The sequence below is a fragment of the Scatophagus argus genome, chromosome 8 (assembly GCF_020382885.2).
Source record: "Scatophagus argus isolate fScaArg1 chromosome 8, fScaArg1.pri, whole genome shotgun sequence".
NCBI classification, from domain to species: Eukaryota; Metazoa; Chordata; class Actinopteri; family Scatophagidae; genus Scatophagus; species Scatophagus argus.
In genome coordinates this window covers 25512276-25581219 of record NC_058500.1, presented here as the reverse complement: position 1 = coordinate 25581219, position 68944 = coordinate 25512276, and the positions used below count along the sequence as shown (strand labels likewise).

The 68944-nt window shown below is 40.6% G+C and overlaps 1 protein-coding gene and 1 long non-coding RNA gene across 8 annotated transcripts; one reads left to right on the top strand and one right to left on the bottom strand.

Moving 5' to 3' along the window:
- The first annotated feature begins 18 nt into the window (after positions 1–18).
- Positions 19–1437, top strand: LOC124064044. 5 transcript variants are annotated; one of them, XR_006844212.1, is made up of 4 exons: positions 19–618; positions 754–790; positions 890–988; positions 1090–1437. It is a non-coding gene; the product is annotated as an uncharacterized LOC124064044 (long non-coding RNA). The 5 variants fall into 5 exon arrangements; XR_006844210.1 differs by having other exon boundaries at positions 754–988; XR_006844211.1 differs by having other exon boundaries at positions 19–790.
- A 26877-nt stretch (positions 1438–28314) lies between these two features.
- On the bottom strand, positions 28315–65136 carry LOC124063535 (ephrin type-B receptor 2-like). 3 transcript variants are annotated; one of them, XM_046397288.1, is made up of 16 exons: positions 64843–65136; positions 47284–47348; positions 42635–43319; positions 39270–39425; positions 38569–38904; positions 38300–38424; positions 37926–38088; positions 37675–37783; positions 36878–36945; positions 36583–36705; positions 35952–36199; positions 34200–34415; positions 33789–33938; positions 31216–31409; positions 30966–31121; positions 28315–29060 (listed from the first exon to the last, which is right to left on the bottom strand). In XM_046397288.1, exons 1-16 carry the CDS (start codon positions 64913–64915, stop codon positions 28952–28954), a joined length of 2976 nt encoding a protein of 991 aa, XP_046253244.1. In that variant the 5' UTR covers positions 64916–65136; the 3' UTR covers positions 28315–28951. The 3 variants fall into 3 exon arrangements, with proteins under 3 accessions (XP_046253244.1, XP_046253245.1, XP_046253246.1); XM_046397289.1 differs by having other exon boundaries at positions 36878–36942; XM_046397290.1 differs by having other exon boundaries at positions 38788–38904.
- Positions 65137–68944: the final 3808 nt, after the last annotated feature.

Below are 68944 nucleotides of genomic sequence, written 5' to 3'. Positions count from 1 at the left end.
ATAATTAATGGACAAAAAATCCAAAAGCATGCACCTTCATGCTAAATGCATTCTGAAACCAGAATATGCCCACCACTATTGTGATTGGCTCTGCACTAGCCAATGACAGTGTTCTATGATACAATATAAAAACATGTTTCAGGAAGCTTCTGTTCATTCACGACTGGCTACTACTGGAAGTTGGAGGAGTGCAGTCAAGTGAGTCCATAAATGTGATATAAATCCCTAAGGCTTCCAAGTACATCATTCTCATAAGCCTTCCAATATCAGCATACAAAGTGATAATTCCTTCCAAGTTAAGGGGTCCGTTTCTCTAAATCTTCCAAATAGTGCATACATATAGTCTAATCTTTCAAGGGATGGATGTCCTGCTTTTCTAAGTGTGATGTCTGGTCATGTATGGAAATGAACAGTACTTGTAATTACTCTGTGTATTTACATTTCCATAGTTTGTCTTTTCTCTTTGTATTCTGAGATACTATTTGGATGGATTGCCCCATGAACAGTGCTTACTGTACACTACCAAATGTAAATACACTGCTCTGTGTATGTAAAATTTCTTTTCGAGGCTGACTTTGAGACAGAGGGAAGAACATTTCAGACTCGTATGTAAGCAAGGTAGAGACATCTGTGAGCCCATAATATTGTAAATCAACACAAACCCACACAATTAGTGGACAATTCCTAATATTTGCAACATAATATTGTATTTCCTGTTTTAATTTCTCCTCTCACCTTTATTTGTATTGACAGGAACCCCTTTTGGACCAGAACAAAGACTGACAGCACAGTAAATGACTGACCAAAATTGTTACTAATGTGTGGAATTTCAGCGATTGCTTTGACACACGGTTCATGGTATGACTGTTGTCCCTTTGCTTTCATTTAGAGTCTGCAACACGAAAGGACAATGATGGCAACAAATAGAGGGGACCGTGTCCTTTTCCAGATGGTGGCTCTGGAAAATCTTGAACACCACAGTTTTCCTGTAAAACATAAATCTTTACATCCCTGTGTTCATGTGCAATTGTACTGTTTTTTAAAATCTCCATGGAATGTCTAACTTATAACCTCCTTAAACGTTGGCAGCTTACTCACGAAGAGGCCCCACGACCCTACCCATTTCAGCAAGGTGTGGTGCATCAAGCACAAGCACCTGTTGTGTTAGAGAGAACAGTAAGTGGTGGCAGCACAACATGGTCATCACAACAGAACCTAAATGACAGTGAGTGACAGATCTCCTTTTCCTCATTTGTAGAGCTGCTCCAGACTGGACCACTGGGATGTTGTCATTTTGAGTGCTGTTGTCATAAGCTTTGCGCTGTTGGTTTTTGCGATAGCCTACCTCATAATATCACAGCGTAAATAAGAAGATTGTATGGAAACAAACTTACCTGTTTGTTCATTAAAATGTATTAAAGTTCATTTTCAAAAGTAGAAAAGGTTGGTGATTCTTTTTATTTCAACTGTATTAGCATTTTTCATGTCTTTCATCATACAGATTAAGAATTCAAACATATTCCAAACCTTGCACCTGTCACTCCACAAGGTAAAATAAATTCACTAGATTTAACCACTGTTTCGGAAATCTGATACAATTCACTGAACTCTTTTGTCACCAATGTCGTCTACTTTTCGTTCCCTCTTCACCTGTATACATTCATGTCCCACTAATGCCTGTGACTAATCCAACATCTTCCTTTCCTGTAGTTCTCTGCTTTGCCCCCGCACTCTTCTCTCTCCTCCTCTTGCTTTCTGCAGGTGTTTCTGCCTCTGGAGCTATAGAGTCTGGATCCACCACCAGCTGCCCTATCATCCTGCTCAATACCTTGTATCATAATCATTTATATATATATATATACATATATATATATATATATATGTATATGTATGTTACGGCATGCCGTTCAGGAAATTTTTATTTGAATATATGAAATGAAACCTCGAATATATGGAATGAACCTTGAATATATTGAATGAAACTTGAATACATGGAATGAACCTTGAATATATTGAATGAAACTCGAATATATGGAATGAAACGCTGAATATATTGAATGAAACTCTGAATATATGGAATGAAACCTGACTGACGTCATCATTGCTGCCATCTTGTATCTTTAGCTATGTGCAGCGGACAGCAGAAAAGAGTCAGCCAGCACGCAATTTGGTTGCAGCTATTTTAAACAGTGAAGACTTAATAAACACACTGGCGGATGCCAAAATCCCCCGGAGACTCAAACTGCCCAATACACTACTTCAGAGGATGAAGTTCGCCGTCTTTTTAGTCGGGAACGGGGTGGACCTTGGCCTACAGGCCAGGCCGTTGCCATGCCATCAGCATCAACCTCACAGCAGTGCCCCACAACAGCCCGTGTATACAATCTTTGCCCGTGTTGTAGCTATTTTAAACAATGAAGACTTAATAAACACACTGGCGAATGTTCGCCCCTGCTCAAGAAAGAGAGACAAGACAAGACAAAAGAGAAAAGAATAGGTAGGATTTATTTAAAACTAGATGAGGGCTCTCAATAGAGTGCATATTCAGGTATGCACTGATAGCGATACTGCGCTAATATACTCGTACTTGTTAAATGTTCACTGCTAACAATCAACATCTTTATACCCGCTTACACTGTGCGCTGCGTCTGCTGATCACCGCGAGCACCGCGGACAGCTGCGGACGCGAAGCAGCTGGAGGTCGAAGGTTTCATTCTCCGCCGTCCTGACGTGATTCTGACACCGATCTAAGGTGCTCCATGTCGGGAGGCAGCAGCGGTGGATCGACTCGATCACTCGAGCTGTATAAGCCCACACCCAAATCTGGAGGATATGCTATGATGTTATGTAAAGCCCTTTGAGACAAACTGAAAAGTGGGCTATACAAAAAAAAGTTGTCTTGTCCTTTTTTTGGAAGGCAGACCATATTTCTGGAACAGGATCATTTGGAATGGGGATCACATTTTTGGAAACTGATAGCCTTTTATGGAACACAAATCATGTCCTTGGAATTGGGATAGCTTTTTTGGAATGTCAGGATCAGGATATTTTGTTTTGGAACCAGGACCACGTTTTTGAAATTTGTATAGCGCTATATCAGTGCTATACAAATAAAACTGACCTGAAATGAAGTAAACAGAGATGGCTTTATGGGAACGTTGATCACATTTTTTTAGACCATGTTTATAGAATTTTATCATTTTGGAATGTAGATCATGGCTTTTTTGGAATGAAGACCATGTTTCTGGAACAGGATCATTTTGGAATGGAGATCACATTTTTGGAATACAAATAGCCTTTTTGGAATGCAGGAAATGTTTTTGGAATCAGGATCATGTCAAAAGATGGGTTTTTGGAATGCAGATCATGTTTTTGGAATTGGATCCTTTTGGAATGGGCATCACATTTTTGGAATATATATTTTTTTTTAATAGAGATGCCCATTTTGGAATGCAGATAGCCTTTTAGAATGCAGGTCATGTTTTTGGAATAAAGATGCCTTTTTTGGAACATAGACAATGTTTCTGGAAAAGGATCACATTTTGGGAATACAGACAGCCTTTTTGGAATACAGATCTTTTTTAATAGAAATGCCTTTTTTGGAATGCAGCTCATGTTTCTGGAATTAGATCATTTTGGAATAGAGATCACATTTGTGGAATACAGATAGCCTTTTTTGGAATGCAGATCATGTTATGGACAAGCGATGGCTTTTTTTATTTCACTGAATACCTTCAGGAAGACTCCCCCTCCGATTCACGGTGAGCGTAATGCGTCATTTCGTGTTTGTGCATGTAGTACTCTGCTGCTGCTGTGTTAGACACTCTCCACATATTTTTTAACTTTTTGTAATTTATATTGTGTTCTATAGCGCTAAACGCCGCTACATCAACCTGAGCTTAGTCCACAAGCTTGTTAGAAAATTGCCTCTGTATTCACTAAATTTACTTAGCTATGGCTTCTCTCTCTCCCTCCACTTCCTCAGCTCTCTCCTGCTCTGTATGCCTGATGACTAGCCACTCCTCTGCCTCGTTTATTATTAATAATAATAATGGTACTGATAATGGTACTCGTAATAAGTGTAGCCTTTTTGCAGCCAAATCTGGAGGATATGCTATGATGTTATGTAAAGCCCTTTGAGACAAATTGAAAAATGGGCTATACAAAAAAAGTTGTCTTGTCCTTTTTTGGAAGGCAGACCATATTTCTGGAACAGGATCATTTGGAATGAGGATCACATTTTTGGAACCTGATAGCCTTTTATGGAACACAAATCATGTCCTTGGAATTGGGATAGCTTTTTTGGAATGTCAGGATCAGGATATTTTGAACCAGGACCATGTTTTTGAAATTTGTATAGCGCTATATCAGTGCTATACAAATAAAACTGACCTGAAATGAAGTGAACAGAAATGGCTTTATGGGAACGTTGATCACATTTTATTAGACCATGTTTATAGAATTTTATCATTTTGGAATGTAGATCATGTTCTTGGACTACTGATGGCTTTTTTGGAATGAAGACCATGTTTCTGGAACAGGATCATTTTGGAATGGAGATCACATTTTTGGAATACAAATAGCCTTTTTGGAATGCAGGAAAAGTTTTTGGAATCAGGATCATGTCAAAAGATGGGTTTTTGGAATGCAGATCATGTTTTTGGAATTGGATCCTTTTGGAATGGGCATCACATTTTTGGAATATAGATTTTTTTTTTTTTTTTTAATAGAGATGCCCATTTTGGAATGCAGATAGCCTTTTAGAATGCAGGTCATGTTTTTGGAATAAAGATGCCTTTTTTGGAACATAAACAATGTTTCTGGAAAAGGATCACATTTTGGGAATACAGACAGCCTTTTTGGAATACAGATCTTTTTTTATAGAAATGTTTTTTTTTGGAATGCAGCTCATGTTTCTGGAATTAGATCATTTTGGAATAGAGATCACATTTGTGGAATACAGATAGCCTTTTTTGGAATGCAGATCATGTTATGGACAAGCGATGGCTTTTTTTATTTCACTGAATACCTTCAGGAAGACTCCCCCTCCGATTCACGGTGAGCGTAATGCGTCATTTCGTGTTTGTGCATGTAGTACTCTGCTGCTGCTGTGTTAGACACTCTCCACATATTTTTTAACTTTTTGTAATTTATATTGTGTTCTATAGCGCTAAACGCCGCTACATCAACCTGAGCTTAGTCCACAAGCTTGTTAGAAAATTGCCTCTGTATTCACTAAATTTACTTAGCTATGGCTTCTCTCTCTCCCTCCACTTCCTCAGCTCTCTCCTGCTCTGTATGCCTGATGACTAGCCACTCCTCTGCCTCGTTTATTATTAATAATAATAATGGTACTGATAATGGTACTCGTAATAAGTGTAGCCTTTTTGCAGCCAAATCTGGAGGATATGCTATGATGTTATGTAAAGCCCTTTGAGACAAATTGAAAAATGGGCTATACAAAAAAAGTTGTCTTGTCCTTTTTTGGAAGGCAGACCATATTTCTGGAACAGGATCATTTGGAATGGGGATCACATTTTTGGAAACTGATAGCCTTTTATGGAACACAAATCATGTCCTTGGAATTGGGATAGCTTTTTTGGAATGTCAGGATCAGGATATTTTGAACCAGGACCATGTTTTTGAAATTTGTATAGCGCTATATCAGTGCTATACAAATAAAACTGACCTGAAATGAAGTGAACAGAAATGGCTTTATGGGAACGTTGATCACATTTTTTTAGACCATGTTTATAGAATTTTATCATTTTGGAATGTAGATCATGGCTTTTTTGGAATGAAGACCATGTTTCTGGAACAGGATCATTTTGGAATGGAGATCACATTTTTGGAATACAAATAGCCTTTTTGGAATGCAGGAAATGTTTTTGGAATCAGGATCCTTTTGGAATGGGCATCACATTTTTGGAATATAGATTTTTTTTTTAATAGAGATGCCCATTTTGGAATGCAGATAGCCTTTTAGAATGCAGGTCATGTTTTTGGAATAAAGATGCCTTTTTTGGAACATAGACAATGTTTCTGGAAAAGGATCACATTTTGGGAATACAGACAGCCTTTTTGGAATACAGATCTTTTTTAATAGAAATGCCTTTTTTGGAATGCAGCTCATGTTTCTGGAATTAGATCATTTTGGAATAGAGATCACATTTGTGGAATACAGATAGCCTTTTTTGGAATGCAGATCATGTTATGGACAAGCGATGGCTTTTTTTATTTCACTGAATACCTTCAGGAAGACTCCCCCTCCGATTCACGGTGAGCGTAATGCGTCATTTCGTGTTTGTGCATGTAGTACTCTGCTGCTGCTGTGTTAGACACTCTCCACATATTTTTTAACTTTTTGTAATTTATATTGTGTTCTATAGCGCTAAACGCCGCTACATCAACCTGAGCTTAGTCCACAAGCTTGTTAGAAAATTGCCTCTGTATTCACTAAATTTACTTAGCTATGGCTTCTCTCTCTCCCTCCACTTCCTCAGCTCTCTCCTGCTCTGTATGCCTGATGACTAGCCACTCCTCTGCCTCGTTTATTATTAATAATAATAATGGTACTGATAATGGTACTCGTAATAAGTGTAGCCTTTTTGCAGCCAAATCTGGAGGATATGCTATGATGTTATGTAAAGCCCTTTGAGACAAATTGAAAAATGGGCTATACAAAAAAAGTTGTCTTGTCCTTTTTTGGAAGGCAGACCATATTTCTGGAACAGGATCATTTGGAATGGGGATCACATTTTTGGAACCTGATAGCCTTTTATGGAACACAAATCATGTCCTTGGAATTGGGATAGCTTTTTTGGAATGTCAGGATCAGGATATTTTGAACCAGGACCATGTTTTTGAAATTTGTATAGCGCTATATCAGTGCTATACAAATAAAACTGACCTGAAATGAAGTGAACAGAAATGGCTTTATGGGAACGTTGATCACATTTTATTAGACCATGTTTATAGAATTTTATCATTTTGGAATGTAGATCATGTTCTTGGACTACTGATGGCTTTTTTGGAATGAAGACCATGTTTCTGGAACAGGATCATTTTGGAATGGAGATCACATTTTTGGAATACAAATAGCCTTTTTGGAATGCAGGAAATGTTTTTGGAATCAGGATCATGTCAAAAGATGGGTTTTTGGAATGCAGATCATGTTTTTGGAATTGGATCCTTTTGGAATGGGCATCACATTTTTGGAATATAGATTTTTTTTTTTTTTTTTAATAGAGATGCCCATTTTGGAATGCAGATAGCCTTTTAGAATGCAGGTCATGTTTTTGGAATAAAGATGCCTTTTTTGGAACATAAACAATGTTTCTGGAAAAGGATCACATTTTGGGAATACAGACAGCCTTTTTGGAATACAGATCTTTTTTTATAGAAATGTTTTTTTTGGAATGCAGCTCATGTTTCTGGAATTAGATCATTTTGGAATAGAGATCACATTTGTGGAATACAGATAGCCTTTTTTGGAATGCAGATCATGTTATGGACAAGCGATGGCTTTTTTTATTTCACTGAATACCTTCAGGAAGACTTCCCCTCTGATTCACAGTGAGCGTAATGCATCATTTCGTGTTTGTGCATGTAGTACTCTGCTGCTGTGTGTTAGACGCTCTCCACATATTTTTTAACTTTTTGTAATTTATATTGTGTTCTATAGCGCTAAACGCCGCTACATCAACCTGAGCTTAGTCCACAAGCTTGTTAGAAAACTGCCTCTGTATTCACTAAATTTACTGGCCTCTCTCTGTCCTTTCTACCATAATTGTAAAACTCCAATTGAAGTTTCTAGGCATGGCATGACACCCCTGGAGTGCTGGTCAGCTCTCAGGTATCCTCAGCACCATCCTTAATCTCTCCCTCTCTCAAGCCATCATCCCAGCCTGCCTCAAAACAGCCACAGTCATCCCCATCCCCAAGAGACCAGGCAACAGCGACCTCAGTAACTACAGGCTCACATCAGTGGTGATGAAATGTCTTGAGAGGCTGGTTCTACAGCACATCAAGGCCTGTCTCCCTGCAACATTCGACCCCCACCAATTCCCCTACAGGAGCAACCGTTCCACTGAGGCCAATATTGCCATCAATCTTCACACCACACTGAGCCACTTGGAGCACCGCGGTAATTAGAAGAAAACTACTCTTCAGGGTCACACTCAACACAGGCTCACCACAGGGCTGCATGCTAAGTCCACTCTTGTATGCCCTATACATCCACAACTGTGTCCTCTATCATCTCACCAACAACATCATGAAGTTCACGGATGACACGACGATGGTAGGGCTCATATCAGGGAGTGATGAGGAGGCTTACAGGGAAAAGGTCAAGCCTCTGTTAGAGTGGTGTCAGACCAACAACTCTCCTGAACACCACAAAGGACAAGACAAAAGAGGCCATAATCAGCTTCAGGAGTAACACGGTGGACAACGCTCCTCTCCATATTAATGGAAGCCAGTTGGAGAGAGTGACATCTTTCAGGTTCCTGTGCATCCACATCACGTTAGCAGATCATGAGCAGGCTGAAAAAATTTCTTTATTAAGTAATTTTTGTCACTTCCTGAGTTGATATTAGTAAATGTGGTAAAAATCAGATGAGGAAATCGCAATTATTACAACTAATTCCATTTTAACTAAATGTCATTAACTGTTATACTAATATTACTTACATAGAAGTTGTCAATTATAGATTCATGTTTCTAGATGGACATTAAAACATTCTGTGGTCTGAGACCTCGTAGAGGCTCTCGTACCAGAAAATCCTCAAGACTCGGATCTGGGTGATTCAATTCAATTCAATTCAGTTTATTTATATAGCGCCAATTCACAACAAAAGTTATCTCATGACACTTTCCAATTTGAGCAGGTCTAGACCAAACTCTTGAATTAAATTGTAAAATAGAGAGAGCCCAATATTCCCCCTTGAGCAAGCACTTGGCGACAGTGGCGAGGAAAAACTGCCTTTTAGAAGGCAGAAACCTCGGAGCAGACCCCGGCTCAAGATGGGCGGCCATCTGCCTTGACCGGTTGGGTTGAGAGAGAGAGAGAGAGCAGGAAAGCGAGAGAGAGAGCAAGGGAGAGAGGCAGAGGGGGTGGGGTGTGAGAGAAGGAGCACACAAGCACAGATGCATAGCAGCAGTAATAATACCAGAAGTATCGGAATGTAGATAATGATAATGACATTGAAGTATACAGAAGGTATTATGGTGATTTTGATAACAATGGTAGTAACAACAGTGGTAGTAGCTGTACTGAGTCGTAACAGATTTAAATCAGATTATGACTAAACAGTAGTAATTGCAGTAGGTTTTGAGCAGGACGACAGCAGGACCGCAGCAGGAGGTCCAGTCATGATCGCTAGGAATCTGCGGTGATGATGGTGAAATGTATTTATTTATTATTATTTTTCTGCTGAGCAAGTTCATCTGGCATCATCCATGACTTGCTGCTGTACCAAGGGATATCCACATTCTTCAGTGTTGCCCTCAGTGAAGAGAAATCATTGTTACCTCTAGATGCTACATTGGTAACAACATGATGTAAAATCATAAAACAGCCTCAGCTGTTTTCTTGACAACTACTTCACAAGTTTCAGCTTGGTCCAGAACTTGTACACCTCTTTGTGTGTCAGATGCATTGCAGTTTGCAGTTTGACAACAAATGTGTCACCCGTCTCAGCAATGCCTGTTGGATTAAGAATCTTTCAGCAGTCAAACGATAGAGCAACGAGTCCAGCACAAAGATTACGATCCCATTCCATCACTCACGACTAGAAATAAGTGTTTCCAATGCCCTGGATATTTTTATATTTTTATGTTATTATTATTTTCTTTATAAATTTGAATCTCATTGTATTATTTTTCTATTTTTTAGGAATTGTTTTATGTAAATGATTATAATATTATAATATAAACGATTTCTTTTTTTCTCACACATTCTTAGTGGATATGCACCCCAATTTTGTTGTACCTCTCCTGTATGATGACAATAAAACAATTCTGTTATATTCTATAAGGTTTATGGGAGATCAGACAGGCCAGGGCCAAAAAAAGAGGAAGCAATCTAAAACTGGCAAACAATTCCAAAGGGCACAGGCATAATCCAGAAATCTACAAATACAAACCCAGTGCTAAACAGGTTGGAATACACTGAATGTGATAAAGAGAATAACCCAAAGAACACAAGGACTGCAAGGCACACTAATATTTTTTACTGTTAGGAAAAATGTTAGAAAAGATGGGAAGGCCAGCACATGGTGAACAGACACAGGTGAGGGTATATACAGAGTTAGAGCATGGTAGAAAGTCAAAAAAGGTGGGCAACATTATACTAGAAATGCCAGAAATAAAACTACAAAACAAACAAACCAGGGAGGCAACCTTCAAAATGAAACAAGAACTAAATAAAAGATATCCACATAAAATAGAATTCTAGGGAAACCCATTAACCCCCTGGAGTTGACGCGCCTACGCCCTATCACGAAACCAATTTAAGATGACGTAGCTGCAAGAGTCTTGCTTACTGAGTCTCAGTTTTAATTTGTGTCAAAAGTGGGTACTTCAAACTAGTTTTTAAATTTTGTTAATATGTCAATTAAAACCCAAGGTGTGATAAACAATAAACGTCATGTTTTTTTCCTGAACATTGCCTTCACGTTTGCTGCGTGTTTGGTGCAAGTTTAATGCAAGAACACGCAGTAAACACCAGCGCATTGTAAGGAAACATGACACCCTCTTTCCTATTGATGAAAAATGCATCATAGCAACCAGTCAGATTTTGTGTATGGCAACCCATGGCATTTGGTTGCTCAGGGAAAGCTGTGGGAGAAACGGTGGAGAAAGAGAGATAGCGATAGCAAGTTTTGATGTTGAGAGATTTGTGACATTTAGCGTGTTTGGAGTGTATGGTTAGTAGTGAGCAGTGAGTGTGTTTAGTGCATTGTGCAGCGTATTTAGTGTATAGTTTAGTCGTTTTTTTGTTTTGTGCGTCAAAACAATGAGGCGACTACTGAATGTGGAGCAGGCAGTGCAGCTCTTCTTTGAGCTGGATGGCGCAGAGGAAGACGTGGAGCCAGACTGGAGCCAGAGAGTGAGGACTTTGACGACGACGTCTGTGTGCGCCACCATCCATCCTGCATTTTCAGGAGAGACAGTTCCAAGAAGGGTGAAGAACGGAGATGGACGCTGTGCTGGGTAAGGCTAAAGTGTAAATGCTGCCTCCAGGTGGACAACAGGAGATGTGACACACCCTGGAAATGTCAGGCCTGTCATGTGCCCCTCTGTCTTGGGGTGTACAGAAACTGTTTTTCAGAGTGGCACAATTAACTTGTGGTGTATTTTTGTTTTTTGTGACACCTGATTGTATTGTAAATAGTTGTAAATAGCTGTGCAAAAAACACCTGAGGTATTTACTGCATATTAAGGTAAATAGTTGTAAATAACGTGTTGTTTGCTAAATTTGTACATATTTTTTTTATTTTAATATATATTTATATTTGCATTCTATGTTATAAAAATGGTTTGTTAAATATGTTTATGAATTTCACTGTAAAAAATCAAACTTTTTCCCACTCAGGTTTTATATTTGTTGTGTGATTTTAGGTCTAGTGTGTTAATACAGTATGTCAAAATGAAAAAATAACAGTAAAGTCACACTTGTAAGGTTGTGCTGAAAAAAATGATACCAAACATGGCAAGTTAAGCTAAGTTAAGCTGAAATATATATACAAAAATAGTCAAAAACAGACAATTATACACAGGACTCCAGAGGGTTAAAAACAAACAGCTACTGATTGGTAAATTTGCTTTTAGTGCCACCCATTCCACACAGTGAATACAGATCTCTAAATATTCCAAAGAAATTGCATTGCTCTGATTGGTTAATTTGCTTTTAGTCCCACCCATTCCAAATAGTGAAAACAGATCTCTAAATATTCCAAAGAAATTGCACTGCTCTGGCGCCCCCTGGTGTCGATCTTGATTCCAAAAAGATGATGCCAGAATGGGTAATCCAAACAATAGAAAAATTTGGAAATGGGGGGTGACAGATTGGGTATTCTGAACAATAGAAAAATTTGGGTGTGGAAACAAATCCTGGAAATTTTCCAAGTTGGGTATTCTGGCCCATAATAAATTTTCCAAAAATGAGGCCTTGGCCCTAACCCTAACTAGGTGAGGACAGATGAGACAGTGGGTTGAACAAAATAACTGATTGTATTTTTGAGGAAGAAGAACCAGTGGAAAGGAAGGGGAATCTTAAAACCAAAATATAACAGAGTAAGTGAGAAGTAGTAATAAGGGTAGGAAACATAACAGTAGTAAGGAGGCATATTAATATACTGCTGCGCAGAATCGTTGGTGAAGTCAACCAAAACTGGTTGCTTGGGTGAATGATTTAGGAGTAGGACAACAGGAGACCTGGGAGCAGAGCAGAGACCCAGTGGAGAAGATAGAGTCCCTCTGGAAGTCTTGAGATCAATGACCCCTCTGGTGGAGAGATGGAATTCCTCTAGAGGCTGGCCATAAGGTGGAACCACCCAACTGACTGGTAATGATTCCAGAGATAAAAGCACTAGGCCGACAATGGCGCAGCTGTTGATTGGACAGCAGGACTGAATGGCAGTGACCGAGCAGCCAAACTGGACAGAGCTGCAGGACAGGATGGTGGAGACTGGGCACCAACCAGAGACTGCTGCTGAGGCTGGTAGCTGCTGCATCAAGGGGACCAAAGGTGGCCACTACACCACAGGGGTCAGGATTTGCAGGGCAGCAAAGTTGCAGGTGGATGACTCAGCAAACAGGAATTCTGGGAGTACTGGTTGGGCTTTGTCTTGGGAAATCAACTGATGGGTTGTAGAATGGAAAGACAGGACCAGGAGCAGAGTTCAGCCAGACTGCTGACTAAGGACCAGATCTTGAGCAGAAGTCGGCTGCTAATGCTTTGGGTTGCTGTGGAGTCTGGGGGCACAGCACTTCACAGCACCGGGCAGCAGCAGGACCACCATGCCACTGGGCAGCAGCAGGATCCCCACAACACTGGGCAGTGAGGTCGAGACACTGGGCAGCAGTGAGGTCAGGATGTTGGGTGATACAGGAGGCTAACAGACTGGTGGCAAAACTGCCAAACTGGGAGGCAGGCTGGAGGCCAGCCCACTCAGAAGGAGGCTAGCAGGCCGGTGGCTAGCTGACTAGGAGGCAGCTGGAGGCTAGCCCACTGGAGCTGGCAGATGACCAGCCAGTTTGGTAATTGGAGCTGGCAGAGGGGTAGCAGGCCAGTAGCTAACCAACACAGAGGCTGGGAACTGGAGTTGGCAGAAGGCTAGCAGGTGGGTAGCTAGCCAGCACACACAGGTGCTAGCTGGAGGTTAACAAGCAGGCTGCTGGGAAGCAACTGAAATGATCAGAAGGGAGAGTTGTTCAAAAAAGTCTGGGATGTGGAAAGCCATTACCCAGTTATTTTCCACTGCAGTCTGAAGCATTTGATTGTGTTGGTTCAATAAAGCTTTTTGATTTGAGAGAACCTGATTCCTGATTAAGTAGGGAGGTCTCAGGAGTTGTAACTGCAGGGTCCATGTTGTTAGTCAGTTTGTACTTTTATAGTGTCAAAAAAGAGGAGGTCCCAATACGCAGGCACAGACATGAAGATATGGTCAACAAAAGACTTTAATAAACACACTTACTTACAAAAGAGAACCAAAGCAAATGAAAGGTGGCTGGAAGTCCAGGTAATAATGGTCCAAGCAAAGAAATAAGTCAAATAGCAAACTCAGGAAATACAGGGATCGCAGGTGTTAACAGGGAAACACAGAACACAGGGATAACAATGAAAGCAGCAAAGTCAGACAGATGAACTGACAACACACATAGGAAAAACACAGGTATATATAGACAAAGGGGAATTGACTCAAGTGAAAACAATTGGAGGGAGGCTGGGGCAAGCAATCAAAAAAATCAGACAAATAACAGGAAATGAAAAGCTAAACACAAGGGGAGAAAAATAGGAAACTAACACAAACACTTCAAACCATGAAAAACAGTGAACATTGTTCAAATACATCTCCAAGATGGTAGTGCATGTAGATGCAGTGACCCGTCGCTCCTCTATAGTCAGGCAGCTATACATTGAGAATGACTCTGGACCAGCTGGACTCAGAGTTATCAGAGTTAGGTCAGCTGCAACTCCACACAAAGCAGCAGTTCCAAGTATTTTTCTCACCAACATCTGCCCCCTAGTCAACAAGATGGATGATATCAAACTATGGGATGTTAACAACCGGATAGACAGCTGGATCATGGTAATAATGGAGACCTGGCTGCATGAAAACATCTCGGACCTAGCTGTGGAGCTAGCAGGTCGGACAATCTACCGGGTGGACCGCACATCAGACTCAGGTAAGACAAGAGGAGGAGGTGTGTGCGTCTATATCAACAACAGCTGGTGCACGGACACTGCTGTTATTGAGAGACACTGGTGTCCAGACCTAGAGTTTCTACTGTTAAAATGCAGACCTTTTTATCTGCCCAGGGAAATCACTCAAGTGTTGTAGCTGCTGTTTATATCCACCCACAAGCTAATGCTAATGTAGCTATGTGGACATTAAAACAACAAAGGGCAGAACAGTAGACCAGGTCTTCTGACCAACATCTCTGGAGCCTTCAAAGCCCGCCCCTCCCCTCATCTCGGACACTCAGACCATCTTTCCCTGTTCCTGACACCAGCTTACAAACCCCTCATCTGCAGGTCTAGGCCACAGTACAAATCCATATACCGTATTTTCACGACGAAAAGGCGCACCGTACGAAAAGGCGCAGTCTCAGTTATGTGTGCAATTATTGTATTTAACACACAGATAAGGCGCACCTGAAGATAGGGCGCGGGTTTTATATACACGTTTTATATACCGTACACGTCCGCCCCTGTGTGTATTCATATACTACGTACGCCCGCCTGACAACACACACGTGCATATTTAAAAATAGATCGGGAGCAAAACTGAGTTTGGTTGTGCTTTATTTAAGTATTAATTACAACACTAAAACAAGCACATTACCGGTAACAGTCACTCAAACCCATTGAAGTCCTCATCCTCTGTGTCGGAATTGAACAGCTGCGCTAAATCACACATGGCAGGTTCACGTTCCTCACTGTCAGAGTCAGAGTCCGTGCCGTGCGGCTCCCCAGAAATGATGCCGGCTTTAGCAAAAGCTCGAACAACAGTGCCAGCAGACACGTTAGCCCAAGCAGCTACAATCCAGTCACAAACTGTGGCGTAACTCGCCCGGCGCTGCCTTCCAGTCTTTGTGAAACCGTGGTCTCCTTCGGTCATCCACCGCTCCCACGCCGCTCGCAGCCTCACTTTGAACGGCCGGTTCACGCCGATGTCCAGCGGTTGGAGTTCCTTCGTCAGACCTCCCGGAATCACAGCAAGCGTAGCGTTCATCTGCTTCACTTGCTTTTTGACGTCGGCGGTGAGATGGGCACGCATGGAATCACAAACCAGCAGCAATTGTGATGTGTGGAAAAAACCACCCGGTCTCCGTACATACACCTGCCTCAGCCAATCCTTCATCATTTCCTCGTCCATCCAGCCCTTTTCGTTTGCCTTAATAATGACGCCTGCTGGAAACGTCTCTTTAGGCAAAGTCTTTCTCTTAAAAATCACCATCGGCGGCAGTTTCTGTCCGTTGGCATGGCAGCCGAGCACAACGGTAAACGAAGCCTTTTCGTACCCCGTTGTGCGTATCGCTACCGTGCTGGTTCCCTTCCTTTCCACCGTGTGACTCACCGGGATGTCGAACGTCAGCGGCACCTCGTCCATGTTGGTGATGTGGCTCGGCTGGATGTTTTTGTCGGCGATGTGTCTGCTGCAGAAAGAGCGGAAGTTCGCCAGCTTCTCACAATAATCCGCCGGACGCTGCTGCGCTACCGTCGTCCTGCTCCGGATGGAGAAAAGGCACCGCTTCATGAACCGGAAGCACCAAGACGGACCTCCGTGGAAATGTTGAATTTTCATTTCCTCCGCTAACTTTACTGCTCTAAGCCGAATGGTGACCGTCGAAACGCTCCTCCCACCCGCTCTTTGCTCGACGATCCATTGCTCCAGTCTTTCCTCCAGCTCTGGCCACCTTGCCTTGTGTCCGCGGAAACTCAGCTGCGTTTTTTTCACCTGTCGCAGCTCGTTCTCCAGCTTCCTCCACTTGCGAACCATTGATTCGTTAATTTTATATTCTCTGGCGGCGGCTCGATTCCCGTGTTCCTCGGCGTAGCTGATAGCCTTCAGCTTAAACTGAGCTTCGTAAGCGTGTCTCTTTGCCATTTTCAGGGTTGTTAAGACAGCAATGTTCTGCATAAAGCACATACCTGTTCTTTTATACACAAATCACGCACCCATGTTCTCTATCACGTCCGCAGCATCATGGTTCTCACCTACGTCCGCACACAGATAGGGCGCTCTGGACGATAGGGCGCGCTGCACATTTTGAAAAAAATCTAAGACGTTTATATGCGCCTTATAGTCGTGAAAATACGGTAGTGCTGGACTGAGGAGGCCACATTATCCTTGCAGGACTGTTTTGAGGACACCATATGGGAGCTCTTTGAGAAACCAGACATTGAGCTCCACACCTCGTCTGTACTGTCATACATCAGTTTCTGCATGGACAATGTAACAACGAGGAAATAGGTGAAAATATTCCCCAATTATAAACCCTAGTTTAACGCAAACATCAGAGCACTACTCCAGGCCAGGGACTCAGCACTGAGGTCAGAGACAGGGAGGCCTACAGGAAGGCTAGAGTGGACCTGAACAGAGGCACTAAGGCTGCTAAAAGCCATGAGGAAAGGCATCCAGAAGATTACAGACTACGAACAATATCACAACACCCCCTCCCACACTGACACTTCTCTCCCAGATCAATTTAACACACACTTTGAAGAGGACAGCAGACAGACAGAGAACACACAGCTGACACCATCAGAGCATGACCAGCTTCTCACCATCCAACAACACCAGGTACTGCGAGTCCTGCGAGGCACTGACACCAGCAAAGCACCAGGACCAGATGGAGTACCAGGGAGGGTGCTGAAATCATGTGCCCATCAATTTGTTGATGTATTCACCAACATCTTTAATCATTTGCTGCAGCAAACCACAGTCCCTATCTGCCTGAAACTGAAATAATCACTGTGCCCAAATTCTCTGCCATCACAGGGCTGAATGATTACAAGGATGACCCTCACTCCGGTGATCATGAAATGATGTGGGCTCATATCCCATCTGGTTTTGATCCACATCAGTTCACCTACAGGTCCAACAGGTCCACAGATGATGCCATCTCCATCGCCCTCCATAACACTCTTCAACCACATTGAAAGCCCCAAAACATACATTAGGTTGCTGTTTGTGGATTTCAGGTCAGCATTCAACTCCATCAGCCCCAGCCGAATGATCAACAAACTGCAGACAGTGCTACTTGGAACCTCCCTCTGCCTGTGGATCAAGGACTTCAGAATCAGAATCAGAATTCCTTTATATATCCCCAAGTGGAAATTCTTTTTTGTACAGACATTGCACTTGCAGTTTTTCCGACCAAGAAAGAAAGTGAAAGATATAAAAATAGGATAAACAACAAGATAAGTATAAATCTAAACATATACAAGTATTTACATGTGTAACATATATACATTGTATATAAAAAGTAAGTGTGTCTGTCACAGAGCAGAGTTTAACAGTTTGATGGCGACAGGCAGGAATGATTTCCTGTGTCGCTCTGTGGTGCATCGTGGGAGTAAGAGTCTTTTGCTGAACGAGCTCCTGTAGCTGATCAGCACATTGTGGAGAGGGTGAGAGGGAAAGTCCAGTATAGTCCTTATTTTGGACAACATCCTCCTCTCAGACACCACTGTCAGAGAGTCCAGTTCCTCTCCCACAACATAGCTGGCCTTCTTAATGATTCTATTGAGTCTGTTCGTGTCCCTCACCCTCAGGCAGCTGCCCCAACAGGCAACAGCATATGTGATGGCACTGGACACCACCGACTCGTAGAACATCCTCAGCATTGTCCTGCAGATGCTGAAGGACCTCAGCCGCCTCAGAAAATAGAGGCGGCTCTGGCCCTTTCTGTAAACAGCGTCCACGTTCTTGCACCAGTCCAGTTTGTGGTCCAAGTACACCCCCAAGTATTTGTACTCTTCCACCACCTCCACAGTGGCCCCTTTGATGTTGATAGGGGTCACTGGCGCCTTAGTCCTCTTCAGGTCCACCACCAGTTCCTTGGTCTTTGTCAGAGAATGAATGAGCATTTGTCACATTGAGCTGTAGGTGTTTTTTCCCGCTCCATGTGACAAAATTGTCCACTACAGTCCTGTACTCTCTCTCATCACCCCCAGTAATACACCCAACCACTGCAGAGTCATCAGAAAAATTCTGAAGATTTCTGAAAATGGCAGGACTCTGTGCAGTGCTTGAAGTCTGTGTGTAAATGGTGAAGAGGAAGGGAGAGAGAATGGTCCCCTGTGGAGCCCTGGTGTTGCTGATCACTTCGTCTGACAAGCAGCACTTTAGGCGTACATACCGCGGTCTGCCAGTCACATAGTCTGGGAGCCGCCCTGATGGTATCAAATGCACTTGAGAAATCTAAGAACATGATTCTCACAGTGCTTGCCGGATTGTCCAGGTGGGTGTAGACTCTGTTCAGCATGTAGATGATGGCATCATCCACTCCAAGGCGGGGCTGGTATGCGAACTGAAACGGATCCTGAAGTGGTTGGACCATGGACCGGAGCTGTTCCAGGACGAGTCTTTCCAGGGTCTTCATGAAGTGTGACATCAGAGCCACAGGCCTGTAGTCCTTAGTCACTGTGATGCGGTCTCGTCTTCGGGACAGGAACAAGACATGATGTCTTCCACACTACGCGGACCCTCTGAAGACTCAGACTCAGGTTGAAGACATGATGAAGAACTCTGCTTAGCTGGGGGGCACAGGCTTTCACGACCCTGGGGCTCACACCATCTGGCCCTGCAGCTTTGCCTGCGCAGAGTCTCTGCACCTGCTCAGCTGTGAAGGTCATCATTGAGGTGATGTGTGGGGGAGGGGTGCACATGGTACCCAGGTGAGAGCGGTCCACCCAGGCATCTGGGGACGAGGTGTGAGCAAGGCCATCCAGATGGAATGGGGTGTGTGTGTGTGTGTGTGTGTGTGTGTGTGTGTGTGTGTGGGGCTTGAAGCGTGAACTGGGGTCCCTGTGTCGAATCTGTTAAAGAACTGATTCAGCTCATTCGCCCCGTTCCAGACCGCCATCAACTCCTCCTCCGCTGTTTGGCCCGTAACCTGTGATGGTCCTCATGCCACTCCACACCTCTCTCGTGTTGTTCTGCTGAAGTTTCCACTCCAGCTTCCTCCGGTTCCTCTCCTTTGCCTCCCTGATCTTTAATCCCAGGGTTCTGAATACTTCTCACCTCCTCCCTATTGCTTGCTCTGAAAGCCCTCTGCTTGTTGTTAAGGATGGCTTTGATGTCCTTGGTTACCCACGGCTTGTTGTTGGGGTAACAGTTTACAGTCATGGTTGGGACAATAGTGTCCACACAGAAGTTTATGTAGGCAGTGATGCACTCAGTGAGCCCATCAATGTCCTGGTGGTGGGGCTCACAGAGTTCCTGCCAGTCTGTCACCTTGAAACAGCCCTGGAGTGTCTCATTGGCCTCGTCTGTCCATCTCCTCACAGTCCTTGAAGTTACGGGCAGATGCTTTACAAGAGGCACATAGCAGGGGGAGAGGTGCATCAGGTTGTGATCTGACCTGCCTAGTGGGGGGAGGGGGGAAGAGCTGTAACAATCCCTTGCATTAGCACACAGGTGGTCTATTGTTCCTCCCTCTCTGGTAGGACAGTTCACAAACTGAGTGAAAGTGGGGAGTGTTTTGACTTCCTGACTAACAGACCCCAACATGTCAGGATGGGCACCTCCACATCCTCCACCATTGTCCTCAATACTGGTGTGCCCCAGGGATGTGTTCTGAGTCCAGTCTTGTACACGCTGTACACTCATGACTGTGTCGCCACCCATGACTCGAACACCCTCATCAAATTTGCGGACGATACAACCATTGTTGGACTGGTCAATAATGATGACGAAGCACCATATAGGCAGGAGGTCCAAGCATTGGCAATCTGGTGCAGTAACAACCACCTCAACCTCAACACCAGGAAGACAAAAGAACACATCATTGACTTCCGTAAGGAGCGCACCACACTCAGTGGAGAAAACCAGCTCAGAGTGTTATGTTTTAAATGGGAATTGGCTTCTGTCATCTGGTTTTATAGATAAGTATAGATGTGTATCATCAGCATAACAATGAAAATTGATGGAGTGCTTCTGGATAATATTCCCTAATGGAAGCATGTAGAGAGTGAAAAGTATTGGCCATAATACTGAACCCTGAGGTACACCATAAGTAACTTTACTATACTTGGAGCAATTATGATTAATGTTAACAAACTAATACCTGTAAGATAAATATGACTTGAACCATCAAAGGGTGGATCCTTTAATCCCAATTTCATGGTCCAGTCTCTGGAAAAGAGTGTTGTGGCCAATGGTATCATAACCTGCGAATAAAGATAGATTGATCTGGTTCAGTATAGAAATGTTAACTAAGGGAAAGACATCCTTAAGCAGTCTAGTTGGGACCGGGTCAAGGAGACAAGTGGATGTCTTGGATGAGGTAATGACTGAAGTTAACTGAACTGAAGGTGAATGAGGGAAAAGCTGTCCAAACGTACTTTAGGTGTGTAGGTTGCTATAAGAGAAACCATATTTGGTGGAGTTTTACTGCCAATCCTCGCTCTGATGTTCACATGGGGGGTGCATGACTCAACAGTACTATGGTTTTTAGTCAGCCTGGCTACAATATTAAAGAGGAATCTAGGATTGTTCTTGTTCCTTTCCATTAATGAGGAGTAGTATGCCCTTCTGGTGCCACAATTTTTTTAAAAATACATTAATAAACTATTTTTCCAGGTTTGACGGTCTTCTAGACACTGGCTGGAATGTGATTTTCTTTCCAGCTGTCTAGTTTTCTGTTTCAAAATGTGTAGATTTGAATTGTACCAGGGAGCTACTCTTCTGGTTAATGACCTTTTTCAGAGAGGCTATGGAATTAAGGGTCCCAAGAAGTGATGTTTCAGTGCTATCTACAAGAACGTCTACCTGTGAGGGAGTGACATTGGCATAGTTGCCTTCCATTGTATGAATGTAGGGTGTAATGGCAAGCTCTGCTGGAATAAGTTCTTTAAATTTAGACACAGCAGTGTCAGAAAGGCATCTACTGTAGTCACTGCTGGCTCAGTTCCAGCTTTCCAGTAAACATGACTGGACATTTGACTGGGACCTCCAAAGTGGGCAGAGGCTAGGCTGATGACAGGTAATGAAGTGCAGAGGGGATATACACTGCCTACAAAGACTATGATTCTGTGAACATCTTACTTGATCAATTGAGGATTGAAGTGTGTTTTACCATAAGTTAAGAAGGAAATTCATTGAAATCCAGAGATTATATAAAGCTGTATATTTCTGTTTAGTAAGTCAAACTTGTTGTATACAGCGTTGTGGAATCTCTGCCTTTTAATTTCAGCATGCATGTTAACAGGTTCAAACAGCCCACGTGAGCAGCTTGGCTCAAGCATGGCTTCATCAAGAATTTTTCTGCATAATGTGCACAGCCATATAGTTTAAGAAGGACCTTAAACTATATGGCTTTCCTCTTGAGTGTGGCTGGGATGATGTGATTATGATGATTCATGCGGATGTGAATGCCTGATAGTGGATTTGTGAGGTGGAACAGATGGCCCATGTTGCACTGTTAGCCAACCCTGGATTATGTGGGGAGGTGACATAAGAGCCATCCAGTGGGCTTGGGCTTTTATAAGTGTCAGCAGTAGTATATATACATATATACATATTATGCATGTACCATGTCACTTCAGTACCATCAACTACAGTACACATGATGGCTTCAATATACCATATACAAATGTCAGCATAACTCAATGGTATGAAACATGCTGTACACTGTGAATAAGTATGACTTACTAATTTTGCAGGCAATATCTCTTGAGAGCCTATCATGTTGGAAAGGATTCTCCAGGGTGTGAGACTTTAGAGAGACAATCTTATAGTTATGCCTGCTTGTGAAGTGCAGACCACATATCCTTTACCTTACAGACAGTACCAGGGGTTGAGGCACAAGATAAACTGTGATTTTGAACTGATTTTTACACTTTTTTTTTCCATTTTTGTTTCTTTTTTGCCCCTGGAGCAATACCACTAACATTATTCAGCTTACAGAATCATTGTTGTTTGCAATAGTATGCTCATACATTTTTCCCCAGGCTTAATAAAAGTAAAAGAAAAAGTAGTAAATAAAACTTAAATATCTCTTGGTTAGAGGTTGTTCTGTGATGTCACATTCATTAGTGAGGACATGTTATTGAGTTGTCAAAGAAACAGTAAATTCACCTGTATCATTACTTACATAATTTGGCATTACATCATAGTATATAAAGTTTTTACCATGGAAGAAGTGTGATAACAAACCCTAGAAATGTTGAGCTACAGATTTTCTGCACCAACTAGGACATCAAACATCCTAAAACTATTTCATTCTGTAACTTATCCCTCCTAAATGGACTGTATATGCACTGGGCTCTTCTAGTAAGACTGCTCAATGTCAGCATTCATCAATTCACACAAATATTCATACACTGGTGGTAGTGGATACCATTCAAGGTGCAACCTACAGAGGCCAGTGGTTCGCACTGACCTTGGTTGACAACTGCTCTATCTGAGCCATGTCCACTGGCTGTTTTAAAGGAAGGAAAGGAAAGTGACATATCTTGTCATTGGAGGGAACTCACTCCAACGAAATTTGTTCTCTGCATTTAACCCACCCAAGTGACGTGCACACACACACAGCAAACCCGGGGCAGTGGGCGACCGCGTGCAGCGCCCGGGGAGCAGTGGGGGTTAGGTACCTTGCTCAAGGGTACCTCAGCCATGGACATCGGTATGGGGAATCGAACCAGCGATCCACCGGTTACGGGTCCGACACCCTAACCGCTGATCCACGACTGCCCCCTGAGTTGTGATTTGCTGTTTTAAAACCACCTGTGTTCTGATTGGTCCTTTGAGAAGCACTTATGTTTTGACTGGCTGTTTGAGAAGCAGACGTTTTCAGATTGGATGTATTTAAATCACCTGTGATGTTTGAGAGGTGACTGTTTGTGAGTAGCAGTCTAACAGCTGTTTGAGAAGCACCTCTGTTGTGATAAGCTGTTTTGGAACCAAATGTGTTCTGATTAGCTGTTTCAAAATCACCAGTTTTGTGATTGGCTTTATGATAATATCTGTGTTCTGTTTGGTTGTTTGATACCCACTAGTGTATTTCTTTAGTAGGCCTTCCAGGGTTTCAACTTGGGAGATTCTGTACTCACCCTTGTGTCCAGAGCTTGCTTCACAAAGTGATAACAATAATTTGAGTGATGTTCTCTATGCGCAATGGAAAATGAACTATATTTCTATGGATCTTTTTGAATTGCGTTGCAGTAAAGATAATATATTATGTAGAATGGAATATGCCATCCTTTGTCGTGGGATATTAAAGAAGGTATTTGCATCTTTGGAAGCATTTAGTGCATGTTACACTGTATGTTTTTTTAATTGACGACAACTGCTACAAAACAGAGTTTGTTGTGTTTTCTTTTCACTACTTTTCTGTTCTACAAAATAAATAATGACAGTATTAGAAATTATTAAATTTAATACACCATTCACAGGTATACCATTAAATATACATTTATACAGAAAAACAAAATAGAAAAACAAAAGTCCCAGTGAGATCACAGTGGTAAGCATTGAGAAGAGAGTTGTGTTTGGCTGTGGGTGAGCAATTTAGAATCTAATATCAACCCTTGTGTCTCATGTGCTTTGGAACAAAAGATTCCAGTCTGTCTTTTCAGAGTAGAAATGTTTTCAGGCTCGCTCCAGGTCAGGGAAAAAGGAAGATAGTGTGATAAAGGGCACAGATAAAGCATAAAGCTGAAACACTGCATTTTGAGAGTTCATTTCCCAGGGAATTTGATTATTGGCAGACAAGAACTGTCAGACTGTAAAACAATTGCTCTATGCAGCATATGGGTTGTGTAAGCCATCACTTTGATTTTAGTTGCATGCAAGTTTGACATCACTCTAAAAATCAAATGTGTCTTTTGATTTTACTACTGGGGCAGCCATGGTTGGCAATTTTCAAACTGTACACATAGTGTACACTGGGATTTTGGGGAAAACTCCAGTTTGAAATAGGTTTAAAAAAACCTGCAACAATATATCATAAAATGCCACAGCAAGCAACCATGCAGTGCTGTCCAAAATAGCTATCAGAAAGTGAAATTATCATCATAACTAAACTTGTATTACTGGTTCTTGTATTATGCAACAGCAGAAACTATTGCTTTCTTGCTGCTGTGAGTAATTTAGGTACAGAGTAACGGTCAATGTTTTGTTTTGTTTTTTTAATTCAGAATTTTTGTGTCCACCAAGAAATTGTTTCAGTACATTGCTTCTTCTTTTCTTTTTGTGGAAACATATTACCAGTGTTTTTGAATGATCCTACATATAGCAATGAGACAGCCAATGATTAGAACAATGAATCCATAGTATTGCTCTGAACTCACGTGGTCATTATAAATAAGCAAACAAAGATAATCATAATATAACAACAATAATAATAATAATAATATAATATCATGTAGAAGGAATATCCCACTGTTATTAGTGGAAGTGTCTCGCAGTATCATTTCTCACTGCTAAAGTTAACACAAAATTAAATGAAAAAGTTAAATTTAGTTGATAGTAGCAGTTGCTGCTCTTCACAGAATAATCCAGTTGTTTTGTGTGGATATTTAACACTTGAGACGCTTATCAGCAACCTAATTTCACCCATGTTCTTGGTAGACGTTCATCCAGCCTCAGCGCTCAGCTCTTCTCAAACAATAAAATAAGAATTAGAGTAAACAGTGTTTATAATAATTTTTCCTGTCTGATTTATTTAGAAGTAATTTAGATAAGCACTAACCTATCATGATTGTATGTTGACATTTGTAGGAGAGACTTTGGATAATTAAAAAAAACACAGGCAATGAAATAATGTGCTTTTCTCTGAAAGGTAGCATTTTAAAGAAATAAACAAAAGCATAAAATAATTCCAATTTAAACAGGAGCAGCTTGCAGAAAGTGAATATGCTGCCAGACCCAGTGTGTCTGAAATACACTGAAATGTGTATACCATGATCCTTACAGTACAGTACAGTGCATGTTTGTAAAATACATAGGACCATTGGTATAATAACACCACACATACGACAAAATAGTGCAGACAGTTATTGAAAAATTGGACCTAACAAGATTTATTAACAAGAAGTATTAAAGGGAAAATGAGGAAGCCAAAACATTGTTGCAAGAGCTTCAAAATAAGAGATGGAAGCACCTTTTTTTTTTTTTTTTTTTTTTTTTTTTTGGTCATTAAAAAGTTGTGTTTTGTGATTCCAGGAGGTTTGACACAGAACAGCACAGGGCACAGCCACAGTGTGCAGTGTGTCTAATGTGCTATTGCAACATAGTGTCACAGCCATTTGTCAAATTGTCCAAAAATATAATCTATAGGATTTGTGCTCATGACCACCAATGTCCCGTTTTCTTCTCAGCACGATTGAATGATATGCATTTATAAACTGTGCTGGAGTTGCAGGTTGAATGGCGGGTGTACAAAGTATCACTGTTTCATGAATTGCCATGACGATGGGTTGATTTTTGAGATGACGTATTGTACAGTAAACTTAACAAAGGGAATATGTTCAAACATAAACATGTGCCAGTAAACATTTTACACAGAAGCAGTTCAATGCAGTCCTTCACACTCTATCTGATGATCTCACTGTGCATCTGTCTTTCACAATCAGAAGAGGGAGGTAAAAGTTCAGGGCCAGATTTACCCACAACAACTTTTTTTGCCTTAGTTTCCTGCTTTCTCCAGTCAGGTCTGAGATTCAGTTGAAATTCACATGAAATTAACAACACAAGTTAAATTCTGCACTGCATCCCCCCCCCCCCCCTTTTTGGTGATACCTTAACAACTGTGAGTTAGTGAGCAGATCATCAGCAATAGCTAACCCATAATGTAGAAGGAAGAGATGTATATTCCCTCCAGATTTTAAAACCGCATTGCAATTTCAAAACATCAGTTGTTAGTTTGGCAGAAATTTGAGGTATTATTTGGTGCGATTGGGTGCTATCACAAACTTACTTGTGCACATATGAACCAAGGGCTTTATGACTTACAAAAAGACCAAGTTCAGTGGGTTTCAAGGTAAGGATTGAAGTACAATACCTTAACAGTGAGTGGGTAAACCTGTGCTTTGTGCTAGTACAGTAGAAGAGGTTTAACATGCTAAATGTACTGAAAAAGATCCACACAGATGTCAAATGGTCCAAGGTGAGAATTCATTTCACTGCACTGTGAAGTATAAATTATTGTTACAACCAAATAACATTTATAAAAAAGCAAATTTTTAGTTATTTTTTTTTAATAAAAATTTACATTTTTAAAAAACAATAAAAGAGAGTTATGACAGTGTACTGTTTTTCGAGTGTCTAAAAATCATATTCCCTTTAGAATTTCCTCCCAGACTGGCCCATGCCTGTTAGCCCTAAAGAATCCATCTATTAATATGTGTACAGCAGAAGTTACGATGGATGGTTGAATTAGGCATTGCTCAATACTTTGTCAAGGAAGTTTGAGCCAGGAGTGAAAATGGAATCTGGGGCACTATTAATTATTTTCCTAAAATTGGGTGGCTAATGAACTAATACAGACACAGAATCACTCAGAGATTGCATATGGAGAGGTATCTCAACTGTATTAAACACCACTGGTCTGTGCGTATGTCAAAATAGGGCAAAGTATATTGATATGTCCAAGATGATGACTGTAAGTAACAGATTTTTCTTCAACAACTGAAAACACTCCTGCCTGTAAAACAAGAACCCTCTTATTTTGACATCCAAAACACATTTTTAGCACTGTGAAAGGTTTGACTGCAACATATTGTTTTCTAACCGTAACCCTGACCCCGACTTTACAATAACTCTACACAGCATCACAGTAAAAGGGACGGTGAAATCACAGTCAGTGACAGACAGTATGGCCACTTAATATTTACATATGGTCCATTTCAGGTGACTGAAGTGCATTTCAAGGTTAAAAACTTTATCTCCTTAGTCATAATATGTCTGTAAAAAATAAGAACATCATGCCATTTTACAGCACTTTCAGAAAACCAGCCCACACAGGACTCATTGAGGAGGTCATTACCCACAAGTCTGTGGGTTGACAGTAGCTGTGCCTTTCTTTCAATTTCCTCAGATGTCCATTCACCATTCAGAGCAATCTGCAGCTCCAGACAGTACAGGCATTGAAATATGTGGTGACCTTTTAAGGAGGCAAATTTCCTCACTTCCTCTCAAGTCTGGGAGTAAGTACACACAATGAGCAAACCCCAACACAACCACCACTGAGTAGCAGCAATGCAGTGTTAACAAGTGTCAAACTGAGTGCAGCTAGAGAACAAATGAGCTTCAATTGGACCAGTGGACGTAACATAACCTTGTATTCTTCTTAGTAGAGTGCAAAGATTGTTTGCTTCTGTTAACCTTAAAAACCAAATCGACTCCTTTCAAAGAGTGAGCTCTTTCCGCTGTTGCCTTCAGCGGCAGCACAGCCACCATCACCAGGTGCAGCAATATAAGGACAGAGCATACCGCTGCATCTCTATGTGCATATGACTGTTTGCTGTTGCCACTTTCCTGTGCCTTGATGACATACACCGATCAGCCACATCCATTAAATCCATACTGAAGGTCAAGTAAATAAATTAATCCTATTTTAAACAATACAATGTTCTGTGGAGAAACCTTGGGTTCTGGCAATCATGGGGGTGTTCTCTGACGCACACTACTCCCAAAAACATTGCAAACCAATTTAAAGCTTTACCCACAGTACATTGCATTTTAAAGATGTGTTTAATTTTATTCACTCCACCTGTCAGTAATTTTAATGTTGTGGCTGATCGGTGTATATGGAGCCTTAGTTATGTTTGATATTGTTTGGCTACTACCTTTGTACTGTATATTCTAATTATTATCTGACATTATTACATTTTGTCATTTTAGATTGTTATATGTCATGCTAAAGAATTTTTTCATGTGCGGTTGGGTATAAAACTTACTTGCTTTAAACTGTGGTTAAGGGATGAATAAAATATTCTGACGAAATTATATATGAAGCTTGGGTGGATTCCATCACTAACAATGAGAACTTATAGATGGACAGTTACAGAATGTACCTAAAAGTGGCACTAAATTCTCTGAACACAGTTGAATTTTGTTGTGCTGTTTGTCATTTCAATTCATTTTTATTTTAAACCATGAGTCTTGTACAGCGCAATCTGTAAATGGAAAGTGCAAGGCCATTTTTAGAATCTTATTTCTTACTGAATGTTTTAACTTGGTAAAAATGAAGCCAAGTATGGTTGTCTTTTCATATTTTTTTTAAGTAAAATACCCAACATCTGTGTTGTGCTGTAAACTGATGATAGATAGATGACTTTATTCATCCTCGAGGGGAAACTAGGTAGCCATAGCAGTCCAACGATGGAACCTTCTTGAGAGAATGTGGAAGGAGAGAGGAAGAGAAGGGTAAGGCTGAGAACTGAACTGAAGTCCGTGTTTAGGTCGTCACCCCTCCTCAAAAGTTCCAGGAGAATGCGAGGCTGGTGGCTGCTGGGTTCTCTACAGTAAACAGCACCTGTGTGCTTCTATTATCACACCTCCACTGAAGTTATCTGGTTCATCTGGGCCCTCATGGACTGGATGCTGCTGAGAATCTTCTTCTGGTGGCCGGCCAACGTCACTCCAACTCTGAGGATGTCACTGAAGAGAAAGCATTTGTCAGTTCCACATCAGTACACCACCTCCTTCAAAACCTCATTTTTTCTGAATGCTGAAATCCAAGTGTAAATGACAATTTCTGTATCTTTTATGTAGTTAGTTACAAAGCAACAATGAGTGGACATGGAGCTTTGTTGCCCTTAGTTTTGCCTCTGAGGTCATGTACAGGTTGCCCTAGACCTGTGACCGATGGAGGTTGTTGCCAATGGAAAGGAAAACATCCAGACTGCCTGATATGGGGGAAAATGTAATCTGTTTTTTGATTTACCATTGCTGCGTAATAATATCCTAAAAAGACACATTCTTAATCATCTATCACCATCAGTTACTCTAAATATGATTTTAACTAGGTTTAGCACAGTTACTTTCTATAATATCTGCCCACGTATTTGTAAATACAGTACAGTATGTAAGAATAGGCCACCAGTCAAAGGTGATTCCAAACAAAGAGAGGGTAGCATGTAATCCCCACGTGCTCTCTACGCTGCCTTTTGCTAATTAGCTCAGTTAGCCGTGCTGCTAGTAACTGACTTATGTTGGTGTTTACACTACACAGAAAGGAACCTGGGATCAGCAACCACCAAGTGAACATGGCTGGACTCGGACCAAACATAGCCTCCAAGACCGTCAGAGGTTAGAATGACAACAGGGAATTACAGTACAGAGGTGATGTATAGAGGGTCTGACCAAAGTTCCCACTCCAGGGGCAATGAAAACATGGCAGGTGGTGACAGGAGAAGTGTGAAGAGGGACGTTGGATATTATATTATTATGTTGGCTATATGACCAGAATATTGTTATATTTTATGCCATTTCCTCAAATAACGACTGGTAGACTTAAAAGCTTGGTCTGATAATGGCTGGGCCATGACTGGTACCCAACACTGGTGTTCTGGATTAATCAGCTGAAGTATTGTCATCTTATTGCAGTCAATGTGGGTGCATGTGTGTTAATGCCTCAGCCACAGTCTGCAGTAATGAACAAGCGTCAATAGATGGCAGTACCTACATCTGAGGTACTCATGGGGGCCTCATTTAGTTCAAGTGACTGAATTTACAACTCAGTGAAGAGAACTTGAGCAGTATGGCACACACAGAGAAGAGAAGCAACAATACATGGAAGAAAATTTAGGAGGTCAAGCTGCAACACACTTTAACATTGAACTGACAAGCATCAGGTACTGGTACAAATAGAAGGGTGACCTGCTGTCAGGTGACAGAAGCAGAGCATGGCCAGATGGGTGCTGGAGGGACAAAATAAGCTGAGATATAATCAAGACTTTCAGGGTGGATTTACCAGTCCTAAGGGAAGGACATACATAACTATCAAGAAAAATGACTGATTTGCATTGCAGATTTGCACCGATCAGCCACAACATTAAAACCTCTGACCTTTGTTCTGTGGGGTTCAGGCAATCCTATGGATGTTCTTTGACACACAACACCCACCTACACACTGCAACAAAGATTTCTACAGTGCAACAGCCTCTCACTTTGATGTCACACCACCATGTCCCAGAAAGACCCAAATCTATGCTGATATGTTGGCAAGGCTGCACTAAAAGGACATTTAGAGATCATCATGGCAATGGATGAGACTGCAGTTTGATTTGATTTCATTTATCCAAATAAATATAAATTCACTAAATTCACAACCACGCTGCATTAATAAAGAAAAAGATGAAAAGATGTCAATTAAGTCATTCTATCATTTGAAGATGGATAATTATTAGATATTTGTTTTGTATTACTAGGATCCCTGGTATCTGAATCAGGTTTTACACCACAATTCACTTACTAACAACCAAGATGATTGGTATAATCACCACATATCCCTTTCTGTGATCTGTCTTAACAGTGTAGATATATCAAAAGTATCTAACATACTCCATGGTCATTTGAGACACCGTATCAAAGCTGGTGAAGCCTTCGTTGGAAAAGTTCTCCTTGTACTGGCTCATCTTAATGGCATCCAGCCACTCATCCACTGTGCTGAAAGAGGAAAAGTCTGGAGTGCTGCGATCCAGTAGAGGTAAGTGAACACTGGAAAGACAAAGAAAAACAAAATATCCTTCGAGAAAATTGCTTATTGTAGGTCATTCACAGTGTGAGGTGATGGAGGTCCTTTCTATCGTACCTTGATGACAGTGGTGTCATGGCCTTGAGGCTGTTGGGGTTGCGGATCATCTTGTCCAGGGTGCTGACAATCTGGTTGAATTTTGGCCGACTGTTGCGGTCTTTCTGCCAGCAGTCCAGCATCAGCTGATGCAATGCACTAGGACAATCCATAGGGGGCGGCAACCTATAGTCCTGCTCTATGGCATTGATAACCTACAAGAATTTACATACAACTAATTTGAGTCCCAAAACATGACAAGCTTGACTGAGTACTTAACTACACTAAACAGATAAGACACACAATCACAACCTCAGTGAAATTAGTGTTTAGATTGCGCATTGCAGCTTATGCCATATAACTTTAATATTAGACAAAACTGACATTTTGGGAAATGTGGTTTTCTTCAGCAAGACTGGTTCATGTGTTGCACAGGTAGGAGAGGGGGAACCTATTGGTCTTTACAGTCTGATACAGACTATTGAATTTCATCCATCATTCAATCATACCTTCAATATAACAATAACATTTAAATAATTCAACTCATTTTAAACTGAATTTTTATCCATCCATCCATTTTCATTGTCACCATTGGGTCGAGTTGGCAACAGGCTAAGCGAAGATTCCAAGCATCCCTCTCCCTCACAATGTTTTCCAGCTCATTTTGGTGGATCCCAAGGTGTTACTGGGCTAGATGGGATATGTAACCCAGGAGTCACACTAATCACATGCCGTGTCAGCTGGCTCCTTCTGGGTTAGGATCAGCAGCTCTACTCTGAGCTCTAGTGTTGTGTCGTTCGCAAATGATTGGTTCAAAAGAATGAGTCTTATAAGTGAACGTACTGAACCAAAACACTTCCTCAAGTGATTCGTTCGTTTCTCAGTTCAGCTGCCGCAGCACGCAGCGTCCCCGGACGGGCAGCCAGTGCGCTGCTGCAGGGAGGGAGGGACCGCGCTGAATGTGATGCCTCGTCGACGCCTGAATCGCTTGGTGAACGAATCACTCAGTAAACTACTCTCTCCTGAATCATTTTCCTCTGAGGAATACACTTTCATGCCGACCGTTATGTCGTTGTTTTAACAGATTTAGTTCAGATAAACAAACTTAAAACGTTAGGCTGGCAGTAAGGAGAAGAGAGTGAGACTCTGGGCAGGAGCGACGGAGGGAGTTAGGGGTGTGTTGTGTTCAAGTGTACCTCGGAGAAAACTAATCTTTTTTTTTTTTTACTCTGCTAAATTGCCACTGCAACAACTCACGTACATTAGCCCTCTGGAGTCATGTATAATTGTCAGTTTTTGACTATTTTTGAGTCTAACTTTAAATTTTTTTTTAAATTTTTTACCTTGCCATGTTTGGTATCATTTTTGTTCAGCACAACCTCACAAGTGTGATTTTACTGTTATTTTTTCATTTTGACATACTGTATTAGGACACAGCATGCAACAAGTGTATAAAACCCACAGTTTGAGAAAATGCGTGACTCTCATTGCGACAATTTGCGAGGGAACAGTGCATGTTCAGTGTTCCTTCACTCAATGTATTGTGGGGTATACGTTCAGTGAACAGATCACTCACTGAGCCCAATTTGCCAAATAAACTAGTTAAATAGCATACCATAGGACAGGACACTTAAAACATCATGATTTATGAGCGAGTTTATTTTTACAAACGTGTTTGTCAAAGCAACACAGCCACAACACTCTCGTCTCCTGGTATCCGGAAGCCGTGAAATGAACTGAAACCTGAACCATCCAGTCTTGTATCAGTTCAGGAAGTCAGAGTCGCAGCCTCCTCCCGCCATTTGAATGTTAAATTGTATTAATTTTAATTTAGAATTTGATGTCATTTTTTATTTAATTTTAATTTCATTTTCAATATATGAATTAAAATACTCATAAAATAAATCCATCCATGGGAAAATGACAAAATAAAATGTATAGAACAAATTAGAGTTTTAACACTTTGCATTTTAATAATTATTTATTATAATTATTTCAGTGATTTAAACATAGTATAATAGTAGTAAGAAATCTCAGCTGGTTATTCAATGGGTCTCACTTTAATGCTGATGCCTCTATACGACTCACATAAGATGTAACTCACATAAATATTTCTAAATAGTCAGTATTAATGCCTGTGCCTGCGAAATAGTAAGTAATAAAATAATAAAAAAAATTGAATTAAAATTTTATTTTGACCACGAGTTATATCTTGCTGTTATTATTATGAAAAATATTACTAGAGAATGTTTATAATTTTCGATTTCTCACCCAAATTAGCCTACGAGCAACCAAATCTGCTAGTTGTAGGCTTACATGTTTTTTATGCTAGTGTATGAATGCTAGAAAAACAAAGTTTACTTGTTGCTTCATTTATATATTTTATAAATTAATTGATGAAATTGTATAAATAACCTCATATACTTCTACATGCAGGAGCTAATTAAACTAATAATAAACTATACATTAAATTTGAATTTTGAATTAGGCTAAAAAAGCGAATCATTAAAACACAAGGTTCTAAGCTTTTGGTGAGAGCTCTGTCATATGCAGTAAAATATAAATTCCAACCTTCTCTCCAGGACTTTACTCACATCCTGATTGCTCATGTCCCAGTAGGGCCTCTCTCCATATGACATCACCTCCCACATGACTATGCCATAGCTCCAGCAATCACTGGAGGAGGTGAACTTCCTGTATTGAATGGCTTCGGGAGCTGTCCACCGAATGGGAATCTTCCCTCCCTGGAATGTGTGTAGATCAACAGTGGACAGAAAGACAACATCATTATCATTATTGTTATCTGCATTGCTGCAAAATGAAAATGAAATCATATTACCTAATCTAGTAAGTTTTCATGTTTCTATGCAACATTTTATTTCTCATTCACTGACAGTGATACTTCGTGGAGAGACAAACGGTTTGCCAGGATATTTAAGTGCCATTTGTGGGCAGATCTACTGGTAAAATAAGAGACTTTGTGAAAACAACCCCTGCAGACTCACCAGAGCACTGGTGTAGGTGGGGTCTGAAGTATCGTCTTCGAGGAAGCGTGACAGGCCGAAGTCAGACACTTTGCACACCAGGTTGCTGTTGACCAGGATGTTCCTAGCTGCTAAGTCTCGATGGACGTAGTTCATGTCACACAGGTACTTCATTCCTGCTGCTATGCCACGCAGCATTCCCACCAGCTGGATCACCGTGAACTGGCCATCATTTTGCTTTAAGAAACAATAAAACAAACAAACAAAAAAAAAACAGAAACAAAAGACCTCCGTGGAATTTATGTTTGTTTTTTGTGATGTATGAATGATAACTGAACACTGTTGTTCGATGAAGAACAGGATCATGTAGTGAACAAATTGCGTCAAAGCCATTGCATTATCAACCACACACATATCAGATCTCCTCAAATGCGTCTCTCTTTTTCAGTTGATAGTCGTTATCATCATCAGTTGTCACTGCAGTTAATTTGCCAGGATTTGGCAGCTCTTTAATAGATAATTTCACTGGAAATGGACTAATTTTACATAGAAAGAAACTGTAGAAAAATCTGCAACCAAAAAGCCAGATCCATCCATTTTCTATACCGCTTATCCGTCAGGGTCGCGGGGGAGCTGGAGCCTATCCCAGCTGACTACGGGCGAGAGGCGGGGTTCACCCTGGACTGGTCGCCAGTCAATCGCAGGGCCAACACACAAAGACAGACAACCACACACTCTCACACTCACACCTAGAGGCAATTTAGAGTAGCCAATTAACCTAATGTGCATGTTTTTGGTATTGTGGGAGGAAGCCGGAGTACCCGGAGAAAACCCACGCAGGCACAGGGAGAACATGCAAACTCCACATAGAAGGGCCCAGACCGGGATTCGAACCTGGAACCCTCTTGCTATGAGGCGACAGTGCTAACCACTGCACCACCGTGCCGCCCGCCAAAAAGCCAGATTTGTATTTAATTTTCTGATTTTAGTTATGGCAGTCTGACTCATAGATCAGTCAGAGTTTACGTTAGTAAGAGATTTTATGGTGATGGAATGGGTGCAGTATGACAGCTGTGGTAAGGAAAAGGTGACAGGTACATATATAACTCATACAAAGTCTGGCCTGGGCACAAGATGACCACAGTCAAGACAGAAAAACAGACATACAGGGTGACTGAACAATGACTCTGTGGTTGGAAGAGGACAGACATCCTTTAATTCTACACAACCGACCGAAATCAAAGTTGGATTTTTAATTTTTGTGTCAATTGTTGAATATGAATTTTGAATGACAGCCTTCATTAGACCACAAACCTTTAAATTCCTACATTTTGCTTTTTGTACACCAGGTTGCTTTTGACTTCTTCAACTGGCAAATCATGAAGTCGAAATTCTCCAGGAGTTAGAACTGATATGGTCACAACATACAGTATATTATTTAGGTATTACTACTGATCAAAGCTAAAAAAAAATAGGTTGTTTTTTGTTTTTTGTTTTGTTTTGTTATTAGGAATAAGTCCTTTTTCTCCTTCTCCTTGTTTTACCATTATTGGATTATCGTGATTTGCTTTTATATTTTATTTCTGGCTATAAAAATCTTACACCACTGTACTCTGTACGCTGCTGCTAAATGAGCATCTCTGTGTCCACAAACCTTTTCACTTTGCAGCTTTTATATTCTTCATGGGCTGGTTCTTTCTTATCAATGTACAGTATATGTCTAAAAACCAAAATCAGTGGAGGCAACTTTGTCATTAATCAGTGTGTCTTTACCCTGAGGAAGGAGTCAAGGGATCCATTCTCCATGAACTCAGTGATGATCATCACAGGGCTGCTCTTGGTCACCACCCCCTCTAGATGGATGATATTGGGGTGATCAAACTGGCCCATAATAGATGCCTCGCTCAGGAAATCCCGCCTCTGACGTTCAGTGTAGCCCACCTTCAGCGTCTTAATAGCCACCAGGATCTCTCTTTTCCCGGGCTGTCGGAGGTTTCCACTGCACACCTCCCCAAACTCTCCTGTCGGGAAGACAAGAGCTCTCAGTGGAAGGTGAATGACATTTGTATCATATTGTATGTCTTAAGCTTAATATCATAGTCCGTGCTTTTATCTTTAAAAGCCAGAATAAAATTCAATGTAACTAACTAATGTCACAATCTGAGTTTTCTATAACATAATCTTGACAAACTTGAATTATACAGGAACTTTTTCTCTTGTTAGACATTAATGACATGTTACATGGATATGGCAAGGCATGTCCTCATGTACTATGTCTTGAGTATCCTCAGAGCTCTGAGGAAGAGTTCCGTTCATTCCAGTCATATGAATCCTCATGAAATCCTTCACTTTCTTTCTCTGGCACCTAACACAGTTTCCTTTTTCACGCACTGTTGTCCTTTACCTGCACCAATAACTTGTTCAATCTTCACACAAGAAATATCAATCTCCTTAGCAAACTCTCTGACCGCTTCATTAGGATCCTCATACGTAAAAGGGTCGATGTATATCTTCATTCCTGGTGACACTTCAACAAAGAGAACAGACAGAAGGTAACAGCTACATACACACAAAAAGTGAAACATGCAAAAAGCACAAAGCAAACAGATCCTGCTTTGTTTACATACTCAGATACATACAGATGGAACATTAGTGTTACTGCTTGTCAGTCTGATAACAACTGACAAAGTGTTACTTACTGTGACCACTGGTGTAATGTTGAAGTTTGTCTGTGTACTCAGATTCAGGTCTGTTCGAACTTCTCCTGCTGGGGACACAGAAGGGAAACACAAAGAGACATGCATGTCAACATATCCATCTCCATGAACTGATGAAGACCATGTTATATGTAGGAAGGGGTGTGTTAGGAGTGTGTTAGTATTACCAGAAGAGCACATTGCAATTTAATTGATAAAGGGTGTGCTAAAAAGAATTCCATGCTGTTTCCTTTGCTTTATAAGAGATGTGCAGATGCAGTTTGATCTGCAATGTTTAGGTGAGTGGTGTGGTGCAAGAACATCCACATGATTGCCAGAACCCACAACACTGCATTATAAAAAGATGTTAATGGTTAATGTTATTCACTTCATCTGTCAGTGGTTTTAATACGGTGGCTGATCGGTGCATGTTGCCAGGTGTTTTGTTACCTTACAAGCCACCATATTTCAACATTACCTGGCCCAGGTGCCTCCATTAATCAATAATTCCATACTATCAGTAACTCACATTGACTTCATGTGACACAATGACAGGGGTTGCTTGAAGTTGATGAACTGCCAGAGAACTACCATCTTCAGAGGTTTTGAGGCTCTTCTAACTGTTTTGTTTGTTTGTTTGGCACAATTAGTGTGTAGTTTAGTTAACTGTAGATAGGTCTGATCTAACAGTTAATGCAAATAAGCTATAATTAAGGGAGAGTCCTCTAACAGTACATGGTGTTTTAAAAGAGACAGATTATGATTAAATTGTTTAATGGCTAGCACCATGACTGTCTCACCTGCGGCAGACAATTATCAAGACAGTAATGGCAATGATGAAGACAACACCTGCAGCAGCTGAACCAATGATAAGAGGGAGCTTCTCCTGGATACTGGAGTTATACTCCTCTACAGGTCAAAAGACAGAAAACCAAGAAATGTGATTCAGTTTAACATACATTGATCCATTACCCTTTTGGAAACACCCAAAGCACATGTGTATAATTATTATTATTATTATTGGAATAGTAAATCTGGTCATCATTCCTACCTTCAGTCATGGTCTGGAAGTACATTTTACCACTAAAGCGTCCAAATCCAGCGACAGTCCGAGCTCTTACTTGAAATACATAAATAGCTCCAGACTTCAAGCCTCTTATAACTGCAGTGTTGATCTGACTTTTTGTTAGAGATGAGTTCCACTCTCCCTGGTTCTGAAATGTATAATAAAAATTATCAGGGAAAAAAAAAATCTAACATAAATGTTGTCAAATGCTGTCTGAGGTGATTCCATTTTACACCTTAAATAAAACACTAGACCAGTAAGACTGTCACTGTCAGGTCAGGAGTCATGACTGAGGGAAAAACTGAGGAAACCTGTCTTTTTGATGAGTGAGTAACTTGTCATCAATAGCGCTGAAATACCTTCTCATAGTACTGCAGTTCATAGTCCAGGATAACACCATTGGGTTGATCAGGCTGAGACCAGGACAGAGTGATGCTGTTTGGGCTTCTGCTGACCTGGTGGATGATGGACACTGGTGATGGTGCTGAGAACAATACAACAGGAAACAAAGTCAGAGGCTGTAGAAAACACTGACAGAAAGACAGACAGGCTACTGAAACTGATACAACTACCTATAGTCACTCATCAAATCATTAAAGTGACACGTAAAATGTTGGGTTAGCCTCACCCGCCTGGTTGGTGGTGATGTTGACAGACGTGTATTGTGGTGAATAAGGACTCTGGTCAGACACTCCATTGACAGCTTGTATTTCAAAGGTGTATTGTGTGTGAGCCAGGAGGTCACTGATGTGGACAAAAGTGTCAGTCAGTCCCAGCTGACGTGGGACAAACTGCACATTATCTCCACAGCGGGTGCAGCCACCCTGCCTACTGCCACAGCTCTTACATATGATGTTGTAGACCACATCTTCTCGGCCACCGCCTTCCTGTGGTGGGTTCCACTCCAGCCTCAGAGAGGTTTCATTCACCATGGAGATGACATTTTGTGGAGCTGTTGGAACAGCTGCAGGAAAGAAAATTACTGTGTTGTACTGTGCTTCCAACAATTACTAATTATTCTTCACTGGCCTCTACTTCCTGTCACTACAGATACCTGTACCTATATACAGAGTATACACAGGAAAAGAAAAACATGCATAAATATTTAATTTGTACAAGTACTTGTATACATATAGATACCTCTTTCGAAGTTTGATCAAATTACGATAACACTGTGTAGTGTTGTACGATGTTTTCCCAACAGATGGTGTTACCTTTTTCCTGATGTGTGTATACATTATTTTGTCTGACTCTGTATATGTCTACATATATATATATACCTAGTGCATGTGCACTCATGTGCTGTCATGGCAGTTTGTGCGCACATACTTGTACAGGGCATCTGTGGAGGGTCGGAGTCAGTGCGGTAGTAAGTGTTGCGACACACGCAGTTAGTTGCTCCCTCACTGGTGGTTCTGCTGTTGATAGGACACTGCAGACATTTGTGATCTCCCTGTGCAGCCTTGAAGAAGCCTGATGCACAAGCTGTAAGGGAGACATACAGCAGAATGTATGAAACAGAATGTATGGTATATGATAAAAGACAAAAATGTCTTACCACATCAGTCCATTGTGTCAACTTTATATGACACTGGCTATTGGCTTCTTCAGTATCAGAATCATATGGTATTATTCAGATACTAAAATGCTACTTCTGAGCTGTTTTTCTCATTTCCCCTGCCGAGTACTGTGTATGTTTTGTCATGATAACCCGGATGTCTACACTTCATAAAGATCAGCTCATTGAAGTGACATGTCTTGGACGTCCTCCCTTCAGCCTCTGTAGGTTCTGCTGTCCACTGGATCGTACATCATGAGACTAACACATGGAGCAGAGGAGACAGTCTGGGATTGCACAAGACAAGAAGGAACTAGAATCACTGCCTCATGCTTGTACGCCTCCCCGAACCAGTCAAGTTGCAGTTTCCATCCATGTCTTTAAATAAGCTACAATATCTAAAACGCGGATGCCTCACACCTGGAACCTGACAGCATAAAATACATATGAGGAACCTAATGAAGCAGCCAGAGAGTTTTGCTATGGAGATTGATATTTCTTGTGTGACTTTATACAGTCAGCACATGTGAAAACATACGAAATATGGTCACAATCTCCCCTTTTGTTCCTGTGTTATTGTGTTAAGGTTAAGGTTGACAGAAAATATTATAATATCTCAGTGTTAACCTTTAATCTTTTGGATTTAAAATGTCATAATCATCATATCATTTTATCATATTCGACTTGCAACAATTCTTAATTTATGGCCAAGAGCATGATTTTTGAGGTCACAGTGACCTTCGACTGCCAAAATCTATTTAAAGAGCTCACAAGAACTAGACAGATGTGAGCTGCAAAAGTGCTTTCTTCGATGCTTCTATAATGGATAAAATATAATAACGTGTCCTCTAGGGAGATAGACATACATAATAGACAGACGGATGGACAACCCCAAACACTGTTAGTGTATACTGATTTGCAGATATTTGCTTGGAACAAATTCAAACTCAAGTTGAAGTGAGAAGACGAAACACCAGCATTATATTTGGGAAAACTGTACAAATACCGATACAGTCAGTAAGCACAGGTGGTGGTATTGGAGACACAATACCAACTACAGGATATGTACCCATTGTACAGATGCAATGGTATGACATCTGACAACGTTGATGTCAAAACAAGACTTCAGGAAGAAGAACACACAATCAGCTAAAACCATAATGTAATAATAAAATAAAGTAATTCCAAAATATTGAATAGTTAAGAGTTTGGTGTTCCGGGTAGGTTATGACACAGGGCTCAAAAACATTTCAGATATATAAATAACTCTTGAGCTAGGCATAAACTCTCCAACTGCTTTGTGCTCACACGTGTTCGGCTTGCACTGCATGGCTCTCGCAGTATTAGTGTGTTTTGTATATGAAACCAAATGGATCAGAGAGCACATTCACGCTCAGCATATTATGTTCCATCTGAAAATTATAAGTCACGTTGGGTTTTCTGGCATTGAGCTGTCTGAGGGCGAATAGAGAGCTTCATCATGTGCAATAATAATCACCTGAAGCTCAACATCAGCAAAACCAGTGAGTTTGTGGTGGACTACACCTGTAGGTCTATTATTGTGTTGACTGAAAGAAATAAGAAAACAAAACAAAAAAACCTCCCAAAAAACAGAGTAAAACTCCTTGTATGTGTTGACATGTTTGTCCAAGATGCTGACTGTGATAAAACACAAAGAAGTTATGAATTCTAAAATGTGAATGCTTTATACACATTTTCAACCCAGCAACACAAGATCTATACAATCAGCACAGTTTCAAGGTGGACACATCAGGTTAGTATCACCAATTCAGTATCTGACCAAATGAGAAATATGTTCACATTTGATTCACAGCTGTCCCTTCTGTATATGAGTCATGATATTGAGTAATGTCCAGAAAATGTTTTTGTATTATGATGTAACAGTGAAGTTGATCTTTCAGGATATAAACTGCCATCCCTTTATCATTTTAGTTTTTATTATACATTTGTGTGACATTTCATCAAACCATATTTCCTCAAATAAAAGAGGGACCTCTGATAATGGCCAGGGGTGTGGTAAACACAGACAAACAAATACTAAACCCTCAATACATTCTGGATTAAAATAAAAACAACAACAACAACAACAACAAAAAATACATAAGGGTGGATGATCCTGGTGCCGGTCAAATGATGTAGGATGCCAAATCAGCATAATTTCTATCGCTTTAACAAATTCAACAATATGATCATGGTGTTTTCAACAAGTAATCATGATGGCCTCATTCAGTGCAAACGACTGAATTTATCACAACATAATGTGGAGTGAACTTGAGCAGCACAGCACTTAGATGGAGAATTCATTTGAAACTGAATGATCAACGCTAGCTCAAAGATCAAAGAGTGCTGCTGTTAGCTTTTAAAAGCTTTTTGGTTGTTATTATATGGTATACCTGCAAATGTTTCTGTAAACTAAAAACTCTAGAGGGTTTTTAATTTGCAAGAGATACAAGTGTAGTGTTTGTATGAATAATAATAACAATAATAATTAATAATAATTATAATAATAATAACATAATGCAGTAATTTTAACAGGAAAAATAGAAGCAGATTGCGCTTCGTAAAATACAAATTATCATGGTACTTCTCAAACAGAGGGAGTTATGTAGAAATAAAGGCATGCCTCTTAAACAAGCCTTGTTCATATAAAGGCCTGGTACCTTATGCAACAAGGAAAATATTTGAGGAGATGAATTCTTGTGTGGTGTGACCTTGATCTCTGACCACCAAAATGTTGTCAGCTCATCTTTGAATGTAAGTTAACATTTGTGCAAAATTTGAATACCTCTAGGGACATTTTCTCATTGAATGTGGACGTGGGTTCAAATTTCTGTGAGCAGAAATAAGCAAGACCCATTGCTTTTAACAATGTTAGTAGCATGGCTCTGGGTTAGATATTTTATACAAATATAGTCCCCACACTGCTGCAAGTGTGGCTAAAACTGCTAAGTCATGGTCATTATTAAATTTCCAGTTGCCTGAATGAAATACTCTGCTTCTGACACAAGAACATAAGTAACATACCTGAGAAAGCAGCACCTGCTGTGGTAAGAACCCAAGAAGAGTAAACAGACGCAGATATAACGACAAAACAACTATAGAACAGCATCCTTACCTCGGCAGACTGTACCATTCTCCACCGCCTCGTACCCAGCTTTGCACATGCAGCGCCCAATGGGTACCATCCATTCTCCATCTCCATTACAATACAGCTTGATGGGTACATCCACCTCCTCCCCATTGGGAACACACACCCCTCTGGCTGCCACAAGAGAGGTGCTCTCTGCTCCAGACAGAGTCTCAGGAAAGATGGCACCATTCTGGATCACACGGGTACATTTCCTGTAGTAGACTCGAACAGCAATGAGTGACATGCATGCACCATAATCCTGGAAAGCGAGGTAGAAGCCATTGCGTGAAACAGGTCCAAAACTCCGGACTTCGCTGTTGATCTTCATGATGCGGCCACCAAGGTCAACCTGAGAGAAGCTCTCATCAGCAGCTATAGTGTCAATTTTCACCCAGGGGTTCTCCATCCAGGGTGGAGACAATTTAGTCGCTGTGTCTGAGTCAGACTCATAGTAATACAGATTGAAGGTTTCTTTGCAGGAGCCAGGGACGTTGGGTATGGAACTGCAATCACGCACTGAGAACTTCATCTGAACATGGATGCGCTGAGCACCACGTCGGCGAATATATTTGGTGCGTACCCAGTTGTTTTGGCTAATATCAAAGACATTGCACACCTGGTAAGTCCGGATGGTGTTCATGTTTTCATCATAGCCACTAACTTCTTCCCACTGAAAGAAAGACAACAAACAACATTATTAATACAGTGACACATGACAAATGTACAAAAACTACCAATACTATGACAGTACTAATTACTCTTAAGGGCAACAGGTCCTCCAACCTAATAATGGATATATTGTCATTGTCTCTCAAAAACAACCAATATGACCACGACATTCTGTGGTTATAAACCAATTTAACAGCAACTGAAAGTTTTGTTTCTGATAACCTACAGTAGTTTCACTTTCCAGGTGTGGCTACAGGTGCACTAAAGAACACATCTGAACAAGCTTGTAACTTTTAAATAAAGAGGCCAGTGAAACATTACATTTCAAACTGTTATGTTTTTTGTTGAGGCTTTAAGTCTAGGCCCTGAAAAATACTTGATCATAGGGATTGGTAATAGTTGAAAGAAACCAACAATGGCTGTTGGTAGGAGACAGGTGTATGTTTGTATGCCCGGCCAACCACCCATACCCTCTGCCTAAGGGCATGCTCATGCAGAATATGTAGTAAATTTTAGATGTGGTACAAAGCCAATGGAAAGGCAAATGGATGTGAAATGATTCAGATTCCCTAATGGTGGGGTAAACTGAGGCACATATAGCACAGCTCAAAGTGGTTCAGTAAAGCTGTCCATGTGAGATAAGATAAGATTTCTTTTATTGTCCCACAATGGGGAAATTCACATTGCTACAGCAGCAAAGTGGATAGTGAGAAGGGATAATGAGGTTGATTTAGTAGGTACATCAAATGAGTAGATCAAATGATGTACTCTTCCAGTTACTAACAATAACAAAATAGTTCTCCGAAGAGGTGTTACTGCTTTATTCAGCTGATCATGGATGGAACAAATAAAACACTGGCATTATCAGAGCTGTACAGCAGCTGGAGATCTGCTTGAAATTCACCCAAGACAAGTTTGACAAAAATGAGAAGAGAAGGCAAAGACATTCAAACAGCAATAAAGTCAATTAAAAACATGTTTACCAAGCTGGACTACAGTGAAAATCAGTTTGCATACAAAAAGAGAAAGAAAACTGGAGTAAATCACAGGAGAAGATTTGACAAATGCTCTTAAGCGATGTGGGACTAAAAAATGGCAAGGGATTAAATAGACTGACAGCAGGAAGAAAGACCGGTTTCCCAAATTGAAAGATGCTTGAGAGAGAGAGGTATTAAGGTGGTTACAATTTAGAAAAGGATTTTATCTTATTCTTAACTTTTAATGCTGTTTTTTTTTATCTTTTTTATGTGCCCAAATAGCAAAACTACATCTACATTTTACCAGGAGCAACACCATAGCTGCTCTTCACTTTGCTGACCTGAGAAATGATCTAATCTGTGACACAAATCTTAGTCACACCGGCCACATGAGCAAATTGGTGTGTGGGGTGCAGGGGAATACATGACACGACAGAAATGAATTTCCCGAAACTCTGTTCCCCAGGGGTATTCAGAGAACATTTGGAGGAGCTGGGAGAAATCTTTTCAAAAATGGGGCACGGAGATCTTCTTGGGGGGCATTTGAGTTTACACCAAAGATCCACAAAGAGACAATTTGATGCTGTGGTCTGCAACTGTAAAACCTGCCACTTTACACCAGTGAGACACGATGAGATGATGTATTGTTTCCAAAGTAACAAATCTTTACTAAAGTGTTTCTATCAGCTTTCCGTAGCATAACTTCATGCTGCCATCATTGGAACAGGACATGTTTTGTAAAATGTCATTAACATTGTGTTTACTGTGTGAACTTTCTTCTTTGGTATTTTCTGTTGCAGGAAATTAAGAGTTTCTTCCTCTTGAAAGCATTCATTTCTAGTCATAGATCCTTGACTGGCAAAGAATTTTGTGGTTGGAAAACTGCAAAGCAGGGAATTTCATCATATTCGGTTCAATTCAAGTCAATTCAATTTATTTATATTCACTTAAAATACACTTATATACGCTTAAAAATTCCCAACAAAAGTTACAGACAGAGGAGACAGAGTGGAAGAGAAAGGACAAACAAACAGAGATACATAGCAACAGCAATAATACCAGAGTACTGTCACTAGAGGTAATAATAATAATAATCATAACGTAGCAATATGACTAAAGAATAATAATAGTCATTGGTGTCAAGCAGGACCGCAGCAGGAGGTCCAACCATGATCCATAGGAATCTGCGAGATGAGAAAGCACAAGGACTCCAAGCAAGAAGTCAAGTTAGTAAGGAGAGGAAGAGATTTGGGTGAGGTGGAGTGATTGATCAATGCCCCCCACGCCAAATTAATCAGCTGATGTGCCCTTGAGCAAGGCACTTAATCCTCTCAACTGCTCCCCGGGTGCCTGACATGGCAGCCCACTGCTCCTGTGTGTTTCACTGCATATTGCATGTGTGTGTTTAGTCAGTGATGGGTTAAATGCAGAGAAAGAATTTTGGTGTATGTAAAAAATATACTGACAAATAAAGTTTGAAGTTAAGAGAGAAGCTCAGTGCATCATGGGAGATCCCCCTGGAAGTCTAAGCCCATAGCAGCATAACTAGGGGCCGGACCAGGCCAGAGAGGGTGTGTGCCTCCTCGACTGAAATCAGGAGGTGGTTCCACAGTAGAGGAGCTGGATAACTAAAGGTTTTGATTCCCATTCTGCTTTTGGAGACTCTAAGAACCACAAGTAACCCTGCATCCTGGGAGTGTAGAGTTCTAGTTGAACAATAGGGTACTATGAGCTCTTTAAGATATGATGATGCCTGACCAATAATGGCTTTATATGTGAGGAGATGAATTTTAAATTCTATCCTTGATTTTACAGGCAGCCACCATATTGTTATCAGCAATGAAAATATGAAATATTAAATTTGCGTTGTCACACTTGTCTAATATCATACTGACTTGCTAACGGATTACACTGTGTTTTCACTGTCCAGTCAGTACAGTCGGAACAATTTCTAACAATACTTCACTGGTGATACCCACTGACTCTAGATGAGGTAACTTTGTTACACACAACACACACTGCACACCATACACACACACACACACACGCACACACACACACTCACACACGTACACATATACAATATGCTAACTAGTTTAAAACTAGTGTGGATACACTGCACAAGTAAGGATAAATTTATCAATAATGCAAGGCTAAAATTCCAGCTTTGCTTCTTAGCTCTATGTGCCAAAGAATATCCACATGAATGGTTTCCCAGCAGAACATTCCATTGTAAATAAATGATCACTGTCATTTGCTTCAACTGTAAGTGGTTTGAAAGTTCTGGATGTGTTTCTACTTTATAATATGCAGTACATGTAGATCACAAACAAATATGTCTGGTTGGAGCCAATTGTCATGTATCAGATTTGTCAGTTGTCAAGTCAGTGGTCTTCAGTTTCACCACAGAAACATTTCTTCTCTAAATTCCAAGCCTGGAGACTGAACTGGAGTTTGGACCCCTTGTGAAAGCAAACACAGGCCACCTTTCCCTGAAGTTAACCATGTCATTTTTGTGCCTGAACTTAACCAAAGTGCTGTTTCATGTTAAGCACACGTTAGAAAGGCCTTGTGGCAGGAAGGCTCTGCACATCGGCCACTGACGCAAAACATTATTCATCTGGATAAAGCGCAAGAGGGTGTGACATGTTTTTCTTTTTTGCTTTTCGCCCTATGAATCAACTCACAACCCAGCAAATTTATCTTTAGCCTTTAGCCTTTGAAGACGTCCAGCCCCATCTGCAAACATTAAGACACCGGTATCTGTAGATTTGAATTCAGAGCATCTGTAAGTCTGTCCTATGACAGTCTCATTTGAGGTATTTCAGCCAAGAGATTGATGTCTAATGGTTTCCAGCTGTCATTTGAAAAATGTTCATGTATACTACCCAATTCACCATGGCTACTGTCACACTGTAACAGGACATTTATACATGTAGGTTGCATGTTTTACACTCTGTTCCCAGTCTCTTGGTTTGGTCCACTCACCCCCTGTGATGGGTTCATGGTCCAGCCCAGTTCTGCTGTTGCTGTTGTTGAATCCATTAGTACTTCTGCCAAAGGAGAAAAGCAAAAAAGAGAAGATCGGAGTCATTACTATGTGCTGAAATGAAGATAAATCCTGTTGGTTCTGCCAGTAGAGAATGTTGTCACTCTGTCAATCATGCCTGTGCCAGCACTAGATTGGGTTTACATGATAGCTGATATGTTGTTTAATTAACTTAAACAACATCTCAGCTAAAAAACAAACACATACAACACATAGTCTTCAGAATTCCAATTATAACAACCTGTCATGTTTGTCCTTTGTAATTTATGATGTTTATTGCATGTATGTTTCCCTCTCTCTCTCTCTCTCTCGCTCTCTCTCTTTCATCCTCTCTGTCCTGTCTACCTCTTCTTCCCCCCCTTCACCCAGCTGACTATCAGCAGGATAGTTCTCCCTTACAAGATGGGTCCTGCTCAAGGTTTCTGCTTGTTAAAAGGGAGTTTTTCCTTGCCACTGTCTGCTTGCTCGGGGGTTCAGGCTCTGGGTCTCTGTAAAGCATCTAGAGACAATTTTGACTGTATAAGGTGCTATATAAATAAATAAATTGAATTAAATTGAAATTGAATAGTGTGTTAGTGTGTATGTAGTAATGTTAACTTGCTTTAAAGATGAAATTACAGAATTTATACAATAAAATCAGATTTTCCCCCTATAAAACAGTATTCATCACGTTCATGCGATACAGCAGGTGATCCATCAAATCTGACTTAGTGACACATTATTAAAGCAGTCGATCCCAAACTATGTCTGTTTTAATTCTTTTGTGAATAATAAGGTGGAGCTCTATGAATAAGATAATAAATATGTTTACACAAAGCAAAACAAAACGTCTGCACCAAGGTCTGATGTTATTTACCATGTAGGCTATTGTATGTTTTAAGATAAATCTTTAAACTGACATATCAATATATTTTATGTTTGAGATATTGTGTCTCCTCTGAGGCAGAAGATGTTTTATTTCATTTAGAGAACCTGTAACCATGTGACTACTACTCTCAGGTCAGGAACATTATACCAAATTAACCACATTTGTGGGTGCAACATCACCTGCTGCACACTACATGAATGTTGTGCACCTGCACACTCTCCCTCCTTCTATCGTCCTGGTCAGTAAGAGATAAGACCAGTTTGTTCTCTGTTGATGTCTCACAGTTGGGCTGATTCCTCACAGTTTTGGTTGCTTGTTGTTATGTTGTCACGATTGTTTTCTCTCTCTTTCTCTCTCTCTCCCCTTTGCATATGTTTGGCGAGAGAAGTATTGTTTGCTTGCTCCCTGCTGGGAAGGAAAGATGGAGTGATAAGGGGGGCAGTGTCCCAGAGAGCTGTATGCAATCTGACCAAGGTCTGGTTCCCCTGAGTACCAGCCAGGACAGTCAAGTACTTGGGACTTATTCTGGATTCAGTCACCATGAGGGTTTATCTGATGCAAAAAGCAGGAGGGTAATCATGGAGTACATCATGGGCTGCATGTCAAGCAGGTCAGTGTTGTTGGGCCTCTTTTCTGTGGCTGCCCAGGTTGTGCCATTGGGCCTGTTTCACACACGCCCACACCAGCTTTGGTTTGGCCGCCAAAAGGTCTGCCTGCCCAGGCAGGTGGTCACAGGCTGTCAGAGAAGGGGTTCCGGTCAGGAACTGCACGATGACCGTAATGACAACGCCTCCCAATCACAATCTGGGATGGGATGTCTGTTTAGGGTCACTGGGGTCCTGAGCAGCAGGAGGGGCATGCCAGACTTCATGTTTTTTACATGAAAAGTTCTGATGCCACCATATCCAGCTCTAAATAATAAATCACTGCAACAGTCTTCCTGATACAGCTACAGAATTTTTCCAACTACTCCCGCCTTAACGGCAACCCTGAGAGGGACCACTACCAAATACAGAAATACGGACTATACAATCGGTGACATTATTTTTGTGAATGGGTTCAAATGTGCAAACACACACACACACACACACACACAACAATACCAGCCCGTCTGCCTGCCTGAAAACATTTGCTTGCCCTGTCACTATATCCATAAGCCTCTGGGTGAAGTCCATAATCTCTGTGCCATCCCCCCACAACAAAGAAGAAACCATGTCAGACGAAACCATGCTGCTGGGACTGTTTATCCAACACACGCTCAATTATTTACATCATCCAACAGTCTACTTCTGAGTAACACACACAATCTACCTACTTCACTGGGTACATGTAGAAAGGCAGTTATTAACCTATAATCGGAGCATAAGAGGTGCACTGAACGCTCTCAGATATGTTGCTCTCGGGTTCAAGCTTCTTTATTTAGCAAAGGACAGTAACCAGAACTGCAGCCATAGGCCTTTCATACCACACGATTAGTGCAGGGAGCATGGGGATCCTTCCCTGGAAAAAAACAAAATAATTACGCAATCTTCTGCCATCTCATATGTAGGATACAGACTTCAGATTTTGGAGGGATTTTTTTTTTTTTTTAAAAATGTAAAAAATAAAAAAAGTTAAATCTTGTCATGAATTCACATAGAAAGACCATATCCACAGTGCAATTTAATTTATCACAGATGATAAAGCCACAGATGAAAGAAACCTGTTGACATGGTAATATGTGTGTGTGTGTGTGTGTGTGTGTGTGTTTTCACCTGTCCATAACTGACATTTGTTTTGTGATATAAATCTGCTGCACCTGCTTTTGTTTGTAAAAAATATGTCACATAAAGTTGAGTGTACAAATCATTTTCAGTTGATTGTTATTTCTAGTTCTTTCCAGTTGCTTATTTTTGAGAAGCAAATTGCAAAGTTTTATAATTTCTTTCATTATAAAAGTAAAATTATGAAGAAATTTTGATTTTTTGCTTGTTGTCAATATATGCTGTCAATTATAGTTCTCCATTGTCCCACCCTTCAGAAGACACAGAAGGTCCTGAGTCTATTCACCCCACTGGGAGAAGTGACGGTGAACACAGATTACAACTGATTCTTTCACCCCATAGTCGTGTAATAAAATACTGAAACAATTTTTCTCAAGCCACATCCCTTCTGAACATTCTGATAATAAATATTAACCATATTAACTTTGCTTGAGATCTGCCTCTGTCTTAACAACACACTCTTGTAAGTTTTGGAGTAAGTATATTAAGCTAGAACATAAGAACACTGTATAACCGAATGTAGTCTTGCATGGTTTTGACATGAGCAATGTTAGAGTTTAATATATCCAGTATGGATTGAAGACAGAGGCAACCACTTCCACTGAGGAGACAGGAATTAATCGGTGCACAGCAAGAGGTGGTGGGTGTCATGTCACATGGTATGGATCAGCCACAGTCTGTAGAGCTGAGGCAGAATCACCCTCCACGCTGATCACTCAATGCAGTATTAGAGTCAGCTATGCACAAGTCTACAGAAATATTGGTGTCAGGGCAGACGGAGGCACAGAGAGCATCTGCCTCATCATTCAGGAAAGTTAGTTCACAAGAACAAGCTGTGGCAAAGAGAGCTTACTATTCTGTTAAAACAACTGTTCTGATTAGTTTTACTGTAGTATGAGTACATTTGGTGCGGTGGTTAGCATTGTCAGCTCACAGCAAAAAGGTTCCGGGTTTGAGTCCGGATCTAAGCCCCTCTGTGCTGAGTTTGCATGTTCTCCCTGTGCATATGTGGTACTCCAGCTTCCTCCAATACTGCCAAATAACATGGTTGATTGGCTACTCTACATTGCCTTTATGTTTGAGTGTGTGGGTGTGTGTGACTGTCTGTCTTAGTGTGTGACTAAGCCAGTCCAGGGTGTACCCCACCTCTTGCCTGTTGTCAGCTCCCCCTCAAACCTGCAAGGATAAGTGGTATAGAAAATGGATGGATATATAACCCCCAGGCAAATTATAATGTAAGAAAATATCAAATAAAAAGTATACAAATGAATAAAATTGTAATTTATGAATGTGAGGAAATCATTAAAGACACAACTATTTCAACATTTCTTTTTAGCTTCTTTGAGGCTCTACCCAACCAAGACAGTATGAGGTCATTGTAGCTATACTAAGAATCTACATGCAAAATTCTGCATATCCATCCATCTTCTATACCGCTTATCCGTTAGGGTCGGGCGAGAGGAGGGGTTGGACCCTGGACTGGTCGCCAGTCAATCGCAGGGCCAACACACAAAGACAAACAACCACACACTCACACATAGAGTAGCTAATTAACCTAATGTGCATGTTTTTTGTATTGTGGGAGGAAGCCAGAGTACCCGGAGAAAACCCACGCAGGCACAGGGAGAACATGCAAACTCCACATAGAAGGGCCCAGACCGGGATTCGAACCTGGAACCCTCTTGCTATGAGACGACAGTGCTAACCACTGCACCACCGTGCCGCCCTCTGCATATACACACACAACAAAACACCAATAAACACATGAAGGGCAAAAGATACTCACTGAACATTAACGTTCTAAAGAGAACACTTAATCACACCAACACAGCCCTGTAGACACCCTCCATTCCTAAGACCTTCATACCATAAGAGTTGAGCCCAGACTACCCTATATCAGCTGGTGCTGAGACTGTCTCCTGTCAGACACCAGAACAATGTCACACCAGCACTGCTTTCCAAACACCAATTAAAACCACATTCTGAATTTTCCAACTCTCTCCCTTGTCAGGGATAGAAAACGGAGACAGATCATAACCAAGTACAGCGTCAGTGACCAGAAATTAGCAATCCAAAAATGATGACATTAAAAAACTGACAACCAACAGAAAATAGATTATATGGTTAGTTATTTCACAATGTATAACACATATATACTAGTTCAGTTGTGTCTTTTCAAATTTCATATAGCTAACAAAGAAGCTGAAGTTCATATGATGAATGTCATGCCATGATATGACACTGATAGACAAAATAAATGCTACAAATGCTATAAATGAATAAACATGCCTATAGGACATGCACAGAAGCCTGGCTGCACCCACACAGCCAGTAGTTTGTTGGCAACAGTCTGTTTCAAAAATACATATAGATGAAAATTTTAGATGAAAGTGACATATTTTGTCATTGGAGGGAACTCACTCCAACGAAATTCGTGCTCTGCATTTAACCCACCCACACAACACACACACACAACAAACCCGGGGCAGTGGGCGACCGCGTGCAGCGCCCGGGGAGCAGTGGGGGTCAGAATTCAACTACAAAGTTTTCTTTAAACCTACGTTCAGAACAGAGTCTTGGACCTGCACTTCTGATGATGTTCGGTTTTCAGCACATAGGCTGGGCTGCTCCACACATTTGAGTAAGATCACCAAGGCCTTCAGAAATCCTACAAAATCTTGATATGAAGGGCAGGTATGCAAATGTTCTCTTGAGGAAAATGGGCAAAATCTAGTGATCATGTTATGAATAAAGACTTTTAGCACAATTAACATTATACAACGCAAAGTATTTGTAAAAAAAAAGTATTATAAAGTCATGCCCAAACAAAGATTAACTTTATGTTATTAATGTCATGTCTTGCATTAGTTTTCAGAGTCATGCTGAAATAGGAGCATCCACTGTTCCATCCAAACGGCCCATTCTTCCGGCTGCTCGCTTCCTGTTAGTATCAGCAGCAATTAATGAGGAACTGTGAGGGAGCGGCGAGCCAGGTGTCAGAGCTGCTGCTAAACAGGAATAAAGAGGCCACGAGCACTGACCCGCAACCAATTCCCACAGACTCGACCAAGAAGGAAGAAACAGGGACAGAGGGGACTAATGATCTGAATGTCTCTACAGTCACACCAAATATGTGTTTGGCACTTTCACCAGTCATTTACAAGCAAGTAACTGTGAGTTAGAAATTCATTTCTCCACAGACAAAGATATTTAACTGATTTAAATTTGATTAAGTGTTTGATAATACAACATTTTGGGACTGATACCAATGGTACTTCTTCTTTTAAACATGTTGTCTATGTATGAACAGATTTTGGTTGGTAGAATAAAAAGGATTTAGATTCTATGGCTAACGCTGTACATATACAAATACACAAAAAATTAATGAATTATTTTTGGCTGAACGACAATTACACAATACGGACTGATATCACATATATTTCTTTAGCCAACCTAAAGAAAACACTGATTTCTGTTTTACATGTTTTTTTTATTTATATGCAAAACATCGTGTTAACACACTTTATGTACAGTATCTGTAGTTGTATACTGTGTGTGTAATTACTGTATTTGTGAATTGCATTACTCCAGAGTAAGGGTACTAACTATATTTTCTTCAGGCTTTATGTAGTTGGATTGATACAATAAATATTGATATTACAATACCTGCTTCTTTTGGCAAAATATTCGTATACATGCTGCATCTACAAGCTCCCCTCCAACTGAGGCTTGCTTGAGATCATCATGCATCTGTTAAGCTACAATGTGAATTCATTTTGCCAAGCTAATGTGAAATCTGTCATGATCAGAGAGAGGAGGTTAGAAGACACAAGTTAATATATTTCTAAATAATGTAGAGAAGTACTTGTACAGACTTGCATCTAAAATACAGGCAGGCTGACATTGGCTGGAGCTGCTGATGAGAGCTGGAGCAGGGAAATGGGGACAGTGTGGGCTGGAGAGGGTGGGGTTGCATTAGTATATGTTGCCCTCCTTTCGTGACTAGACAATCGTCATGGCAGCTCCTCATTCTCTGCAGTTTGAGCACAGCTGACTTGACGCAATATGGTGCTGGAAGTCAGGTGACATGAAGGGACTACTGAATATTTACATGAATGACATCCTGTACAAGCTGGAACTCAGTGACTGTTACTGGGCTGTAGTACCTTACTTATATTTCAAACCGACGTGGGATGCAATGTTTGCTGTCATCAGGTCATCTCTTTTTCTGTCCAATAACAGCCCCCTCCCATTTCCATCAGCTCCATCAGCCCCTGCATCCTTCATTCTTCCAGATATATATACATATATATATATATAAGTATAGAAATATATGTACACACACACACACTATATATATATGTAAGTATATATATATATATATATATATACATAGCGAGAGAGAGAGAGAGAGAGAGAGAGAGTGCGAGAGAGCTCTTGTTCTGCCTTTCTCTGCATGATTCAATGAAAAGTAGGGCAAAAGAGAAGGGAAGAGTGGGCCATGTCCAGCACACATAATCCTCGTCGGCTGCGCCACGCTCTGTATGCCACGCTGGATTAAACCCACAGAGATACATCAACGAAATTCACTTTGTTTTATGTCACAGTGCTGCCGCCATGCTGCTTTAGCACAAACTTTCATTCATTTCAACACAGTTTTCTGCCTTTTCTGATTTTTTTTATTAATTTAGCATTATTCAATGCAATGTGTTAATGTGTTTTGGTTTTGGTTTATGGTATATTGTGATAAATAAAGTTGTCTTTTCCTGCCTCAAACTAATCGATGCAACCTGTGTGCGTACATACACCAGAGCTATATTCTAGATCACTTGAGTTGAGTGAGGGTCAGAAATCAGGCCAGAAAAAAATTCTTCATTCTGTTGTCTTATTTTGTTCATAAAACAAATATACTAGAAATAAAATAATTTTTGCATGTTACAAGGTATGTGTTAGGCTACATGCCTAAACTGAGGATGCATGCGAAGGCACACTGTGGAAAGTAAGAATTACCAAAGTAAGAGTGAAGAACAATGCTCTGTATGTTTGTGAGTAAATGACAGCTCAGTGACAGAGGCTATAGTTTTAGAAACCCAACTTCAGCCTGAGACAAGACTAGAGGACTACAGTCTGGTCATACATAAAACACACAAGATAGGTCAACAGAACTCCAACAACACATTTTAATCCTGGGGGCTTTTCACTGGTTCATCCACACATATTCTTAATTACAAACAAAATTCTGGCCTGGATTCTGTTGTCTTCTGATGATGTTTCCATTCATCCTGCTAATTTTCCTGCTAATGGTAATGGTAGGAGTTCCAGCCATCACAGCTGAAGCCTCCACCAGAATGCACTGGAAGATAGGCAGGGTACACCAGAGAAACAGATTCACACCTATTGACAAATTAGAACTGCATCTGCATGTGTTGGAGGAGAACCAGCTGGTTTAAACCTTCTGGCACTCACTTTGATAAACTGAAAAGTAATGTATGTAATGTATTTTATTACTGGTATGTCTCGAGGATTTTAAAATGAGAGTCTTTTGTTTTAAACATTTGAAAACATGGTTTGGTGCAGAACAATAATAGATTACTGCTGTATGTAAATCAGTTGAGCAGACGCTAGTCTTAAATTACATAGAAATCAAAACACTCTAACTATCTGACAGTTAATCAAGCCAGTCATGCCCTGTAGGACTCCTGAGGGAGCTTGACCGCACCTTTCACCCCCAGTGTCCACCAGCGGATGTGGGTGTTGCTGCCGCGACAAACGCCGGAAACCTTCCGACCGCAGCTGCAAACAGCCGCCTCTGCAATGGTAACGTGGAACATGGCCGACTCGGACTCTACGTCCCCCACCACCGACAGGATACAACTGAAGCTCTGCCTTAGGTGGAAGTTGACGACCATTCTGACCAACTCCTCAGCCAGAATCTTGCCAAGGTACCCGACTAAATCTACCTGTCACCTTTTGCACTCCGAAAAATTTTATATACTAATACTGTTTTCACTATTATTTGTTTTCATATGTGTCCTTTAGTGTATTTTATTCTTTTTCTCTATTCTATTTTTATACTCAGTATTTCGTGTCATAGTGTGTTTTATTGTATTCAAATATACCGGACTGCTTTGATGACCTCATTTCCCCTCAGGGATGAGTAAAGTCATCTATCTATCTACCTATCTATCTATCTATCTATCTATCTATCTATCTATCTATCTATCTATCTATCTATCTTTGTCTGCTGCCCTATCCACACTGCACCGGACCCCTCTGACTCCTCTTGCAGGTGGTGGGCCCACTGGTGGACAGACCCATGCCCCTGCTTCAAGCTGGACCTGGCTAGGCCCCGAGGTGCTCGCAGACAGGCCCTTTCCCCAGGCCTGGCTCCAGGGCAGAGCCCCGGTAACCCTCCAGAAAGGGTACACTTGTCATTGTTTTTGCCTTTTATTCAGGTCTCTGTGAAAAACATTTTGTCTCACCTTTTCCTCCGTTCTGTTGTGTTCTGAACTATTAATTACTATTGTGGAATGTAGAATGCAAATGTGCAAGAAAGTTAAGTGACTTAAATCAGGTTTTGTTATTATTTGCATGTACAGTTATGCCATTTCTGCCACCAAACCTGTTGAGAATATTCATGTATGTTGAAATAAATATCGTCGTACATCTCTACATTTCTACCTGTCAATAATAATGCAAGGGAAACTGGTATAGCACATACCATAACATTATAGCACTGGGAGGTGGTTGAGGTGGTTAATATTTAGAACTGTCTCACCACAATCCAGGGTTCAAATCCTGCCTGTGGTTAGGATAAGACAACAGAGGTCGTTACTGTAATAGTTGCTTGGTAATAGTTTTCTAATAAATAATAAATAAATTCTGGTATGAGCACAACTCACTCCGGATTAGGGCCTGCCCATTTGGAGTCCAAATATGGATACAGATAATTTAGTTGGTTGAACAGATACAGTTGTGTGTGGAGGGGCTTAGCAGCTGCACTCATGCCATTGAGAGATCATAAAGAGTTGTTTGGAACAGTGCTGCACTGAGGCCCCAAGGGACACAAATCATTGATTTCAAATGAATGAATATCTGGCATTATTTTTAATATGGAACTTTTTTTCTGGTTTGGCTGGGGTTTCTGTTGGCTTGGCTGTTATTATAATGGAAATATTGTTACAGCATGTCTGACCATGACAGCTATCTGCATCAATTCCATCCATCCATCCATCCATCCATTCTCTATAGTGCTTACCTGTCAGGGTCACAGGGGGGCTGCACCCCATGCCAACTGACTGTGGGTGAGAGACAGGGTACACCCTGGACTGGTCTCCAGTCAATTGCAGGGCTGACACACAAAGACAGACAGCCACATACGCCCACGCTCATAGCTAGGGACAATGTAAAGTAGCTAATTAACCTAATGAGCATGTTTTTAGGACTGGGGGAGGAAGCCTGAGTACATGGAAAAAACCCACACAGACACAGGAAGAACATGAAAACTCCACACATAAGGGCCCAGACCCGGACTCAACCTGAAACCCCTCGCTGGCTGTTAGGCAACAGTGCTAACCACTGCAGCGCCTCTGCATCAATTCCATATATATATATATAAATAGTAATAATAGCAGATGACATTTATCATTTCAGGAACTGAAAGGACAAACTAGACAAGCTAGACAGACCAACTTCAATGTTAATGGACACTTCTCATAGAGCTGTTCCAAAACACAGTGTGGCCATTTATGTGACACTGCTGTGTCTGTCATGCTAACACCCTTTCTGTTATGTTCAAATTCCCAAGTTTTGTGAAGCCATCATAGGGCCAATGAAGAACTGGGTCATGAGCTGTTTTGATGCTCAGTATTTTCTGTCACTGCCCTCAGAAGCTAAAGAGCTCTGTGCTGCTGCCTGTGCTGAATATTGATTGATTTAGATAACTGACTGCCACTGTTAAATGTCAACAAAGGCCACTGAGAGCAGACTGGCTTCTTTCCAAGAACAAACAAAACATGTTGCCTCTAAAAAATGAGAGCAAATGCAAATAAGCAATAAGCTCAAATTATAGTTTTAAGGTCAAACTGAAGCTTGAAATATCAATTTTAGATATATTTTATATGTATATAAAATTGAATCAATACACTATATATATATATCTATATATATATATAGATATAGATATATATAACTATATAAATGACCTGTTTTCTACTTCTCTTTGGTCATAGTAAGTAGGACTTGCATGGGCAAGAATCGGGCAATACAGCATGTATTGTAATACAGGGGTTGCAATTCATTATATTGCAATATTGTAAGGAAGGTGATACATTGTTTAATAGGCCTATGCTTTTTGTGTTTATTTAAGAAATAAATTACCAGGAAATTCAATACACTAGTTGGGTAAGACTGCAGTTATCCTAATCCCTATTTCTTTAATTTTTCTATATAACAACACTAGCTGTTGGAGTGGGGCATGCTGGCAGGGAATGGCACAGCAATGGTCACTGGAACTGGGCCTGTGGACAAAGAAACCAGGCTCATCAGCTTCTACAGACATCATGTCATGAGGAGAGATGAGTAAATCTCAGACTGGACTTTACTTACAGCTTTCTTGCTGATGAACTACTGAGCAATATCAGCTGGCCCTGTCTTGTATTATTGCACTTGCTTGATGTCTTGCTGTGTTGGGGAAGTTGTTGACTTGCTAGTTTTTGGTCACAAGTTCATATTTACAACTTTGGTGTAAAAGTGAATTGCCATCAGAACCTGCAGGGATCACAAAAAACACAAATTTTTAAATAATGTTGCTTTATTTCACTGAAATAGATGTGAAAATATTTTTTGCCCTAGACGCTGTTTTTCTCTGCTGCTCTTTGTCACTGAAAAAATGCAGAATCCAAAAATAATAATGAAAATTAAAAAAAGTGGTTGACTGAGCTGATATATTTTTTCCAATGCTCATACCCTACTGTAGATGCTGTATAAGGAAGAGTCTTATGTTTTGATTTATGATCGTTCTCATTATTGGATAACTCAATACAACTTCGGCATTGCAGAGGTAAATACTAAACTGTATGGATAAAAGTTTTGGGTCAAATGACCATTACACCAACAGGGAACTTAAATGACATTGCATTTTAAATACATTACAGATTTCCAGGTGTAACAGCATCCACTCTTCTGGGATGGCTTTTTACAAGATTTTGGAGTATTTCTGTGGGAATTTTTGCCCATTCATACAGTATAGCAATAGTGAGGTCAAAATCAAAAGATTAAATTCTTGTGGACTATAAACTGAACTCTGAAGTAGTGTGCGTTTTCTGCATTTTCATGTTTCATATTTCTTTGTAATTCATAACACCTTTTGGTTGGTTCCTGTTGTTGCATGCATTCAAGAGATACAGTCATCATAGTTTATTATAACTTTGATCTTGTTTTAAACAGTTTTGTCCATCACTTCTCTCAGTAAGAACTAGATACACAGTGAGTGACTCAGTCTAAGTTCGATGGGGGATCAAACACAGATCAGAAAAAAAACCCTGTAAAAATCCATTACAGTTTACAGACCCAATTCTCTATTCAACTTTGATTTCACTGTATTTATTGTATGCATTTTACACAACGTGTGGTTATTACGCACACGAAATTAAGTCTTTCATATGGACAAACTGTAAAACTTCACCATGATGTAACCTTAAAATCGCCTTATTAACAGTATATCTTTAAAGTTGTTTGTGGGATGAAATAGTGCTGTTTCCTCTTGCACAAATGTGAAACTTGATGCAGTTTATTTATTTATTTATTTTGAGGTGTTATGATGGTAGCAAAAAATCCAAAAGAGTAAACATATGGGATATATTTGGTTGTCAATTGTTCAACCTCATTTGTTCAATTTTATTTAAATTGCATGCAACCTTGTCAAAAGCTTTGGAGCTATGGTTGGTAGCTGAACATATTTAGACAGCATAATCATTAATGTCATGTTCTAACAGCTTTTGTTCTGGTTTCAGGCTTTCTTGCAGATGCTGAATCTGGCTCCAGAGATTACCTCTCATGCAAACCAAAAAGCACTAGTGAGGACCAACACTGAAGGGTGATAAGACCTGGTTCACACTTAAAAGGAGATTTAATCTAATATATAGTGCATGTTTTTGATTGGGGCAGCACGCTGGTGCAGTGGTTAGCACTGTCACCTCATAGCAAGAGGGTTCCAGGTTCGAATCCCGGTCTGGGCCCTTCTATGTGGAGTTTGCATGTTCTCCCTGTGCCTGCGTGGGTTTTCTCCGGGTACTCCGGCTTCCTCCCACAATACCAAAAACATGTACATTAAGTTAATTGGCTACTCTACATTGCCCCTAGGTGTGAGTGTGAGAGTGTGTGGTTGTTTGTCTTTGTGTGTTGCCCCTGCGATTGACTGGCGACCAGTCCAGGGTGAACCCCCGCCTCTTGGAACTATGCGAGCACAGGGAGGAACAGACACAGACAGACTCTGCACCAGCCAGAACTGTGCCCACATGGTATTTCCCTAAACAAGTTTGTATTTGTTTGATTCTTACAAAGCATGTAACTTAAAGCAAACCTGGGACAGGATATTATCCCAGTGAAGAAGGATGTGTGTGATGAACATACTTTAGAAATTTTACCCCTCTGATGCACTTGCAGAAAAGACTGAGGCAGATTTTTTGTTGTGTGTTTTACAAACTCTCATCACCTGTGACTGAAGATACCAACCAAATGCTGCAATCAAGACCCCTCACTGTTCATTTTCTCTTTCTCCTTCTCCTCGCTTTCTCGCTTTCACTTTCTCTGTCATGCAGTTCACATCTACAGTGCAAAAGTCTTGTTGCCAAGCTAGACTGTCATGCTGTTCTCTTACAATGTTTTTGAAGCTATACTAATTTAGCACCTCAGTTAATGTCGATATTTAATAATTGAATTGGAATTGTTTCTTAACCTTGCCAGTTCTTTAATACAAATGTTTTGTAACAAACTATAGTAACAAACTATAGCAACATTTTATTGAATGTTACTAATTTATTTGGACTTAAAAAGTTTAAAAAATTATTGTGAAGCCTACAGTTATTCTATTGTCATACACTGTAGCCAAATACATGGTTGTTAAAAAAAATTATAGAAGATACACTTTAAAAATAATAATAAATAAAACAATTATGAGGAGAAATGGTGTCAACTTCCATGGACATTAATAAAATGCTGTTATCTCTACTGCTATCTCTCGATACATACATACATAAATAATGACGTGATAATGCAAGCTGTTGCAACAATCTGCCACTAGAGTGCAGTGTCATGTTTAGCATAGGCCTGACAGCATAACCTGGGTAGCTAAACATGTTATGAACTAAATAACACTGGCACACCACACTACTGATTTGAGCTATGGCACAGCCCCTCTAAGGACAGCCTGTCCACACCCTATTAACACCCACTGTACCAAAAGGTGACTGCAGATCCCCTAAAGGGCACTCGTGAGATGAACGGTATTGAATGAAGCTAAGTGGCTATTTTATTAATAAATACAAATATATAATTATATATATTTATTTACACCTACTTCTAGACCAAAACACCCAGATTTTATTTTAGTTTTTGCAGATATATTATATATATCAGAATATATATAAATTGATTATATATCAGAATCGAAAAGAAAAAATACTAATGCCCGTTCGTCTTACATGGCAGAAGGTTTTGCCTATAAAGCACTACCATTCTGCTAATGTATGTTGATTGGTCAGTTAAAGATTTGCAACTAGCAGCGTTACATTACAGTAGGCTAACTTCAATTGTCATAATTGAACATGACCACAATAATACGGTTTCGGTTTTGTGCATTATAGTCCTTATGTATTTTCCTAATGAGAGCTACAGTAGACGTTTGAAGCTTAGTTAAAACAAAACACAAACTTGTGCTTGATTGATGTGTGAAACCAAAATGCAGAAAACGCATATGCTGCAAATACTTAAATACAAATATAAACACAACAAGGTATTTTATCACAAAAAAGCCACGGAATTTTAATCTAATAAAACTGTATCTGTTGTTTCTAAGGGTAGATACTGAAAACTAAAGAAAATCAGCAGAAAAAAGTTTTTTTGCATAACAAAAGTTACATTTTGGGGCTATAGCTGCACAAGCCCCCGTTCATTTTGGCCTATCTCACGAGTGCCCCCTACATAACAGGAAGTGGAAGAGAGTGGATGTTCTTCCTATAATAGAGCTTTTTTGCCTTGGCGTACAATATGCCGTACTGTATGTGACCTACAAGTTCTGCTGAGATTTTTACATGTGATTCTTGTGATTGTGTTTTGAAGTATAATAAAGCCAAAGCCATTTTCAGTCAGCTGATTATAGACTTGCCTTTCACACATCTTCAAATGTAATCTCATACATTACTTAGTTAGCTTTTTTCCCTTTAAAACAATATTCAGTTTCAGAGCTGGTGCTAGTTTCAGTGTCACTCCTCAACATTCCCTACATTCAGACCAGAAAAATTCTTCCTCCCGGCTGTCCAAAGCTCCTTTGCTAGCAACAGCAGGTCTGATGGGGAATGAACTGGGACGCCATCCCCTTTGCTAACAAAATGGCCAAAATCTGTCCCTCTTTTTATCCTTCCTTGCCATCACCATTGGGTCTTATCTTATCCGTTCCTGCTGAGGGAAAACTAACACATCATCCACCGGTTAGCAGCAACTACGTCCTTCGGCATCTGGACTGCACAGGAACCTACGCTAGTTTCCCTTCAGGGATAAATAAAGGAATTCTGATTCTGATTCTGATAGGATCCTGTTCGTGGACTTCAGCTCTGCCTTTAACACAATCATCCAAGCTATCCTACAGGACAATCTCTCCCAGCTGAGTGTACCTGACTCCACCTGCAGGTGGATCACTGACTTCCTGTCTGACAGGAAACAGCACGTAAGGATGGGGAAGCACGTCTCTGATTCCCAGACCATCAGTACTGGATCACAGAGCTGTGTTCTTTCTGCTCTGCTTTACTCCCTGTATACAAACACCTGCACCTCCAGCCATCAGAATGTCAAGCTCCTGAAGTTTGCAGATGATACCACCCTCATTGGACTCATCTCTGATGGGGATGAGTCGGCCTACAGATGGGAGATCGACCGTCTGGTGACTTGGTGCAGGCTCAACAACCTGGAGCTCAATGCCCTCAAAGCAGTGGAGATGACAGTGGACTTCAGGACAGACCCACCCCCCCGCTTGCTCCCATCACCCTGTGTGGCTCCCCTGTGGTTACTGTGGAGCCTTTCCACTTCCTGGGAACCACCATCACACAGGACCTCAAATGGGAGCTGAACATCAGCCAAAACAAATTCCTCGTAGGTAGAACCTACCTGGCAATAAAAGTTTTTCTGATTCTGATTCTGATATGAACTCCAACAACCCCCCATTGCCTCAAGCTCCAAATCCAGTCCAAGTAGAATCACCCAGATGCACTGAGCTAACCAACAACACCTACAGCTACCAGCAATTAGCAGCTGCCTCAACAACAAGCAAAGCTATCTGTCCGACAGGAAGGTCGGTAAAACTGTTTGTCTGACATAATTGGTGATGTGTGTCTAAAATGTTACACACTTCTTATTAAAGAGAACTTACACTGTTCAAGAATTGCAGAGATGCTGGTACACGTCAGCATACCAAAAGGTAGAGGAGATTATTTTAGAGTAATTTAGTAACATAATACTGCTTTAAATAAGGCTGTAATGTCAATGTATACTGAAATCATCTTATTCATATAAGTTACATGATATTCCTACTGGGTGGCACTGTGGTGCGGTGGTTAGCACTGTCACCTCACAGCAAGATGGCTCCAGGTTCACATTGCCAGCTGGGATAGGCTCCAGCCCCACTGCGACCCTGACAGATGGGTGCTATAAAAAAAATGGATGGATGGATATCGCTACTGAGACTGAAATTTTCAAATCCAAAGTTTTCTAGGCTTTGCCATGTAACCAAATAAAGATATTTTGTAAGTATTGCATCTCATTATATAAACCTTACTCCAGATTCAGAAAGGTATATTTAGTGTCACTGGTATTTAAGGTAAAGTTCTGCGGGTTTGAACAATGTTTGGCTGCTCAACATTTGTATTAACTGACTCACAGCAGGTCAGAGGTTAAAACACCTTGTATTTATGTATAATATTTCATTAATGCAATACAAAAATAATAATTAAAAAAAATAGGTTATGCACAGGTGGAGCAGATAGGTAGACTACTGGATGGATATGCTTGTTTAGATGGGAAGTACATGTTGAATATCTATCAGCTGTCTTTCTCTGTGTCTTTCTTCAGTGTACTTGGATCCTGGAGGTTCAACAGTCCAGAATCCTACCAGACTTAACTACAGATCAACATACATACTTTGTGTGCTGTTCCCTATAATTTAAATATTAGTTATGCTACATGTTACATATGTAATATAGAATACAAACACACATGTTGCACAGGAATGCAGTGACCGCTGTGCGACAGTGAGCAACATTGCAGAGATTATTAAATTATTAAATTACTAAAAGCAACAATAGTCTATTATATTCCCGGCGGCCTTTAATGAAGTGAAATAAAGAGTACGAGCCAAAGACACAGATAAATCCAGCCTAGCCTTCAAACATTCTGGCAGCTTGACTTCTTCACAGCTATAGTGAGCTTTAATAGAGCTACATTCAAACACCACCTGACTATTTTCCACAGGATTCAGCTGTTGTTAAACGCGGATAAAATGTGTTTGGCGGATTTTTTTATTTTTTTTTTCCATAAACGTTGGAGCTCTGCTGTCCCTGTCGCTCTACACGCCATGTCCACATTCGAGCGAGACTTACCTTCAATAGCCCATACCGTTGGGAGTATCCATAGAAGATACAAAATATCCATAATCACAGTCATTCCAGCCATTTGTCTGTGAAAAAAAAAATGAAAAAAGAACCAGCAATGCCTTCTTCACGCAGCCGTCATCAGCGGGACATTGGCTGCGGATTCATTCAGAGCCGTAGCGCATCATCCTCATCCTTCTCATCATCATCATCATCACCAGCAGCAGCAGCAGCAGCAGCCGAGGGATACAAGCTAAGGAGCTGCTGCTCAGGCGAGTTTGGGCCAAACCAAAAGGCAGGGGGCGGGAAATCACGATGCATTCAGTGACTTGTTCACGCAAGGTTTATTTTGAAATGCCACGAAGAAAGAGCTCTTATTAATGAACACTGTGCGAGGAATTGTAGGTGAATCAACTAATCAGAGCAAGTATTCGTATTTCTATTTATTAATTTGCTTACAGTGGTTGAAAGTATCTAACTAGCTTACATTTTAAATACTGTTCTTAAATATACTTGCATTTTACTTGAGAATTTCTAATGCTTCCACTTTGTACTTCTACACTGTTGCAATTTAAAGGAAAATATTTTACCCCACTATATATTTTTTCAGCTGTAGCTCCATGTAACTTTTCAGATTAAAGTTTTCTCATAAAATTCATATAAAAATGACTGTTTTACATTTACATTTATTACATTTATGGTGCAATGTCTAGTTAGAGCCCCCTAGTTATTTAGATGCAAAGCAATGATAACATGGAAATAATAATGTTAGTCAAGTTAGTAAAAAGTGCTGTATACTGTACATGCCAATATTATACTAGAACCACTGGAACAATAAAAGCAACCGAACTGAGTATGAATTCCTCCCAATGTGTTCTTCAGTATGGAAAACATCTGGAACACAACTTAGACCAGTAAAGTTATGCTTATGTTCATTCTAGCAGTACAGAAGTGTAGGTAAGTGGTATCATCGTGGAAAAAAGTTGTGGTAGTAATAATATTTACAAATAAAAGATTATTCATAAAATGAAAGGAAACTTTGGTATCAAAATACATCTGTCACAAAAGATTTTTATACTGAAAATGAACTTGTAATTTTATTGTTGTATAGTGTACTAATTACTTTAAGTATACTTAGAGTGAATGTGGTTGTGTGTTTGCCAAAGCATTATCTCTCTTCCATCATTTCAACCACATTGCACATCTTTTAACCATAGATGTATAAATAGAACTAAATACCAAATGCAAAGATGGCAACTATTTAATCCATTAAGGACTGTTTGCCTGGCACATATGTCTAAAGAAGTTGTCTAGCTTTTGTTTTGTTCTTGGTTATGAGGCCCACTCAATATGTGCTGTAGTGTTTCTTTGGCCGTGCCTGCAAGTTCCCACTCAACAACTCTACAGCTGATCTGTCTGATCTATTTCATAACCTAAGACTGGCGAGAGCAAAGTGAGGGAGAGGGAGAGGGAGAGGGAGGGAGAGAGAGAGAGGAAGAGGAAGAGAAATAGCTCAGTGAGGAAATAGAGCAGAAGAATATGGGCCCGACAAAAAGGAATTCGGACTGCCTCCAGATGAGTGAGGGCTGCAAAACAACAGATTAGAAAAGCCCAGGGCTTGTTCCCATGGAAACCTTTGCCCACAGAGACACCAATGAGAAAGCAGCAGATTGTAGGTCAGACGCACCATCAGCAATCCAATCAGACGTAATCTGTCTTGACTTGTGGGTCATAGATTGAGCAGTAAAGCTTGTGCTTTTCTATGGCAGCTTTCGTTGTCAGGGTTCCAGTTTCTGCTATCAGAACAGAGCAGTGTCTCTGTAATCATTGGTGCACTGCAAATATATTAAAATTCAGACCAGCTATCAAAAAAGTCCCCCAAATGAAGCAACAAAATGTTGTTTGTCCATGTCTGCTAAACTGAAACAGACAAGAGTATCTGCCTCTCAGCATGATGACATCATTAGTCTGTGCCTTGTAAAGCTATTTCAGTGGTGTTGCACACTCACTCACCACACAAACACACACACACACACACACACACACACACACACATCACATGGGTGCTTCTGCCTTGTTGACATGTATTTATGTATGATAATCTATAATTGACAGCTTTGGAATAATTAATTATCTCTGAAAAATCAGATTGGGATCGGCTGCTTCAGCCCAGCCGGAGAGTGGAACAAACCTGAGACCATTGGGCCCTCAGGAGAGGCTTTTAGACTGGTTTTGTTTATTTCATCATTATAAATTTTGAGTAAAGTTCAAGCGACTTGAGGTTTCTTAACTCTGCTCAACCCTGATTCCAAATTAAGAACCTGTGGTTTGTTTTAATGGAGTCCTAGGCTCTCCAAACCTAGGTGGCGTTGTTGGCCTTTTACTGAACACATTTTATTTAAATTATTCTCTTAAATTACAGATGCCTGAAGGTCCGACATTCATCTTTTCCAACAATAATACGCAAGTATAAACACCATGTAAATGCACAGCCATCATACCATTCAGGAAGGAGACCCCAGAACAACAACAAAAGACCTTGTAAAAACGCTTGCTGAAACTGGTTACAGAGTATCATTATCCACAGTAAACATAAGCTGCAACATAAGCTGAACATAAGCAACATAAGCTGAAAGGCCATGTAGCGAGGAAAAAGTTGCTCCTCCCAAACCACCAAGTTCTTCATTTTGGAGACATAAACTTCAGGTATGGATGGGTCTTCCAAATGGAAAGTAACCTCCAAATTGATTTAAAAATCGCTTAAGAGCAACAAAGTGAAGACCTCAATCCTATAGAACATTTGTGGACTGAAGATGAGCAAGGACGCCTACAAACTTGAGTCACCTCCACCACTTTCCACCAGGAGGCATGTGCCAAAGTTCCAGCAAAATATTGTGAGAGGCTTGAAGAGGGCTACTCAAAAGGTTTGAGCCAAGTTCAACAGTGAAAGTAATTCTACCAAATAGCAACCAAGTAAAGTAAAATTGTGACTTAGAAGAAAGTAATAAAAAATTCTCTCTCTCATATACATACATACATAGATAAATAAATACAGTGCATCCCAAAAGTATTCACACCGCTTCACTTTTTCCACATGTTGTTATGTTACAGTCTCATTTCAAAATGGATTAAATTAATTTTTTCCCTCAAAATTCTAATTCTGTGTTTCTACAAAACACAACATAATGACAAAGTGAAACAAGTTTGCTTGAATTTTTTTGCAAATTTATTAAAAATGAAAAACAAAAAATATACATAAATATTCATACCCTTTGCCATAACACTCAAAATTGAGCTCAGGTGCATCCTGTTTCCATTGATCATCCTTCAGAGGTTTCCACAACTTGAGTTGAGTCCACCTGTGGTAAATTCAGTTGATTGGGAATGATTTGGAAAGGCACATACCTGTCTATATAAGCCCTCACAGTTAGTGCATGTCAGAGCACAAACCAAGCCATGAAGTCAAAGGAATTGTCTGTAGACCACTGAGACAGGATTGTGTCGAGGCACAGATCTGGGGAAGAGCACAGAAAGATTTCTGCCGCATTAAAGGTCCCAAAGAGCACAGTAGCCTCCATAACCCATAAGTGGAAGAAGTTTGGAACCACCAGAACTCTTCCTAGAGCTGGCCCCCAACTAAACTGAGTGATCGGGGTAGAAGGGCCTTAGTCAGGGAGGTGACCAACAACCCAATGGTCACTCTGACAGAGCACCAGCATTGTTCTGTGGAGAGGGGAGAACCTTCAAGAGGGACAACCATTTCTGCAGTACTCCACCAATCAGGCCTGTATGGCAGAAAACAGAAGCCACTCCTCAGTAAAATGCACATGAAAGCCCATCAGGAGATTGCCAAAAGGCACCTGGACTCTCAGACCATGAGAATCAAAATTCTCTGGTCTGATGAAACAAAGATTGAACTCTTTAGCATGAATGACAAACGTCATGTACGCAATGACACTTGCAGGTACTTGGTTTGTGCTCTGACGAATGCAGGTATTTGTTTCCTGTATATTTATTCTTTTTTAATGTACATCCTTCCCTTTTCCTTGCATGCTTTGCACCCCCTATATCCTCTTTGCTGCTGTATTATTGTAATTTCCCAGTTATGGGA

Excerpts from the sequence above, each read along its gene's own strand:
- LOC124063535 (XM_046397288.1), bottom strand. The coding sequence starts at position 64,915 with ATGGCTGGAATGACTGTGATTATGGATATTTTGTATCTTCTATGGATA. Across the intron at positions 37,784-37,925 it reads CTTCCAGACCATGACTGAAG|AGGAGTATAACTCCAGTATC; the intron begins GTAGGAATGATG and ends TTTGACCTGTAG. Across the intron at positions 29,061-30,965 it reads GTGTCTCAAATGACCATGGA|TGACATCCTCAGAGTTGGAG; the intron begins GTATGTTAGATA and ends CTTTCTCTTCAG.